Source organism: Vombatus ursinus, unplaced genomic scaffold, assembly GCF_900497805.2.
Source record: "Vombatus ursinus unplaced genomic scaffold, bare-nosed wombat genome assembly UNPS02001419.1, whole genome shotgun sequence".
Lineage (NCBI taxonomy): Eukaryota > Metazoa > Chordata > Mammalia > Diprotodontia > Vombatidae > Vombatus > Vombatus ursinus.
The window spans coordinates 9,146,172-9,218,260 of NW_020941197.1; the positions used below are offsets into that span (position 1 = coordinate 9,146,172).

The 72,089-nt window shown below is 37.7% G+C and overlaps 2 protein-coding genes across 2 annotated transcripts; both read right to left on the reverse strand.

Moving 5' to 3' along the window:
* Positions 1-13,014: 13,014 nt before the first annotated feature.
* ZBTB11 (zinc finger and BTB domain containing 11) lies at positions 13,015-40,233 on the reverse strand. The gene is made up of 11 exons (XM_027868080.1): positions 38,384-40,233; positions 27,533-27,768; positions 26,606-26,837; positions 24,196-25,043; positions 23,788-23,967; positions 22,260-22,496; positions 21,113-21,257; positions 20,269-20,386; positions 19,627-19,785; positions 19,333-19,508; positions 13,015-16,169 (listed from the first exon to the last, which is right to left on the reverse strand). Exons 1-11 carry the CDS (start codon positions 38,691-38,693, stop codon positions 15,652-15,654), a joined length of 3,159 nt encoding a protein of 1,052 aa, XP_027723881.1. The 5' UTR covers positions 38,694-40,233; the 3' UTR covers positions 13,015-15,651.
* Positions 40,234-45,425: 5,192 nt separating this feature from the next.
* Positions 45,426-51,660, reverse strand: RPL24 (ribosomal protein L24). Its single transcript, XM_027867673.1, has 7 exons — positions 51,582-51,660; positions 50,896-51,081; positions 50,695-50,770; positions 49,816-49,926; positions 47,176-47,312; positions 46,552-46,615; positions 45,426-45,558 (listed from the first exon to the last, which is right to left on the reverse strand). Exons 2-7 carry the CDS (start codon positions 50,898-50,900, stop codon positions 45,478-45,480), a joined length of 474 nt encoding a protein of 157 aa, XP_027723474.1. The 5' UTR covers positions 50,901-51,081; positions 51,582-51,660; the 3' UTR covers positions 45,426-45,477.
* Between the last annotated feature and the right edge of the window lie 20,429 nt (positions 51,661-72,089).

The following is a 72,089-nucleotide window of genomic DNA, read 5'->3' on the forward strand; positions in this document are numbered from 1 at the left end:
TGCCTTCATCACAAAAGTTTTATTATGTTTTCTCATTGTCACTTTGCTTGATGAAATTATCTGTTGTTTCTGTGATTTGTTCTTTGATTCACTGATTCTTTAGGATTAAATTATTTAATATTTAATTTTTAATTCTTTGTTCAGAGAACCTTTAGTAAATATTATTTTTATTGCACTTTGGCCAATAAAGGATGTGTTTAACATTTCTCCTTTTCTACATTTGTTTGTAAGATGTTTGTGCCCTAATACATGATCAGTATTTGTAAAGGTTCTAAGAAATGTGTTTATTCTTTTCAATTCTGACCTAGTATTCACCAAAGATCTGTTATAGCTACCTTTTGTAAAATTCTGTTTGGGTCCTAAACTTCTTTATCTTTTTGTTAGATTTGTATAAATGAAAGCAATACATTCAAGTCTCCAACTATTATAGTTTTACTTTACAACTATTGTAGTTTACTATTATAGTTTTATTCTTTTCTGTAAACTGATGAACTTTCCCTTTAAGTATTTAGATGGCATGTCATTGAGTGCCTATATAGTAAAGATTGATATTCGTTGTCTATGGTGCCTTTAAGAATAATGCAATTTCCTTGTTTATTTCTTTTAATCGTGACTATTTTTACTGTTGCCTTGTCTGAGAACATAATTTCTACCCTTGCTTTTTTAAGTTCAAGTGACACATAATAAATTGTTATCTAGCCCCTTATTTACTCATGTATGAATCTTGGTGTTTCAAATGCATTTCTTGTAAAGAACAGATTGTTGGATTCTGCTTTCTAATCTATTCTCCTATCCTCTTCCATTTTATGGGTGTTAATTCACTTTCATGCTTATGATTCTTAATTATATTTCCTCCACCCTCTCCTTATACCTTCTTCTCTCTTCCCTTCTGACCTCTTTTCAAGAAGGAGTAAAATGCTCAGCAATCGGATTCTCATCCACTCTGCCTCTTTTCTTCCCCTCACTCACTTTGTTTATAATGAATCCATCTCTTTTTCTATCCTACTTCCTCTCTTCTACTATTCCTCTTTGTTTTGCTGTTGAGTTTAATGTTTTTCTTTGCCACACTCCTTGAGTGTGTGTTGGTGGGTGTATTCAACCCCATTTTGTTTAGATGAAAGTGAACTACTGCCTCCAAATTTATATAGTCTTTTACTCACACTCTGATTATGTAAACAGTGAGTCCTAACCCCTTCTTCCCTCTTTCTTTCCCAATGTATTACTTTTCCTCTTCCTTTTCTGTCTTCATTTTAGATCATGAAAAAGATCACTTAATATATATATACATTTGTGTCTGTGTTTATATATATATGTACATATATATGTATATATCCCCAGGCCTTCTTCTTGCCTTATTTATGACCTTTGAAGACATGAGGACTCTGAGGGGACATTTATTTCTTCCTTCTTTATTAGAACATACAGAGGCAGCTAGGTGGCACAGTGGTTAGAGTTCTGGCCTTGGAGTCAGGAGGACCTGAGTTCAAATTTGGCCTCAGACACTCAACACTAACTACCTGTGTGACCCTGGGCAAGTCACTTAACCCCAGTTGCCTCACCAATAAAACAAAAGAACAGACTTCTGCAGCGTATGAGTACTTTCCTTTGCACCAATGTATTTACTCTTTCTGAGTTTATCTTGACTCTTGTGTTTACATTTCAAAGATTCTCTTCAGCTCTGTTCTTTTCATCAGGAAATGCTGAGAAGTGCTCTGTTTCACTAAAGGTCCATTTTGCTGTCTGTGAGAGTATACCCAGTTTTGCCAGATAAGTTATTTTTAATTGTGAGCTTGTATCTTTTGCCTTTTGTAATACAGTATTCCAAGTTCTTAGGTCCTTACAGTTGCCTAGTTCAGTGTTGAATATTGTTCCTTGGTACTTGAACTCTTTATGACTACTCAACAATATATTTTTTTAAACCTGGAAGCTTTAGGTTTTGGCAATGACATTCCTGGGGTTTTCATTTTGGGGTTTCAGGCGATTGCTAGTGGATTCTATCTACTTTACTTTTTTCTCCACTTCTAAGATGGCTGAGCAGTTTTTATTTGTGATTTATTAGAATATAGTACTGAGGCATTTTTGTTTTTATTTTTATTTCTTGACCTGTTTATAGGTTAGCTGTTTTTGATATTGAATACCTTACATTTTCTTTTATTTTTCCAGTTGATTCTGTTCTTGCATTTCTTACTGTTTCATGGAATCACTGATTTTTGTTTGATTCATTCTAATTTTCAAGGAGTCTTGTTATTTGGGTAAGATTTTTCACGTGTTATACTAAGTTCATTCTCCTTTCACTTCTTTCTTCTAGAGTTCTCAATTCATATTTTTCTAATTAATTTATAACATTTTTTATCTCTTATTTCATCTCTTCCAGTAATTCTAATAGACCTAGGTAAGTACAAGCCATATCTTTATCTGAGGCTCTGTCTGTAGTTGCTGTGGAGTTACTTTTTTCCTTTAGCCTATGGTGTCCAAGACATCCTTGGATCCATAAAATATGTTTATCATTGGTATCTTGTTTAAATAAACGTTATATACATGTAACATTTATATAAGTGTATATATGTGAATATATGTACGTATGAATACATAAATACAACTGATAAGTGTATTATCAGCTTTACTTCTTGAATTGGGACTTTTTGTCAGAGCCAGGCACTAACATACTTGGATGAAACAATGGTCCTTTGTTTTGCCCTATTGGGTATTACCTGAGATCCTTTCACTAGTTCTTCCTTCTACTGATATCTGCTGTGCACGAAGTGCTGGCAAGTTCCAAGCTCACCTGTGTCCTCTGGGTACAGGGTGCTAAGCTCTCAAGGTTTTAAGGGAACAACTCATGTTAGCTTGCTGCAAACTCTCAGAGTCCCTAAGCTGTGTGGACTGATTACTACCCTCTTGGTAAGAAACTTGATATTTTATTGACTCCCATCTCCCTTCTAGACTCAAAGCTTTTTATGGGTACCTTTCTTAGACCGTCTTGTTAAAGTACTCCCATCTTCTGGTTCTTGTGGCAGAGTTATGTTTTAAGATATAGGACTTCCTGGATGTGAAGGGTACAGCCTTCGGGTTTTCTGGCCTAGAGTGAATGCTTTAGGCCTTTCTGGCTAGACGGAGGTGTGGGGAGGCTGCATGTGACCTCAAGGCCGAAGGTTCCCCATTCCTAGGCTAGAGAGTTCCAGTCGCCATGGTGGCCAGGCATGCTTGACATCCTAGAGTATCCTAGCTGGAGCACGCTGTTTTTTTCTAAGTGCTTTATTTTTTAAATTTTGTTTTCTCAATTACATGTAAACAAAAATTTTTAACATTTGTTTTTTAAAATTTTGAGTTCCAGGTTCTCTCCCTTCTTTCCTCTCCTCTCCCTCCTAGGGAAGGCAAATGATTTGGTATAGATTATACATGTATAATCATGAAAAATATTTTCATATTAGCAATATTGCAAAAGGAAACAGACCAAAAAAGGCCCAAGAATAATAAAGTTTAAAATCTATGCTTCAATCTGCATTCAGATTCTTATCAATTCTTTCTCTGCAGGTAGATAGCATTTTTCATCCCGCTGGGGGCAGGGGCACTCTTAAAGTTATTGGAGTTGAAAGGCCTCCAAGAGTCTCACTTGCTTTGGTTCAGCTTTCTGAGTTCCCTCTTAGTCTTTTTCAAGTTCCTGGCTGTCTCTTCTTGCCAACCTCTATGCTATGTATGTAACTGCAATTTCTTAATTCTTATTTTATCTGTTCTAAAGTTTCTGTTCTGCATTTTTGTAATTACACATGTGGAAATTGGGTTATATGTCTGCTCTTATACTTGGGGGCTTCAACTTGATGTTACATGATAAAATGCCCTTGCTTTCCAGTTCATCAGCTTATAATTTCTATGATCTGCATCTTCATTGCTTGTGAGCCACACTCAGGGATGGCCATACCCTTGATCTCATCATTACCTAAAAGCGTTTACCTCTACATTTTATAACACTACATTTCCTCCACTGCCCATAGCCTATCTTTACATCTCTATGCCTCTTCCCTCCTAAACCTGTTCTCTTTCTAACCAGAACTTCAGTCACTTCACTTCTCCCACACTTTTCCCAAGCTGCCACGCCTGTCCTAGCCTCATTTTCCTCTTGAAAACCTTAACCTTATAGTTCACCATTATGGCTTTACACTGTTCTACATACTGTCCCCACTGTCCTGTCTTTGCTCATTCTTTTCAAACCCCAACCCTAGAATATTCTCAGCCCTGTCCCCTCCCCTTTCTCCTATTCATGTACAGTTGAGCAATCACACAATTTCATTGACTGAGACCATTACAAATTTGTTACCTGCTCTTAACAGCTCACACAACTGCACAAGGATGCTTTCCTTCTTCCCTGATGAATTCTGTATTGCAAAGGGTCAGGATATTGATTAAGCTTGAGTACCAAGGCTGAATTGGTCTTGTAGCATTAGCATGCTGAGGTTCTGATTTGTATGATGAAAGGTCATCAAGCCCTGAGAAACTGAGATCTATTCATTTTGAAATATATAGACAAGTTAAATTGTTTCAGAACAGTGCTAACCTTGAGAATTAAAACACAATTGAAGACCTAAATAAGGGGTTTGTTACTGTCATTCTTTGTGCAGAAAAATGCCCATTGTTTGAAACTGATAAGGCTTCAACTAAGTCTGATTACTGGAGAAGAAAACTTTTGGCATCCATGAAGGAAAAAAGCCCTAACCTGAGAAAAGGAAGCATCTAACCTGAAGAAAGATGTCAGTTAGAAAGGAAAATTCCTTAATTTGATTTCTCTCCAGAGTAGGGGATACCTCAAATGCAACTCTTTAGGCTGCAGCAACAAAAATGAGTAAATCAATTAGAAAAAATTATGCTAAAGATGGCTAAAACACAAACTTGGAAGAGGAAAAAAACTGAAAAATATGTACAATCAAACTTTTTTTAAAAAATAGCTTGCATCCAAAAACAACTAGAATTCTTCAAAGGAATGATGTAAGAGGTTATTTTTTAAGTAAGTGAAAAAAAAAAGTGAGCTATGGGCGAAAGAGTTGGAAAAAGAATAATTTAAAAGAAGAGGCAAAAAAAAAAATCTTAGTACCAGAATGGATTGAGTAGAAATTAATAACTAAGAGACAACTAGATTTCTTTAAATAAAGTGAAAAATAAAAGGAAAATGTAAGATCTTATATAATAAACAACCAACATGGAAAACAGATCAAGAAAACTTAAAAATCATAGGACTACCTGAAATCCATGACAAAAAAAAGAAACTAGATATTAAGAAAACTACCCAAATATATTAGAACAAAAGGGCAATATATTCAATTCAATGAATATACAGAAGGAAACAGAAAGAGGAGAAAAAGATAGGTTAGTGATAAGCAGAATAAACCCAAAGCTTGGAAAGGAAATAATGAAGAGGTTAAAAGTTTCAAAGAAAAAAGGAATTAAAAAAAAATGGTAACCATTTAGAGAAGAAAAAAGTGTAAGAGTAGGATAGAGGGAAATAAACAACTATTATAACTGTAAGTGTAAATAAAATGAACTTACCCATAAAATGGAGGTTAGCAAAATGGATTAGAAAGTAAAATCCAACAATGTTGTTTATAAGAAACACATTTCAAACAAATACTAACACAGTTAAAATAAGGGATTAGATTAAAATTCATTATGTCTCAAAGTCTGGAGTAGAAATTATTACTTTAGACAAGGGAACAGCAAAAAATAAAATAGACTAGGAGAGAAAGGAAAATGATAATTTTTTGAAAGCTAACAAGAATTTATTTCAATACTTTCTGTGTATCATCATAGATTCAAAAATAAAGGAAAAACTAAACGAAATACATGGGAAAATATTCCATAAACCTATAAGAGTGAGGATCATCAGTTTCCCCAATCATCCTAATGAAGATCTTATGGGGAAAAAATCTTAAGGTTCTAAATAGAATTTTAGCAAAATTAGATATGATAGAGCTATGGTCATTATTAAATGGAAATAGAAAGGAACATACATATTTTTCAGCAGTGTTGGCACCTCAAAAAAAAATCAATCATGTCTTAGAATAGAACCATAATTAGAATATAAATTATTTCAAATAGAAATGGGTATTATATTTTTTCAAAAAGGTTTTTCCACATATATTGATTTAATCAAGTGACTTAGCATTTTTTATTATTGGTATGTTTAATTCAGTTTATAGTTTCCCTAAAAGTAAATGAACTCTGCATCCCTGGTACAATTCTAACTTAGTCATAGTGTATAATTTTTGTGATGTATTGTTTTAGCCTTTTTGCTAATGTTTTATTCATATTTTTTAATCAATGTTGATTAGGAATGGTGGTCTATTATGTTCTTTTCATGTTTTGACTCTCCTTGGTTTGTGGATCAAGACCATATCTGTATCATAGAAGGTATTTAGTAGGTTCCCTTCTTTTGCTATTTCTGCTGTTTTATGTAGTAGTGAATGTCTTAGAATAGAATCCATAATTTATGGACCACAATGCAATAAAATTATATGAAATAAAGAACTCCTGCAAAAAATTTAAAATCAAAGACTAAATAATAATCTTAAACATTTGATAGGTTACAGGACAAATAATAGAAATAATAATAATTTTGTAAAAGTTAAAGACAATCATGAGTATACCAAAATTTTGGGGGAAATGCAACTAAAAATCAACAAATTAAATACTTGAATTAAACTGATAAAAATCTTGAAAAATCAAAGATTAACAAAATTGAAAACTGAAAAAAAATCCTACTGAATAAGTAAAAGTAGCAACTGATTTCTTAAAAAGAAAAACAATAAAATAGATAAATCATTAACTAATTTGATTAAAAAGAAGAGGACAAGCAAATTGTCAGTGTAAAAAACGAAAATGAATTCTTAACAAATAGAGAACATAAGAAATGAAGAAGAAACAAAGGATATCATTGGAGTGATTTTGCCTAGTTATATACCAATAAAACTGATACCTTAAGTGAGATAAATATTTACAAAAATGTAAAATACCTAAATTACCAGACCAAGAAATAGGAAATTTAAATAACCTAATTTCATAGAAAGAACATAGCCTAGCCATAAGTGAACTTCAAAAGAAAAATACTCCATTACCAGATGGATTCACAAGTGAATTCTATCAAACATTCAAAAAACAATTTCACTACTACATAAAACAGCAGAAATAGCAAAAGAAGGGAACCTACTAAATACCTTCTATGATACAGATATGGTCTTGATCCACAAACCAAGGAGAGTCAAAACATGAAAAGAACATAATAGACCACCATTCCTAATCAACATTGATTAAAAAATATGAATAAAACATTAGCAAAAAGGCTAAAACAATACATCACAAAAATTATACACTATGACTAAGTTAGAATTGTACCAGGGATGCAGAGTTCATTTACTTTTAGGGAAACTATAAACTGAATTAAACATACCAATAATAAAAAATGCTAAGTCACTTGATTAAATCAATATATGTGGAAAAACCTTTTTGAAAAAATATAATACCCATTTCTATTTGAAATATTAGAATAGATGGGCATTTCCTCAAAATTATAATACATACATAAAACCCCAAACTACCATAATATGAAATGAAGATAAACTAGAATCCTTTCCAATAAAATCAGAAGTGAAACAACAGAAAAAGCAAAAAAAAAAAAAAAAAAACAACCCTGTTATTGCACTCCTTGCAGCATTTGTTGCAAATCACTTCTGTCCTCAATCCAACTACACCACCACTTCTTTCCCTAGAAACTTACCTTTGCAAGCTCTTTGCTCTCTTCTCTCCAGTTCTACAAATCAAATCCCTTCAACATCATCACCTTTTCTCTTTGTTCTAGTTTTGCAAGAGGTTGCTTTTTTCCTTGCTGACATTAATTGCTTTACTTCTATCCTTCACCCAGTCCTCTCCTTTCTCCTCCAGGAGATCATTGACCATTCTATCATTTCATCTCCCCTAATTTTCAATGGTTCCTTATTCAGGGGCTGTTTCCCATGTACCTATAAATGTTTCTAGATCTACTCCATCCTTAAAACAAACAAACAAGAAACTTCATTTGCCCCTACCTTCCCCTCAGGTTTTCATCCTATTTCTCTTCTACTTCTTATAATCACACTTCTAGTGGGGGGAAATAACTGTTCTTTGCCTCCATTACTCACTTCTCAAACCTTTGAAATCTGGCTTCCATCTCTACCACTGAATTAAAATTATATCTCTTCAAAGTTACCACTTATCTCTTGCTAAATTCAATGGCCTTTTACCAATACTCAATGTTCTTGATCTTTCTGAATTGACATTGTTGTCCTTATGGATATTTTTCCTCCCTGGGTTCTCATAAGACTTTTTTCTTGCAGTTCTCATAAGTAACTAACATCCTCAGTCTCCTTGTCATGATCACCATCCATGCCCAGAACGCTTTGTGTTGGTGTACCATTGGACTTTGTCCTGGATTCATGTCTCTCTTTGTACTTTTCCTTGGTAATTTTTAGATTCAATTATAACATCTATGAAGGTGAGTCCCAAATCTACTTATCAGACCTTATATATCTCCTGGGCTCCAGGCTCACGGGCTCCAGCTGCTTGCTAAACATTTCTACTCAGTTGTCCCATAGGCATTCAAAATCTAACATTTCTAAAATGTGAGGGGTGAGTTCTTGTGAAATAATCATTTACAAAGTGCCTACTGTATGCCAGACACTGCCCTTTTACAAATGTTAGCTCATTTGACCGTCACAAATAACCCTGGAAAGTAGGTGCTATTATGATCCTTATTTTACAGTTGAAGAAACTGAGGCAAACAGAGTTTAAGTGACTTATCCAGGGTCATACAGTTATTAAGTGTCTGAGTCTAGAATTGAAATCAGATCTTCCTGACTTCAGGTAGAGTGCTCTATCCTATGCACTGCCAGCTGCCTCTGAGGCAACTTCCCCTACGAAGCCATTACTGGACCACTGGCCCCCACCCCCTTCACATCCCTTCCCTGACTACCTTAGTTCATGGACATCTCTTCCTTTTCTGATTTTCTATAGCCCTTTATAGTCTGAATCACACAATTTAATGTCCCCAAACATATTAGGAGTGTTCTCAGGTAGGGATTATATCTTCTCTTTCTCTAGCTTCCCCCACAGCACCTAGAACAGATCTGGTTATACAAGAGGTGTTCAGTAAACGCTGGATGATTGACAGTCAAGTAGATAAGGAAGAGGTGCCTAGGGAATAGACAGGAAGTTCCAAAGATACTCATCATTCCCGCAAAACCCACTCTTCCTCCTAACTTATCTATTTCTGTTTAGTCACCAACATTCTTCTAATCACCCATGTTTGCAGCCTCAGTCATCCTCAACTATAGGCATGTGTGCATATAGGGTGTGGTAATGTCTCAAAATAAAGTGGCATTCTGTTTTAATTTAATCACAAGAAACACTTTTAGTTTATTATTATGAATTGTGTTATGCAATAAGAACTGCGTTATATGACATAGATGTGGAAATGTGATAGAAAGCCCACATTTGCTTATAGAATGCACTTTTCTTCTGTGGTACTGCATTAAGTTACTTTCTGACTACTATTCTACAAAAGGTGTTCACCTCAAGCACTCCCAGCATAGTATATCTTTAATTTTGAGTATCAACTGAAAGAGCATTTAAAAAGCCCATGTCTTTGTTTTACTCTACATGTACGATGCCCCCTTTTAATTTGGAAATATGGATTGGTTCATTGTTAACACAGGAAAAGAAACAAAATTAATTATAATGAAAGTGAAAATACCAAAAACTCCTTAGTTTAAAATTTACATCAAGACTGCCATTAGTTCCATTGTGCAAAACAAAGCAAATAATGACCAAGTAAAAATAACTTTTGTCTTTTAGTTTTATGTCCAAAATATGACAAAGCCATTAAACTAGTCTGTGATATTAAAATAAAAATAGATTAGGACTCTCAACCTTCATTATCTAGAGTTCTTTCACCACTGAAACTGAACATGTTTTCTAGAACTAGAATAGAGAGTAAACAAAGTGTGTAATTGGTATGAAATGTTTAGGGGTTAGAATATAGCCCATCAAAGTACAAGGTATTTGCTTTTCCTTCCGTTTCTTCTGCTCTGATGATGCAGCAAAGGTCACTATGGTCCAGCATTTTTTAATAAAGGAATCATTCTGAATAGGGCAAACATTAAAAAAAACCCTCACCAGCTCTCAAAATCTCATGTGTTTAGCTCTTTTTCATGATCAAGTTTTAGAATGAAGGGAAACCTTCACTGTTGTTTTGTTGCATGGAGGCAAACATTTTTCATCTAAACCAGAACAGTGCCCTAACTAAAAATGGAATGGAGTAACTGATTGACATTGTTCTGTGTTTGGCCAAAGATGGGAGACCATTCAGAGGTCACGGTGAAAAAAACTTTCCACTTCACTAACAGATGAAGGCTTCCTTTCATGTCAGTCTTGGCAAAGATAGGACAGTGGTTTGTCATTTTCTTCTCCAGCTCATTTTACAGATGAGGAAACTGAGCCAAACAGAGGTAAATGACTTGCCCAGGGTCGCACAGCTAGTAAATACCTAAGGCCAGATTTGAACTCAGGATGATGAGTCTTCCTGACTCCAGACCCAGCACTCTATCCACTGCACCACCTAGCTGCCGTTAAGAGTCTTGTATCCAGGGGCAGTGATCTGCAATTCCCTGCTCTGCATAAGACCGTGAATCTATTATGTACAGCTTGGGTTCTTTTATTCATATATTTATATATTTTATTTAACATGGTAATAATGATCATTCACTACATCTTCTTGTACTCTTTGGTACAACCTTCTCTCGTGTATATTTTTCAAATATTTCTTTACATCACTATCACCACTCCCACCATTACCCATTGCACCCCCCCCCACCAAAATAAAAACCCTCCCTACAAAAAATACATGCAAGTGTAGCTCTACCAACAATGCATCGGTGTGCTTTTTCTTTCAAAGTCCGTCTAACAACTGTCTTTTCCCTTTTTCTATCTTTACCAATCTAATCAGTGTGAAGTAGAACCTCAGAGTTGTTTTGATTTGTATTTCCTCTTATTATTAATGATTTTTTTCATGTGGTTGTTAATAGGTTGACTTTCTTCTTTTGAAAACTGCCAGTTGTTATCTTTTAGCTATTTATCTGTTGGGGATGGCCCTTCTTCTTACACATTTGTCAGTCAATAAGCATGTACTAAGTGGCTATTATGTGCCAGGCACTGTGTTAAGTACTGGGGATATAAAGAAATATAAAAAGACTGGCCCTACCCCAATCTAATAAAGAAGACAAATAAACAAATATGTACAAATAAGCCACATAAGGGATGAATAGTATGTAATTAATAAAGAAATATACTATAATTTGGAAGAATTGAGAAAGATTTCCTGTAGATAAGATTTTAGTTGGGATCTTGAAGAACGTCAGGAGGCAGAGATGAGGAAGAGCATCCTAGGCATGTGGGACTAGAGAAAATGCCTGGAGCTGAGGGATGGAATGTCTTGTTCATGGAACAGCTGGAAAGTCAGTGTCACTTGATTGAAGAGTACATAGTATAGGGGGAGAACAGATACGGGTGAGAAGGGGTAATGGTGCAAGGTGGAAAGGTAAGTGGGGCTAGGTTATGAAGGACTTTGAACAACAGAGGGTTTTGTATTTGAACCTGGATGGGATAGGAAGCCAAGGTAGTTTATTGAGTATGAGAGTGACATGATTGAATCTTTTAAGAAAATCACTTTGGTGGCTGGAGAATGGCCTAGAGTGGGGAGAGACCTGTGGCAGGCAGACCAACCAGCAGGCTACTATAATAGTCCAAGTGCGAGGAGATGAGGGCCTGCAGTAGGGTAGTAGCAGTATCAGACAGAAGGTAGTCATATTCGAGAGAGGCTGCAAAAGTAAAAATAGGCCTCAGCAACAGACTGGCTATCATTTGAGAAACAGTGAAGCTAAAACCTAGGTTGTGAGCCTCGGGGGACTTGGAGGATGTTGGTGCCTTTGACAATAATAGGGAAGTTAGGAAGGGGGGAGGTTTTGGGGAAAGAGAATGAGTTCAGTTTTGGACATGTTGAGTCTAAGATGTCTACAGAGCATCCAATTCAAATGGTTTGAAAGGCAGTTGAAGATGTGAGACTAGAGGTCAGCAGAGGCCAGGACTAGAATCAAGAATCCTCAACAGAAAAATAATCATTAAATCCATGCAGGCTGTTGAGATCTCCAAGTGAATAGTATATAGAGAACCAAAAGAGAGTAGTGTCCTTTGCCTGAGCTTTCACGTCTAAAGTGAGGATATAATATTCACACCACCTAACTCTCAGGGTTAGATGGTACAGAAAATGTATCCTAAACCTTAAGGCATTATTTCATCTTTGTAACCTCAGTATATGGTAGACAGCTAGTGCTCATTGGATTGAATGAGATATTACAATTTTCAAGTGTCCTATAGTGCCATTGTCACAGAAGACTGGTATAGATGAGTTATAGATTAAAAAAATGCCTTGCTGGGTCAGACCTTAGGTTCTTCCTATCAGTGATCTACCACCCATCAAAAATGAAAACTATTAGTCTCAGAACCTTTGGTGCCAGAGATTATCAGTTCTCCTTTCTTCATTTTTTGTTTTACAAGACAGTGGTACACACACGCAATAGAAAATTTTAGGCATATGGCCAAAATTGTAGTCTTTGCTGTATGAGCTGGAATGGGTGGAAATACAGACAGGGTCAATCTCAACAGCAGTTCAAGGTGGCCTAGACACCCTAGTTGTTCCCCATGTCAACTTCAATCCTGTGAACCTATAGAAGTCCTTTCTTACCTTTCTAAGAAAGGGAAGGAAAGCAGAATATGAAAACTACACACTCATTTTTAAAATGCAGAAATGGAATGCCAAATAAGATTTTATTATTTTCATGTTACTGATCCCTCTCTAATAAATTTTTATAATTTTTATAAATCTTTAATTTAATAACCTAAGCTTTTTCTTTCAAGTAGATTTCTTACAAATGGATTCAGGATAAGACTGCTTATTAGTATTTTTTATACAATAACAAATACAACAAACATTTTCATTAAACAATATTATGGGAAATGAGTTTTTACTGATGATTTAACAAAGTAGGATTTATTTAAAGTAGAGGTTTTAAGATTTAAAGATAAAGTAGGGTTCAAAATAGAGGTTCTAAGTTCTACCCAGTTCACTAACAGAAGGAAAAGGCTAGAAGAGTTAATTCTTCTGAAGGATTTTTTTTTGAACTTCCATTTTGTGCAGTATTATTTTACATTTAACTCTAGCTATCTTTATCTGAGAAACATAATTTTCAAATTAGCAAGCCCTCACTGAATATAAGAAAAACATGAAAATATATTTGTTTGGGGGAGAAGTTACTTTCCTTGTTTCTCTAATATGATTATTTCTTAACACATTAATTACTAAATGATCATGGAATAATTAGAGCTGAAACAATTTGTCACATGGTAATATTAAAATATCTTAAATATTCAAATGTTTTTAGCATTTATTTGTATGCTTAATACCAACTTATGTACATTTAAATACATTTCTCAAGCTAAGTTGGAAACTATTTACATTACATTTGACGTGGAAGTAATATTAAATTTAACTTGAAACAGTTAGAATTGTAGCCAGCCTGTATGGCCACATGACCCAAGCTTTCCATAAAGGATCAATAAAGGATTTGTTAAGACACAAAGCTCCTATTTCTTTTTTGCCCTAGTAAAAACTGATCAGCTCAATTACAGACAAAATGTTATCTGGAAAAAGAAAAATATTTGCAATACAGAAAGCACTGTATGCTTAAAAATAGAATGACAAGCCTCTATTCAACTTCAAAGCTTTTAAACAAGATTCAACAGCGGGTTTTATTTACATATTTATGATATACATTAATGGTCTATTTGTCTTACAACTCAGTAAATCCAATACCATAAACAAGAGTATGTGTGAACAAAAATGACAGAGTCCCAAATTTTAGTCAAATTGAAATAAATTTTTATAAGAGTTTAAAAAAAAAAAGCCCCCTTCCCAAACCTCCAAACAAGCAGCCTTTTAAAAGCTGGACTATTTTAAAATCTTCTTCCTAAAATTGAATGTCAGCCATATAGCTATTACAAGATGGGAAAATTTGCAAAAGCAAATATCACGTATGCAAATCTGACGCATGCATGGCTAACATATTTACTCCTTGCCGTTAAAGTCATATAGGCAAACTGGAATAAATATCTTGGTAATGTGTATACATCAAGGCACATCCTCTTCTTGTGCTTTAGGAACAATTAACCTCTTTTAAAAAATCTGTGCATTTTATAATTGTTCCAAACACTTAAAAGTTGAATTATAATAATTACATCTTAAGTAGTAGCTTCTTAGGTGGAGCTACCAAGGACTTCCCCTTGGTGATTTTGGATTTTGGTGGGAGGCTGGTCAACTCGAATACAGATGTGGACATTTTAAAAATATACACACTTGAATAAATGTAATTTTTAGCTTCCATGTAATCTACTTTTTATTGAATTCATTTTCAACAATCAGGTTGGTTACAAAAGGCTAATTTTTTTTAGGTTAGTATACTGTAGTGAGGGCTGCAAAGAATTTTCATTATTACTGAACTTAATTATTACGCAGCATTCTTGCAACATATTGCATGTGTTGGTGGCTACTCTGCTTTTAAATTGATCCAATTTTTCAATTAAATTAAGCAATTAAACATGATACAATGACTGAAAACATCAAACCTAGTTTTGACTTGTCCATGCTATAGCAAAAGAACAAGATTTTCCATTTATTGTACTAAAGTTAACATGGAAGGATTTTCCTCATTAACAGTGTTCAATTTCAACAATAACAAAGCTCTCCAGCCTCCAGGTCAATTTCCTTGCCTTAAAGAGATGATAAAACAAGGCCTATTTTGTTGGAAGTACTATGTAATTTCATGGCATTTAAAAAAAAAAAAACAACCTAGGACTAAATATTCAGTTATAGATTGCCTACATAGTCAAGTGCACACTTGATTTATAACCATGTGGGCTCAATAAGTGCTTTAAAATGAAATAGAGTCCTTGACTTGGAAGGGATTGAATTTAAACAGTAAGTCACAAATTACAGATTTTAAGACATTAAAAGCTATTATTGTACAGAACAATGTACCTACAGACATTAGTAAAATGCTTTAGTATCTGAATTTTCTTTTCAATCTGTAAATAGGGCAAGTCAAATCACAAAATTTTACCTCCATATCCTGACAATAAGACAGAAAGCCTAGTGAGAAATACCCTTTTAAGCTCAAAATATACAAAATAAAGTGAAAACAGGAAACTATACAATTCTAAGTACAGTCTTTATAAAAATTAATCTATTAAAAATTATACCATGATAAACAATTAAATAGAAAGATTTGTTTCAAATTTCTCTATACTATATAACTAAAATTGCAGGGGGCGGGAGAGAAACTTCTTGACAGAACCTTTAGGCTGGACAGACTGTTCAGCAATGCAGATAGTGCGTCATCAAGCAGCAAAAATCCTTGAAACAGGAACTCTGAGCTGTAAGTCAGATGCTGTAAACAAGCTGTGTGCAAGTTTATGGCACAGGAAGAGTCATCACCAAAATTTCCTCTAGCTCTGTTACTGGGCTCACTCTGGTTCTGAAACATGTGCCACTTCAACTTCCACTGTTTCAATAGCTTCTGTTACTTCAGATATTTTCTGTCCTTGCTGCTGTGCCAGTACATAATTAACTACTTGCATAATACTTTGGTCAGAAAGAGTTGACACTGATGCACATTCCTCAGTAGCTGCAACAGCTTCAATAGCTTCAATGGTTTCTCCGGTCACTACTACAGTCTCAATTTCCTGAGGACCACTGCTTTCTTGTTCTTGCATGCCTGATGTTAAGATGCTAAAGGCATGCTCCACTTGAGTTCCCTGGTTATGAAACTGAAGGGTATCTTTCTCCAGCATAATCTTGCAAGGCACATAATCCCTGTGGAATTTGGTCATGTGTTTCCGGAGTGTTCGAGCATCAATATAAGCTTCATTGCACACAGGACAGACATAGGGCCGTTCACCTGTGTGTGTTCTTACATGGCGTTTCAGGGAACGTGCATCAGCCCAAGCAACCCCACACGTTAAGCATTCGAACGGCTTAACTCCTACAGGAAGAAAAAAATAGTATATTAAGTAGTTGCCAGGAAATTATTTTAACTTTTACAGTTAGCCACATATAGGCCTAAGTTTTAAGGTGACAGAAGTCTAACCTGATTTATAGTAGCTGATAAAATGAACATATTAGATCAAGATTATATTCCATGTTTTGGGGAGAAAACATGTTGATTCATGATTTCTCTCTTAGATCTATATCTTACACACTATAATATGTGACTTTAATAAAGTCACATGGGCATAAGGAGATGGATCACATTTTATTATATATAAATATAACGTCCAAAAACAAGTCACTATCTCTTTATATTCTCTTCCTATGGCTTTTTCAGTTGATGGCGCCATCATCCTTCTCCAGGTTTGCAACTCTGGAGTTTTCCTTGATACTAGCTCCTGCTCCTCCCTTACTGCTAGTCCAATCAGTTTCCAAGTCTTATTGATTCTACCTCCACACATTCTATCAAATATATTACATTCTCTCCACTCAGTTACTACTCTTGTCCAGCCCCCTCACTGCCTGCCACTCTCTAGCTAAAAAATCATCAATGGCTCCCTACTATTGTTTTTAGCATAAAACACAAACTCTTCAACCTGGGTCATTTAAAGTTCTACACAATGTGGGTACAACCTACCTTTTCAGATTTATTTCATGTTACTCCCCACCTGCCTTCACACACTGTGTTTCAACCAAACTGGTCTAACTAGTTAGTTGTTCCTTGAACTTGACATTCCACCTCCCATCTCTGTGCCTTGGCATATGCTGTCCCCCACAGCTAGGATTCACTTCCTATTCATCTTCACCTCTTAGAATCCTGGAGTTCTTTAAAGGCTCAATTTAAGTGCCACCTCTTACTCAAATTCAACTTGAAGCTTCCTGATCCCCCAGTCATTAGTTCTCTTTCCTTCCTCAAACTGCTCTGTATTTACTTCTCTGTGTACAAACTGTCTATACCTAGTTGAATATAAACTCCTTGAGGGTAGGGACTATTTTATTTTTGTCTTTTTAAACACCCCCCTGCTACCACATCCACCACAGTGTCTTTCATTCCTGAGGACTTGGTTTACTGCTTATATCAACATTTTAAAAGATATTACATAAACATTATACAGTGATCATGACCTTTTTCTCACTGCAAGAAACTACAACCTTCTCAATGACCAGTTTATTCTACTGACTCTGTGAAGGTTAGTACAAGAGAAAGATGGAAAAGAATTTAGCTATTAAGGAACACCTGATGCAGAGATCCTTGTTTACGGAATTTTTGTTTAGGGAAGTTATGTAGTTCAAAATACATGCTAAATGCTTTTGGTTACTTTTTTAAAATAAAGTTTTGATATTTATTTTTGACAATCATTTTTTTTTAAATTTTGAATTCCAAATTCTTTACCTCCCTTCCAGTCCCTTCCCACTGAGAAAGCAAGCAATACACTACTCTTTATACACATGAAATCATGTAAAACATATTTCCATATTAGCCATGTTGTTTAAAAAAGGTAAGAAAAAGATGCTTCAATCAGTACTCAGAGTTCATCAGTTCTTTTTCTGGAGATGGATACTATTCTTCATCAAGAGTCCTCTGGAATTGTCATGGATCATTCTATTGATCAGAGTAGCTGAGTGTCTTAAAGTTGATCATTATTACAATATTGCTGTTACTGTGTACAATGTTCTTCTCCTGGTTCTGCTCACTTTACTCTGCATCAGTTTGAGTAAGTCCTTCCCAGGTTTTTCTGAAATCACCTCTTTCACCATTTCTTACAGCACAACGGTATTCTATCACAATCATATACCACAAGTTGTTAAGCCATTCCCTAACTGATGAGCATCCCCTCAATTTCCAATTCTTTGCCACCACAAAAAAGAGGTGCTATAAATATTTTTGTACCTAGAAGTCCTTTTCCCTTTTCTTTGATCTCTTTGGGATACAGATCTAGTAGCAGTATCGTTAGGTCAAAGGTTATATACAATTTTATAGCCTTTTGAGTAGCTTCAAATTGTTCTCCAGAATGGCTGGCCAGTTCAGAACTCCAACAACAGTTTATAAGAGTACCTATTTTCCCTCATCCCCTCCAGCATTTATCATTTTTCTTTCATATTTGCTAATTTGATAGGTGTGAGATGGTACCTCAGAGCTGTTTTAATTTGTTTAAATGTTTTTGTTACTTTTTAAGCCAATAATAGAGCTCCTGATAAGTGAGAACAAATTTTAAGAACTCTGAATAAGCAACACAGAAAACTTCACAAATAGGTAAAGTGAGTCTAAAAGCAGCAATTACCTCTCAACTATTTTATATATAGGGACAGGGGAGGAAAGTCAACATAGACTAGGGAAAATTACAAGGTAGATTTTTCCAAAGCCTGCTTGCTTGGGGCTCTGAAATTTCCAGATGTGAAGCCTTTTCCTGGACATGTGTTAAAGACATTCCAGGGTACTGGTCAAATTGCCTAAGTAACTAAGATGAACCTGAAATTATGCAGGGAGCCCATTCTGTAAGTATGAGCAGGTCTGAGTAGTTAATGGGTTTCTACATCTCAAAAGACTTCTCTAGTTACCCTTTCCCGCCATCCATCTAACTGATGAAAATAAAAAAATCATAATCTCAAATGTTCAAACCACACAACAGCATCTGAAATGTCACATTTTGCCAAAAATATCTTCTATAGATACTGTATTCACATATGGAAGAAGCTACAGATATAAGGAGAAAGTGAATTCACTTTAGGATACCACTGCTCTTGATATGATAATATATCTTTTATAGACAAGTTCTCTCCTTACAATTTATTATTACTTGGGGATACCTAGTGCATACTGAATACCTATTTTCGGAAGTCATATTATCATAGCGTACTTTCTTCCTCTGTCAAGTGGGGAATAGTCTTCCATCTTAACAAAGTTCAGCTAAATGTATTTCATTATATATTGAAATGTTTATGCTTTAATCAAATTTATTAGAATAGGATTCTACTTGTAACTAAGATGATTAGATTGTACAAGCATGTTCTAGAGTCACAGCATCAGTCACTTCCAACAAGAAAGGAAAGGGATGGAGCCCAGTGGGTTCACAAACAATAATGGTAGAAAGGTGGAAAATGAGGAGAAAATCAGTTCCAAAAGGGCATTCCTTCTACATCAACACATTTAAGCACACCTTCATGGTTGTTCATGTGTCTTCTATACTCCCGTAGTTGAGTGAATTTTCTTCCACACTGTTCACACACACGTTCCAGATTTTGTTTTGCTCTTCCTTTTTTCCCATGAGTAGCTTTCTTTACATGTCTTCTATATAAGGCTTTTTCATAGAATTCCTTACCACATACATTGCACCTAAAATATGATACATGATTTTACTCAATACTTATACATCAGAAAAACCCTAAGAATCAGACCTGGAAGTACTATGTCATATCTCAGTTTGAATCAGAACTTTCCTAAGCTCACTCACCTATAAGGTTCCGTGACAGAATGAGACTTTACATGGGAATACCAATCTTTCTTCCAACTATAGCACTTTTCACAAAATTGGCACTGGAATGGCTTCACACCAAGATGTTTGTTCATGTGCTGGCGGAGATCTCGAGCTTCAAAGAAACTTTTTTCACATCTGTAATAAAGAAATTTAATCACCAAACTGAATCATATTCTTATTCAAAGCAAGTTTTCATTTTTTATTGATGTCTTTTTGTTTTTATATCACATTTTTTTTTGATATATCCCTCTGCTTTCCCTACCCTTCATGCTATCCTTTGTAACAAAGATTTATAAAGAAATGGAAAAAGCAGTTCATCAAAACCAACCAACACATTAATCACGTCCAACATTACATGCTACATTTTATATTTATAGTCCCCTAACTTGCAATGAAATAATTGATGGAAGTGCATTATCTCAACTATTCTCTGGGTCCAAACTTATGCACTGTTATTATACAGTATAAAACAAATTTTTATATACATAATAAGTTTATGAAAACACCATCGTAAAGTGGCGAACAAAGGAATTCTACAACATTTAAACTTTTGTCAAATAACCAAACAGAACAAACCGTGTTAAAACTAGTTGAATGATTTATATTCTAAACACTTACTGAGTACACTGATAACCTCGAACCTCAGGCTTTGGCTGATGTTTCTTTAGGTGCTTGCTGAGTCCCGAGCCCCTATGAAAAGACTTTCCACAGATTGAGCAAAGGTATTTTGACTCTCCTGTTAAAATAAGAAACCTATCATGTTTGACATGACAATAGTATTTTTTCTAAAAGTCTTATATTTTCTGAACCGAAGAACCTCCCCCTGAAAAGTATCTGAAACCTTAAACTTCACTATACGTAGTTTTAAAAATGTATATCAACTTTAATAACACATTAACAAAAAATGCTCTATTTTCTCCTGAATCCCTTTCCCATTACATGACATAATAAATAAGCAAATATGCTCTTTGCAAACACAATAACAAGTAATATTATTTAAATTTATGTACTGTGATTAATAATTTTAAGTGCTACTGAATTAATAGTAACTTTTTGTCATTATATATTTTCTTAATCAATGACTACTGAATAGTGCGAATCATTATTATGATGGGGCTTATAAAATTTTTTTATGTTAAAACTGGGAAGATTAGGTTAGTCGTTAAATCTATTATTTGCCTATGGCCCGATTTCTTGTAAGCATAACCTAATTTCGTTAAGGTATTGAAGTTATAACCCTATTTCAAGCTGTATTATTTAAGCAAAACACTGTTAGTAGCTCCTTTTACTACTGGAAAAAATATGGGTTATCCCAAAAACAAACCAATCCAATTTTTACTGTCCCAACATAAGATAATTTACTACACTGGAGGAAGCTTTTTAGTATTGATTCCTTTCCCAGAGCAAAAAACATGTACACTCACACACATGCATAGTGTCTCAGTATAATTGGTCTTTGTACCTGTATGAATGCTCATATGTTCTTGAAGACTACGTTTGGTGACAAAAGACTTAACACAGAGTTCACACTGGAACTGTTTCTGTGCTTCATGGAGAGCCAGGTGTAATTTTAAACCATGCTTGTAAATGAAAGCTTTTCCACAGACCTATGAAAAGTTTTTTGTTAAAGCTATTAGTTAAAAAAAAAAAAAAGGAAAGGGAAAGCAAGTAGTGTTTCTGAAGAACAAGAGATTATTCACAAGCCACTAAGAAGACTTCACTATTTTAAAGCCAGATTTTAAGGACTGACTGTTCTGTCTGCAGAGCTATATATAGCTTCTTTACCCATCACATTGCTTATGAAAGAACAACAGAGGTACCCTTATATTACTTAGTAAATACCATGATAATAGCTCAAACTGTCTCTGTGAAACAGATACTTTAAGTATTGGCACCATTTTATACATGTTAGGGGTCAGAAATGGACACCAGGTCTGTTAATCCAATAGACTCAATAGAGTGATTTCATTAACTAGAAATCAGTTATGTTGCTAGATGTCCATGTCAGTCTAGACTCCCAGGAGAAAGGGTAACTTAAAAGGACACCAGAAATATACAAGGTCCAGGACTCTGGTTGAACCACAGATGCCCCAAGGAATACTCTTTGGATCCCAGACAATCCAAATAGTTAGAGAACCCGTAAGGATGACAGAATGGGAACCCACATGTGTAGATGGCAGAGAAAACCAATCTATTTTAGGAGGCTCTGATAAGTCCAGACAAAAATCTATAGCTTTAAAAATTTTCATAAATTTTGTTTAAATATAACCACCTCTTTCCTATCCACACCCAATTAAACCCACTTACAAAGTACATTTCCTGAAAAGTTCATTATTGGTTGTTAATAGAAAGGATGTGTCCTTTAATTTTGATATGATGGTACCTATATTGATGGCTGTATTTGATCAGTTTTGTTGCACTTCCATGAGAATACTCATGGCCTGACCAAATCACACAACAGCAAAACTCTTTGTAATATTTTATATGTGAGAATGATTCACAGTTATTCTGCCATTAGAATAGAGTAAACCTATTCTGCCACTATAGTTAGTTTAGATCCTTTTCTTTTAAGATACATTATATCTGTTTACACATGCATACACACTTACCTGGCATGCATGTGGCTTCACACCTGTGTGCTTCAACATGTGTATTCTGAGAGAATATAGTTTGGGCAATGTCCTTCCACATATAGAACATATAAACTCTCGCTTGGTTCGACCCTTTTCGGTTGATGCTCCTGAATCTTCTTCAGCAGTAGAGGAAGTAGGTACATCACTTTTTCGGGTATGTCGAATGAGGTGTGCTCGTAAAGAAGCACTATACTGAAATTCTTTTTTGCACAGCTACAAAGCAAAAAATTAAATTCAGTAATTTATAAATACATTTAATTTTAATTCAAATAATTGGAAATTCTATCAAATTCTCCATCATGGAACATTTATTGAGCCTCTGCTTGCCATAGAGCTCTGGAAGACACCTAGATATAAGACGAATACTTGGTTCTGCTCACTGAGTTACAACCTGGAAGAGAAGATAGTTCACCTACATAAAAAGAAACAATTCTAAAGTAAGAATGATCTCTGAGCACTAAATCAATTATAACTATTTTTCATAAAGAATAACCTTCATTTAAAAAAAAAAAGCCTGCAACACTCTATTACCTAGATCAAAAAAGTACTTAATACAAAGATTAAGAACTATTTTTTCCCCAAAATTTCTAAGTTAAATTTATTATATGCTTAAAAGAAACAGCAAACTATGAAATAAGAGATTCTCTGTTTCATGTACAATGTTCATTTTTTATTCTACTTTGAAATGCTCAATTTATTTGGTGTTAAGTTCAGAATAAAAAAAAAATCAACAATGAAATTGCCAACAAATTTTTCTATTTGACTTGGAGATATTTTTTTTTTCTTGGTACTGTGTTCTTCTCCCCTCTTCCTTAGCTTTTATCACTCAGATGCTTTCTACCATTCTCCCCTCCTTTACCCGTGTTTCACATGAAGAGGTAGCCTTACTTCTTACCAAGACCAACCTGCACAGGTGATCCCACTCCATCTCATTCTCTGACAGATTGCCCTCTCTTTCTTCCCCACTTTATTATTTATTTTCAATCTCTCCATGTCTACTGGCTCCTTTCCTACTGCCTACAAACAAGCCCACATCTCTCCCATCTTCAAAAAACCTTCCCTTGATCTTTTCATCTTCGCTAACTATCATCCTATACCTCTTCTACTTTCTGGGGCTAAAATCCTTGAAAAGGTCTTCTACAATCAGTGCCTCCACTTTCTTCTCACTCTCCTCTTAACCCCTTAAATCTAGCTGATTCAGCAAAACTGCTCTCTCCAAAGTCACTAATGATTTTTTAGTTGCCAAATACTTTTCTCAGTCCACATTTTCCTTGACCTTTCTGTAGCCTTTGACACTAAAGAACTATCTTTTTGATAAACAAAACCAAAATAAATCCACAAGAAAAAAATCATACTTTTTAAAAAATGCACAAAATAGTTACTGGAGAAAAATTAACCTAAAATAGGATACCAGCATATCAGAATAACAAAAACTATCAATCCATTAGATTCAGGCCATCGTATATTTAGAACTGTCTTCCAAATTTTTGTAGCAGAAACTTACTGGGCACTTGTAATCTTTAGTTCTTTCATGTTTCAATGTGTGCATGATAAGGGCATAGCGTCTCTGAAAATCCATTCCACATTCACTACATCTGTGTGCTGTTTCTTCTTCTGTGTTCTCATTAGCCTCTCTTTTGGGCTGCTTCATTTTTTTCCCCCTTTGAACTAATTTCAGAGCAACCTAATTAAAGGGCACAAAACACATTTTAATGAAGGAGTGTTAATTTTGATATCCTAGTTTCTTTACCATTTTGCTAATATTTTTTGGAACTCTTAGAATGACAATTAGGATCTCATTTTCCCCCAAAAAAGTCAGTTACATCTTTTCTATAGTCATACCTTTTATTAACAAATTAATTTCAACATTAGGTCAAAATGAGAAGCGTGCACACACAGTTGATCATCATACCTGCTGAACTGCTGACTTAGGATTGGCTTTCCTATTCTGAAGCTTTTTCTCTATTCCTTTGTGTAGTCGTATATATCCACCTTCACTAACAGAGCGCTGACGGAGTCTGCTTTTGTAAGTGTCATCGGGGCTGAGGGCTGCCTTCTCGTGTTGTCCAACAGGGCTTCCTTGGACTTGTGTTGGTTGGCCATGGTTTTGCTTGTGATCTTCTGCAACATCCTCGGCATAGGTATCTTCAAATGATTTGCTATCATCATCATTTTCCATTTCTTTGTCCACTGCAGTGCTGGTGTTCCCTTCCTCTACCACAGGAGTGGGAAGGGCCTTGGAAACTCTGTCATCTTTTCTGGTATCTGAGGTTTCTATTTCAAGAATTATCATGTTGCTGTTTGTCACTGCTTCAGACTTGATTCCAGAATGTGAATGGGTTATATTTTCTGTCTGTACTAAAACAGACTGAGACTCTGAACAAACTTGGGATTCAACCTGCTGGGTACTCTCACCTTCCTGCCCATCACCTGGAAATTCTCCATTTATAGGGGACACAAATGTACTGGTTTCAAGTTCTGGGGGTACAACTTCTTCAATGTTGCCCACAGTTTCTGCTGCACCTCCATTCTGCTCTGGTAGATTTTGAGTAGATTCAACTGTTTGTACTTCACCTTTTTTGTATACGGTAATCTGTTTTTCCTCCATTAGTTTATGTACACTTTCACAGATTTCCAAGACTTCAGACATGAAAAGGTGGCGGGCCAAGATGGCAACATCCGCCATGCTACAAAAGTCAAAACTTAACACCGAAGTATAAGCAAACTCCAGCAAGGGAAGGAAACTTGACTTACAAAAGCCTGTACAGAACAAAGGGGGAAAGTGGTAGATTGTAAAAGGAAAAATTACAAAAAACTGAAGATCTATGCATATTGAGCTGGTGTAAATATCAATATAACAGTCTCCCATCACCATCACTAAAAAATAAAAGTCAAACATAACCATTTATTCTATCCCCATACAATCCTGTCTCTGCTCTGATCATGAACATTCGGGAATAGAACAGAAAATAAATACCCATTTTCTTCTGTTATATTCTCTTAAAACAATTTATTGATATCTTTTGTTTTTAAATCACCTTCATCTCCAAATATATTCCTCCCTATCTCCTACAAAGAGAGCCATTTCCTGTAACAAAGAATTAAAAAAAATAAAAAACATCAGCAAATCTGAGGATATTGCTTTACTCTCTTCTAATTACTCCTGTGAGGATAAATTATGTGAATAAGAATTGTTCTTAATTCAGAAGTGTTAATTCCATTAACTATCTACTTTCATCATGAAAGGGTGCACTTGGATTGTTAAATGTGTGTGCTTCAGTAGTTCACTAAGGTACTGCTTAATAATATTTCACGGGTGTTTGTAGCAAACATTTTCCCTGCACATAGATCTTTCACTTGCTTTAAATTTTCTAAGAAAGGCAGAAAAGGGAAATACCCTTATATGTTTCTCGTTCTGCCTGAAGATGTATAAAAGGCAGGAAAATGATCCCAAGTGTTGTACACACTACATTCTGAAAGTGAATTCTGTTTAGTCTACCTACTGTAAGATTTCCCCCCTCTATTCAGTCACAAAAGTCAGGGGAAAAAGAATGCTACAGTACCAAATATTAAAACAGTAAAAATATGCACCAACATTTGTGCTCTCCTGTGTCTTTCCTAGCAATTACTGGGATGGCAAATTTCATCAGAAATAAATGTACAATTATACATATAGAATGTTATAAAATGCCACAAGTCCTTTCGTGGTCAATTAAAAAGTATTACAATTGTATACATAGCTCATATTACCCTATCTAAAGTGCGACATTTTTCCAATATTCACCTGGAAAGTTAAAGACACTAAATATCAGTCAAAGCACGGCAAATTTTCAAATGATCCATTTAAAGCAATGGACACAGAACCAGGGTTATATCTGACTGAAAATTTACTGAATTAGATTGTTAATGCATATTTTCTAAATTAAGCTTTCAAAAACCAGATACACAAATATTTCTCCAGTGTGATATGCTAGCTACAACATAACTGAGGACACACACAAACATATCAAGGACAGTTATACTTTACTCCATGGTGTCTAAAAGCCCCATGACAAACATCAGGAATTTGTCTGCTATCATCACCATGGGTATTTATACATTGAGTGGTGGGAATAAAAAAATGAATTAAAAAAAAAAAAAAAAACCTTTTTCTAAGCCCATCCTGTGCATCATACTTGAAATGAGAAAAGGTTCAAGCCAACGCAGCTCAGTCTGCTCCCTAACCCCTCTTAACTACAGCAGACCATCTAACTTGGACTCCATATACGTCTCCCAGAAGCTTATATACAAAGAAAAAATAAAGATTACTTAATTTATTTTACCTGACAGATCCACCACAGCTTCATGACTGGAAACAGCACCCTTTTCTATAAAAAGGTCTCGGAAGTACTCGCTGTTAGCTGACAAAACAGACTTATGAGCTCTGTACTCTTCTCCTTCAATTAACAAAGTAACATCACAGAACTGATTGTTAAGTCTCTGCTGATTCAGCTGTTTTAAGACCGCTCGACAATGTTTTGGCGAAGACTGTTTCACAACACCTTTAGTGTCAACCTATCAAAAAGAAATTCAAGACCAAAAGCTGTATTATACTGTCTATACTTGAAAATGTAAAATATCTCTCTTCATTCTTGAATGAACTGTCATCAATTAATATAAGTTAGTGTTCTACTTCAAAATCTTTTAAAATGTTTTTCAGTTTTTATTTTTCTTGCTCCCACCTCTTCTTGCCAGCACCAGTCCCCCACTCTCCACCCCTATCCCCTAGAAATGAAAAAAAGAAAAAGAACAAAACTCTCATAACAATCAAGAAGCGTCAAATGACACATCTTGGCTGTGGCCAAAACTGTGTCTCATTCTTTGCCTCATTCTATGTCTCATTAGTTTATCACAACACTCACCAACACCTTTCAACAGATATAAGCTGTCCCCACACCACTATACACAAAAGCCACAAAAGGCTGTTAATTTACTACCTAAATTCTGAAGGGAAGAACCAATGGGGATATTTAGGAAGGTTGAAAAAACATCACCAGAATACCTTTAACTTACCAACCTAATATGCAACTACTTGGTAATAGTAAATAGACAAATGTACTTTGGGTCCCTAAAGCTAGTTTCTCATTTAATATTAATGTCATTAGCCAAAGTTTCTTAGTGGTTTTAGAAAAATAAAATTCACCAAGACCAAATACTCTATTATATTACTATAGTTACAAATTTTAAAGCAGTGGTTAAATGCCACTTACAAATACAAGTTCATGTTTGGATATTGGCTTCTTTTTCACAGTCTTGGACACTGCACTTGGAACAGATGCAGGATTGCTTTGGTCATCATCTGTTTCATTACTCTCTTCAGTAGATTCTAGTTCTAATCCCAATTCTTCCAACATTTCAGAAGTATCTGATATTGGGCGGGCTCGATCCAGCTTCTCCTGGCATTTGCTACACTCTTTAATGTAGTCTTTTACTTGCTTTAAAATACCTAAAGGGAAATAAGAATGAACATGTTATATGCATATCTGCTCCCAATTTAAAATTACGAGTGAGAAAAAACAACTTGGGCTCCCACTATCCAAGTCAAATCAACAAGGATTCGTTAAGCACCCGTTATCTGTCAAGCAGTGTACTAAGAGCTAGGATACAGAGAAAGACAAAAGACAGTCCCTGCTCTCAAGAAGCTCAAGCTATTGGGGGAGATTATATGAAAACAACTAAGTACATATAAAACACACACTGAAAAACTGGAGATAATCAACAGAGAGAAGACACTAACCTTAAGGAGAATTGGGAAGGGCTGGATTCTAGCTGGAACTTGGCATAAGCCAGTGATACCAAGAGGTGGAGATGAGGGAGAGAATCCATAGACAACTGCCAGAGAAAAGGCTTGGAACTGGGAGATGGCCCAGCAAGAAGGCCAGTGTTCCTGGATCACAGGGTACGACAGAGGAAGTGAAATGTCTCAGAAGACTAGAGAGGTAAGGGATGGGGAGGCAGGAAGACCTTTGAATATAAAACACAGGATTTTATATTTGATACTGGAGGTGATAGAGAGCCATTGGAGTTTATTAAGGTGTGTGTGTGTGAGTGGAGGGGGGGGTGACATCACCAGATCCATACTTTAGGTAGATCCCTTTGAGAACTGAGTGGAAGATAGTGGGAGAAAACTGAGGCAGGGAGACCAACCAGAAGGCTTTTGCAATAGTCTAGGTGTAAAGTGATGAAAGCCTACGCCAAGGTGGTGGCAGTGTAAGAAGACAGAAGGGGACATATGTGAGAGATGTTATGAAGGTAAAATCACTAAGCTTTGGCAACAGACTGGATATGGGGAAGGTAGGAAATGACAGTAAGTCACCCCTGACAGTAAGAGGAAAGTTTGGAAGGGGAAAGAATTTGGAGGAAAAGATAAAGTTTAGTTTAGAAAGTGAGTTCAGTTTATCATGGCCATTAAGTTGATTACACATCATTATGCATAAATCAATTGTCTACAGGTCAGGATGCATTTTCCACAGAAAGTACTAACCTATTTATCAAACTGTTTCAATGGGAAAATACATTCCCAAATTTTAAGTGAGGATATCAAGAACACATATCCTCTCTTTCCCTAGGAAGAAGGATTGCTTTCCCCCTGCCCAATCTTGACAGGAGGCCCAAAGGGTCCCCAGCAATATTTCTCATAGTAGCTATGGGTTCCATTCCATGTTTGGTCTAGTATTGTGAGTCTGAAACAAGTCAGGGGCCCTGGTATTATGTATATCGAGTAAGAGCTCTAGAGGATGGGGAAACAGTGGCTCCACTGGGGATACAAGTCCACAGCCCACTGCCTCAGGGGCTCCAGCTGGGCCAGTAGATCTAAAAACAATCTCAATAAAAGCATCTGGAAAGGTAGATTTTTTTTTAAACATATGGACCATTTCTATGCTGGGGCACTGTAAGTCAGGAACTGCCTATGTAGTCAATATTGGGAGCATTTTAAATATGAAAAAGTAGTTTAAAAAGTAGTAAAAGCAAATTACCCTTCAAAAAAAGAACAAAAACATTAAATGATCATTTTCTCAAATACAAATCCCCTACCACAACAGTGTGTTAGCTTTTCAACTACTACATAGGAAGCATGTAGTTAGTTAGACCAAGCAGTTACCAGCTTGAACATCATCAATTAGTTGGCTTTCTTACTAGATTACCCATGCAACAGCTATGAAAGTTTAGTTTAGTTTAGTGACTGGGTCTTCCCATCTTATCCAGTCTGGAAGTGCAGTGGTCACTCATGGCTTGATCACACTATTGATAGGCACTGAAGCTTTGACACACACCGTTTCTGACCTACGATGGTTTGTCCCTCTTTAGGCAACCTGATACCCAAACACAGGAACCCATAGGCTGGGGTCAGACATAGTGTGGGCACCTGATTGTCTTAGCCTGCTACATTCCAGAATTCCCTATTTCCAGTGATTCCCCCGAGAGATAGGGATCATAGGCATGCAGCATAGCTGTGGAAATGCAGAGGCATACCTGTCAGGTGTCTTTGCTGATGAGTAAGGAGAAAGAGGAATGCTTCAAATCTAACTCATATCAGGCACCATAAGTATCAGTGGATGGATTTCTTTTCTGTTGGTTATTGTTTCAACAATTCTAGCTACCTCCATTTGCTGGAGATTTTTAAGAAGTTTTGAGATCAGTCAATCAACAAGCATTTATTAAGTTCTAAGTGTCAGGCACTATGTCAAATTCTAGGAATAAAAAGGCGAAAGTGAAACAGTCCCTGTCTTCAGGAAATTAGATTCCCAAGGCATTATGGCATGTGTAAACTAATTTAAATGGCTTAAGTAATAAAGCAAAAACAAAACTCTATCTGTTAAAATGAAAGTGACTGAAAAGACTCTTCATCTCAGGTGACAAAGTTATTCTTTTCTTATCAATCCAACCTGGATTTTTAAATTAATTTCTACAAGCAATTTTTGTTCATTTAGCTAAGAATCTTGTATTTTATATTACTAAGAAAATTGAGGACCATTCATATGACCTACATTTTCTCCTCTTCTCTTCATCTCAAAACTAGAGATCATACCAAGATCTTTGCCAAGGCCAAATCTTTCTCATTGGCCTCTCATCCCAATCCCTCCCTACTTCTGCAGATTGCTCCCTCAATTGTCCCCGCCCCCCATTATCAATCTCTCCTTGTCTACTGGTTATATCCCCTACAGCCTTCAAACATACCTGAATTTTCCCCAACCTTAAAAAAACCTTCACTAGATCCTACCATCCCCCTCAAGGTAGGAGGATTTTTCTCTTCCATTTCTTAGCCAAACCGTAGTAAAAACTATCTATACTAGTTCCCTTCATTTCTCCTTTCACTTATTCTTCAAACCTTTGCAATCTGGTTTCCCCCACCTCAATGAACTAAAATTGTTCTCTTCAAAGTTACCAATGATGTCTTAAATGTGAAATCTGAAGTTCTTTTCTTAGTCCTCATCCTTCTCAACCTATCTGCTGCCCACCCCGCCCTGTCCTCTTGAATATCTTCTCTTCTCTGTATTTTTGAGATACTACTAATTCCATGTTCTCCTACATCTCTTGACCACTCATGTCTCCACTAGTGGCTCATCACACATATCATGTCCCCTAACTGTGGGAGTTCCCCAAGGCTCTGTACTGTACCCATCTCTTTTCTATTATACTCTCTTGGTTAACCTCATCAAATTAAACTCTCGTGAGTTTAATTACCCAACTCTATATATCCATACAATCTTTTTCCCTGAACGTGAGTCTGGCATCACCAACTGCCTTCGGATATCTTGAACTGGATGTTCCGGAGATATCTCAAACTCAACATGCCCAAAATGGTACTCATTATCTTCCCCCCAGCCAAACTTCCCTATTTCTTTCAAAGTACCAGTGGTCCTATGACTACTGGGGCAACTGGTGGTGCAGTGAAGTGCCCTGCCTAAAACAGGAAGACCTGAGTTCAAATCTGGTCTCAGTCACTCACTAGCAGTAAGCTACTAGCAGTAACTAAGGCAAAGCACTTAACCTCTGTTTGCCTCAGTTTCCTCATCTATAAAATGAAGATAATAATAGCACCTATTTCCTGGGTTGTTGTGGGGGTCAAATAAGATAAGATAACTGTAAACTATTTAGCACAGTGCCTGACACATAGTAAGTGCCATATGTTAGCTCTTATTGGTGACGTTGTTTTTGATTTTTTTTTTTTTGGCTAGGCAGTGGGGGTTAAGTGACTTGCCCAGGGTCACACAGCTAGTAATGTGTCTGAGGCCAGATTTGAACTCAGGTCCTCCTGAATCCAGGGCCGGTGCTCTATCCACTGCGCCACCTAGCTGCCCCCTCTTTTTTTTTAAATACTAAAAAGTGCAAAACACTGCCTTAAAGGCACTCTTCCAACCCTAAGTGTTGGCTATCCATACATTAAAGTCATTCAAGATTCCCTGAAGTATGCAACAACAGAAATCCCCATGATCAATGACCCTCTGATCATAAATAAGAATATCACAAGAGGGTAATGGCCAGGTGCATGGTGGGTGTGAAATGGATGCAACATATAAGGAGGAACTTTGAAGAACAGGAGTAAAAGATGTAATCAGGAAAATATGATAGAAAAAGAAGATAGTTTGCTCATATGAAAAGAGATGAAAGGTGGAGAGCCCAAGCTTCCCAACGGTGCCCTAAGAATGTCAGGAGAAAACAAAGAAGGAGCCCAGTACCTTGGATGAACTCCTGTGATGAACTCAAGAGGCAACAAGGATGAGTTGGGCACACATGAATAAATCACAATCTACATTGTTAGAGGGATTTCCCAAAACAATGAAAACAGGGATCCATCTGAGTATCTGAGTTGTGTTAGGTTATAAACACGTACAATCTTTGGACAAGGCTTAGAGTAGATGTAATTGACCATATCCTCATTAAAAATTGTCTTAAGGGGGGCAGCTAAGTGGCACAGTGGATACAGCACTGCCCTGGATTCAGGAGGACCTGAGTTCAAATTTGGCCTCAGACACATAACACTTACTAGCTGTGTGATTCTGAGCAAGTCACTTAACCCCCATTGCCCAACAAAAAAAAAAAAAAAGAAAAGAGAAGAAAAGTTGCCTTATGGACAAACAAAACCATAGTTTCAGAGTTGGACAGGATCTTAGAGATCATCTATGCCACCTCTCTTACAGTGGTGTCAACTTAGAGAATTTCTCTGGTTTCTTTCGAAAAATCTACAACATGAAACAAAATACACTGACAACCACATATATGTATAGAATAGTTAGAAACAAAACATGAAAATAATCCATGAAAAGACAGTATTGTATTTAAAAATCAAGCAAATATCAAGGGTTAACTGCACTTTAGTAGTGAAGGAAATAGGTTAATTATATAATCAGTGAGAAGAACTGTCAAGGGAATTTCAAATTCAAAAATCAGTTGGGTATGAAGAAGTCAATTTTTTCTCCCATTAATCTGGGAGGTTTTGTATATAATGGACACTAAATAAGTGCCAACTGAGTACAAATAACACTAAACAATCAGACCAAGGATTAAGATAATAAAATACAGGAAAAGAAATACGATGAAGAAACCTAGAATAAAAAACAGTGTTTGAGGAGAGGTGAGAAGGAAGGAAAGAAGGGAGGGAGGGAAAAGGAAGGAAATCAGCATTTATTAAGTGTTTACTATTTGCCAGGCATGGTGCTAAGTACTTTACAAATATTATGTCATTTAATTCCCACAATGACCCCGGGAGGTAGGTGCTATTATTATCCTCATTTTACAGTAGAGGAAACTGAAGCAAATAGAGATTAAGTGACTTGCCCAGGTTATACTGCTAGAAAGTGTCTTAAGGCTTGATTTGAATTCAGGTCTTCCTGACTCCACGATGGATACTGTATCCACTGCCTTGAAGAAGACATGATCATCCCCAAAATTACCCCTAACTTCAACTACAAGAACTTGATAAAATAATACAAGAATTGTTAATACAATCATTGGTAACGATTTTTTCCTTCAGATTCACACACCATTCTACCCCCCTCCCCATACAACTCGCTCATGTAACACTATGCATTATTGTGATCCCAGCTTAAGTCTTCTCTTTGTAACAGACAATAAGCTCAATGAGGGCAAAGACTGGGTTTTGACAAAACTTTGTAAATGTTTATTGAATGAATATTCCATCTTTATGCATAGTGTACAGAGTGCCAGGCTTGGAGTCTGGAAAACATCTTCCTGAGTTCAAATCTGGCCTCAGTTACTTACTTACTGGCTGTGTGACCCTTGACAAGTCATTTAATCCTGTTTGCCTCAGTTTTCTCATCTGTAAAATGAGCTGCAGAAGGAAATGGCAAACCACTTCAGTATATCTGCCAAGAAAACTTCAAATGGAGTCATGAAGAATCAGACACAACTGAAAAACTACTCAACAGCACTCTCTTAGTGCAGAATCCACTCCTCAAGTGAAGGCTAGGTGTTACAGAAGGGATTCATGCTTCCAGGAAGGATTGTGCAAATGGGGTCACAAAAAGTCAGACGGGACTTAAAAAACATGACTCACAACAAAGGACACTAAACATTCAAGTTATTCTGTAAGTTAATTGGTCAACAAATACCTATAGCACATTCCCAGTGCCTGGTTCTAAGTTCTGGGGACACAAAATAACATAGAAGACCGTTCATCAAGGGGCTCATAATTTAATGGGGGACACAATATGCAAACAATTATGTGCAATCAATATATACACAGGATCAATTGGAGATAATCAACAGAAGGAAAATCCTAGAATTCAAGGAGATCAGGAAAGGCTTCTTGTAGAAAGTAAGATTTTAGCTGGGATCTGAAGGAAAGAGAAGCCAGGAGGTGGAGATGAGAGAGAAAATTCCAGGCTTGGGCAACAGCAGGAGAAAATGCTTGGAACTGGGAGATGATCCAGCTAAAGGAGGAAATATGATGTCTAAGAAGATTAGATAAGTAGGGGGTGGAGAGGCAGGTTATGAAGGACTTTGAAAAATTTTGTATTTGATCCTAAAGGTGACAGGGAGCCACTGGAGTTTATTGAATGTGACAGGGACACAGTGTGTGTGACATGGACAGACCTCAACTTTTGGAAGATCACTTTAACAGCTGAGAGAAGAATGACCTGGAGTGGGGAGAGGAAAATGAAGGGGCTACATAAGAAGATCTCATGGTAGGTGGCACTGAGAAGATGCACAAGAGGCAATGAGAAAGTTTACAGAGCCCACAGGCAGAGGGTAGAGGTCTTCAATTAACCTTGATACCATTACTAAATATTGTGATATTTCAAAGGAACAAAAGACCTCCACCAGCCTTGAATGCAACAGCCCTAATGGACTCAAGTGTGTTTATTCTGGATCACTGGGGAATGTTCTATAAATGCTGTTCTCCCCCTCTTTTAATGCTTCCTGGTAAGACTATCTTTAAAGGCCCTGTAATCATTTTAATAACTTTATATAAACACTTTTTGGCTACAAAGAGAGAAAGCTGTATCTAGCAATATCTGGAAACATTAAACAAATTTAATTTATATCCAGGGTCAAATTTTATTCTTTGCACATAAGCCTCAGAAAAGAAGAAATTTAGTTTTAAGTTTAAAACTATTCCCTTGATCTTAATCTAATGACCATCGAGCAAGATGATTGCATGTTAGGAACAGCCCAGCAGTGAAGTTTGCTGCATTTGGAGTCCGGAAATTTGAGGTGGAATCTCCTTACTGCCTTGGGGAGACCTTGGATAAGTCATTCATTCAATCCTTCAGCCCTAACTTTCCACGTATGTAAAATTCAGGATTGGTCAAGGTGACCTCTAAGCAAAGACTACTGGATTTGGAGCCAGAAGCCCTCGGACCAAATTCCAGCTCTGCTACTTTTCACCTGTGTAATCTCAGAAAAGGTATTTAATGTTCCTGAGCTTCAGTTAACTGAACTGGGCTATTAACTTTTGAGGTCCCTCCTGGCTCTAAGTGCATGGTCCTAAGATACAAATAAATTCTCTTTTTACATACACACACACACACACACACACACACACACACACACACACACACCCCATTCTCTTGATACATAAAAGAATTCTCCTTAAAAACAGATTTAATAAAATTATGTTATCATTAGTAAGTAAATTACTAAGCATTGTTTAATTTGGTTGTTAGGGAGTTGTATGAGCTTTAAATCAAATTTAGAAACTACTTATTTATTCAGAATTTCTTCACAGAAATCATTACTATCTGGGCCAGATCTAAATAAGATCTTTTTATTGTCCTAGCACTCAGAATTCCTTCACTTTTAAATTCTCTTATTTTTAAATTTTTCATTCATATTACTCAGACATTTCTCTAAAGTATTTCATATATATTTCTATACATTTCTTTTAGATGTATTTTTTAAAATTATTTTTTGAAATTTTATATATTTATTTTTAGTTTTCAACATTCAGTTTTATAAAATTTTGAGTTCTAAATTTTGCCTCCTCCCTTCCCAAGATGGCATGCAATCTGATATAGGCTATATAAGTACAATCATATTAAGCGTATTTCCACATTACTCATGTTGTGAAAGAAGAATCAGAACAAAAGGGGAAAACCACAAGAAAAGAAAAAAGAGAGAAAATAGTATGCTTTGATCCACATTCAGACTCCATAGTTCTTTCTCTGAATGTGGATAGCATTTTCCATGAGTCTTTTGGAATTATCTTAGATCACTGAATTGCTGAGAAGAGCTAAGTCTATCTATCAAAGCTGGTCATTGCACAATGTTGCTGTTACTGTATACAATACACATATATTTCTAAAGCAACTGCCCATATGCAAACATGGCAAGTCTGAAAACTTGAGCAAATCAGAGCTACTAGAATTTATGCTAATTTATAAACAGGATGATAAAATACAAACTTTAGTCACTCCAGTGAAGTTTATGATATTGAAACCTAAATTTAAATTTTAAAAAATTCCACATCATAATTTGTAAATATCTACCCACAGGACTTAAGAGCAGGTACTTTTTTTTAGATTGTCTTGTTATTGCACCTATAAAGTGTGTAATAAATGCTTGTCAAATCAAGTTGTTTCACTTTCACTCTAAAAACAAAATGACATTTACATGTAACATTAATATCTTGCATCTGCTATAAACAAATTAGCTCTGGTTTTATAACTTTGGTGTGTACTCAAACACTTGTCACTGCAACTTTCTCCAGCAAGCTCCTGGAGGGCAACTGCTTTGTTTTTGTCTTTGTATACATTGTGCCAGCCCACGTAAATTAGTAACTCCTTGTTGAACATCCTATTCCGCTACACGAAATGGCCTCTCAGTTTAAAAATGTTTTAAATAAGTCCTAAAAATGCAATTGAAATTAAGATTCTGTATTTAGAACCCTATTTTCAACTTGATCTTCGTTTACATTTATGTAAAAATTTGGCATGAATTTTAAACCATTAGTAATAATAGCTATAATTTATATAGCGCTCATTCTGTGCCAGCTGTGCTACACACCTTTTCTTTTAAACAAATACATATGTATGTATGTATATATCACCTCATTTGAACCTCACAACAACACTTCCAGGTAGATAACATTTATTACTCCCACTTTGCAGTTGAGGAAATTGAAGCAAACAAAGGATAAGTGACTTGTCCAAGGGTCACATTGCTAGTGTCTGTGTCTGAATTTGAACTTGGGTCTTCCTGACTCCAGACCTCGTAGTCTATATATATAATGCACACCTATGAAAAATTTAGGTCACAATTCTTCCCCACTATCCCTAGTTTCGTTTCTTTGGAAAATCCAATATGCAATATTAATCTTCTTGAAAAGACAGAATGAGAAAAAACTCAAAAGAAAAATTATAATTGCAATCTGTAGTTTTGTTAGCCATATCATTAAAAACATAACAAAATAGCACCTAGCAGTCAGGGCTGGACTTATTCAGGAGCCAAGGAAAAAATGAGCTTTGGTTTGAAGGCCTCACTTGTCTCTTTGATTTCAAATCTAAGTTGTTAATTACACAAGCATTAAAGCAGTATGCTAATACTTACTGAACAATTACATTTGTAAGCCTTGTGGAGAAAGACCAGTTCTGAAGCAAAGAAGTAGCCAGCTCTACCTCATTCTCTTACTTTTTATATAAAAAATATAAAAACCCAAACCGAAAACAACTGAAAAAAATCTTTCTGTACTGAAGCAATTTTTTTGCTATACAAAATTTCCGTAAAAAGGATAATTGTTTTAAAAACAGGTTTGTAGGATCAACAAGATATTCTTAAGGTTTGTAATAAACTCTTTTAAAAGAAAAGGCAGCTGGGTGGCACAATGGATAGAGGAGCTTTGGATTTGAAGTCAGGAAGACCTCAGCTCCAATACAAACTCTGACACTAACTCTATGACCTTGTGCACTTAAGTGCTCTGTGCCTCAGTTTCCTCTATTGTAAAATGGGGATAAAAACTGCACCTACATTCTGGGGTTGTTGTAAAGATCAAATGAGATAATATTTGTAAAGCGCTTAGCCCAGTGCATGGCACATAGTAAGTACTATATAACAATGTTTATTAGCTATTATTATTATTGTTGTCGTTGTTCTGGGGCAGAATTTGAACTTAGGTCACCACGACTCCAAGACCATCGCACTGGCCACTTCCTGGTTTTGTCTGCCACAGCCATCCAGAGGGTAAGATCCCAACCTGTGACCCCAGAGCTCCCGTGGAGAGGGAGGGGGAAGTGCGGGACCGCGGGACCCGGCCTGGTTTGCGCCTGCTCCATCGGCTCCACCTCGGCCTTGACACCTCCTTCCCTCCCTCCCTACCTCCCTCAGATCCTGGAGGGGGCGGGGCGGGGCAGAGTCACGGCCGTCGCTGGCCCCGCCCTCCTCCGCCCTGGCCCGGCCTCCCGGGGAAGCCCCTTGGCCCCACCCCGGACCAGAGCCCGCCCTCCTCCTTCCTTCCTGTGGGATGTGCCCGCTCGCTTCGAGTCCCCCACCCGCCGGCCGGCTCTGTCAGGCCGCTGCGGCCTCGGGGACCCCAGGACGCCGGCGGGGTGCGGGCACGGAGGAGGGACCTTCCCCCTTCGCCCTCCTCCCCCCGTCCTCACCTCGCCACCAGTAGTTCTTGGACAGGTCGTGCCACGTCTGGTGCCGGGTGTGGTGGGTGCCGTCGGGCCCCAGGTGCGCCGCCTCGATGAGCCCCCGACGCCTCTCGGGCTGCAGCACCACCTCCAGCTCGGCGAAGCGCTGGCGATGGCGCTGCCGCCGCTGGTAGTAGAGGGTCCCGCCGCGCACCACGTAGCAGGCGGCCGCCTTGCGGATCTTGCGCTTGGCGTTGCCCTCGGTGCCTGGCGCGTACGGCTCCCGCTCGTTCGTCAGGTAACGCAGGATGGCCCGGTAGCTCTCCTCGCTCGACATCCTGGACGACTCGGTCACTTGGCCGCTCTGCCTCGGGCCCTGGCCTGTGACAACTGGAGGGCACACCGGCCCTGGGGAAGGCTGCTCTTCCTGTCCGTCTACCCCTCCGACGGCGCCCGCGGGACTAGGTGGAGGGGGCGGGGGGCGGTGACCGGAGGGTTTGTAACCAGGGGGAACTGCACTTTCCCAGCGCGCGGGATCCGCTTGTGGCCGACAAAATGGCTGCTGCACCACCGGAAGTGACGTAGGCTAAGAGGACGGCGTGTTGCGTACTCCACCTGAAGCGGCACGAATAGACTTCAAGGCGCATGGCCGTCATGTTGGAAGTGGGCAGGCCAGGACCGGAAGTGCTTTTGATTGGCCATCTTAAGTCCTGGCACTTTCCCTTTTGATTTTCCTCTCTTTAGTTGTGAGTAAGGGCTGTTGTGGCCGGAGTGACCAGAAACACTTCGTTTTTAAGGATCCGCGAGGTAAACAAAGAGATAAGTAGATATGCTTTTTTGTTCACCTATCACAGAATGAAGGAGTCTTACCCTCCCTCCTCCCACGTCACCCCCACTTTCCAGAGGGGGAAGGGTCCACGGGAATCTTATCAGACTTTTTCTATGTACTGATTGGTTTTGCTGATTATTTTGTCTTCACCCTCTTTTTATTTAAGTATTTGTTAAAACAAAAAAAAATTGCTTAAAAAAATCAGATGTAAGGAGTTTCCATTCTAACGAGGGAAGCCTACCCGCTGCCCAATTTGTGCCCAGGGAAAGGCATTTTAAAAGGGATGGCTCCCAGAGGGGGGAAACAAAAGATTAATAAAAATCGATTTTTTTTTAAAGAAGAGTCAAGATCCTGGATTCAAAATCCCTTTGCTGTCAGTCATATCATATAATATAGACTTATTAGTCTGTCCTTTAATCAACTACTAGCTTTTGAGTAGGGGTTCTTAACCTAAATTCATACTGGATATCTAGATATATCTATCTATAATTGGCTTCCTTTTTAATCCTATGTGTTTTATGCATTTAAAAACATTCCGAGGAGTTCACCAGACTGCTCGGGACAACCTTGACAAAGATTAAGTACCCCAGCACAAAGTACTAGAACACATCCATCCACCCAGTATTTAGCAGTTATCTTTATTCCTAAAATCCCTCCTCCACCTACTTGATAGTTGTTTGGGGTTCTGACCTGTAATTTCATTGGTGGGGAGAACCATCAATAAAGGGAAGCCCATGAATTGTTCTCACACCTACCCAAGGGAAGGAAGGTTCTGTAATTTATGTCTTAGAAAGTTGACTAGCCTTTGAGAGGTTAGGTGATTTTCACAAGGTCACCGACTCTGTGTCCGTGGTGAGTCTTGAACCAATTAACTAACCAGATCTTCCTAAGGCTAGTTCATTCATTATCCACTACTCTGAGCTGCTCACTTACCAAGAATTTCTGATCCTGAAAACATTGCACGTGCATAAAATGGGGTAATATTTCTGAAGTGTTTAGCAGTTTGTGGTACATAGGCATGATATAAATATTATCCTTAAAAAACCACTTGAATTCCAGTTCACATTATTACTAGTCTTTGATCAGCTTTTACCTAATCTTAGAAAAACAAAATCCTATCTTTCTTTCTTTTGTCCTAGGATAGTAGGATAGGTAATTTAACTCCTCCCTCTCCATTAAAATTTAATCTCATTTCTCTTTACTCCCTCTTACTTTTGAATGATACTTAGAAACTTTTTAGGTACTGAAAGCTGAGATGTCATTAAAAAAGCCAACAATACCAGTTAAGTGGCCCAGTGGATACAGCCCTGGGCTTGCAATCAGGAAGGAAGACCTGAGTTCAGCTTTGACCTCCGATCCCTGGGCAAGGCTTTTAAACAGTTTTGCCTCAGTTTCCTCCTCTGTAAAATGAGCTGGAGAAGGAAATGGCAAACCACTCCAGTATCTTTGTCAAGAAAACCCCAGATGAAGTCACAGTTGGACATGACTGTAACAACAATCAGCTGTAAAAAGGAGTTTACATTCTAATGGGGCAAGACTACTCACCAGCTAATTTGTGGCCAGGGAGGGGGACTTTGGTACTTAAAGTTATATTGAGGGTGAGATGAGTGGTGGGGACATAGGGAGTAAATTGACATACTAGTTAGGAAAAATTAAGTTAATTTGATCATGGTTCCCAAAATTGGAAAGGGGGAGGGACAGGAAAGAAAGTAAAGGCTGTGTGAGTCTAGAGGAGGTGGGCACATAGAAGGGACTCAAGTGAAGGAAGGTGGCTGGGACATTCCAGAAATAATGCTCTGTGAGAGAGCTACCAATTAGAAGAGCAGGGACCCCAGGTAGTTCCTCTAAGCAGGGGTGGGAAACCTGGAGCCTCAAGGCCACATGTGACCCTCTAGGTCCTTGGTGTGGCCTTTTGATTGAGTCCAAGTTTTACAGAACAAATTCTTTTATTAAGGGGATTTGTTCTGTGTAGTTTGGAGTCAGCCAAAGGGCTGAACTTGAGGACCTAGAGGGCCACATGTGGCCTCGAGGCTCCTGCCTAGAACATGGTCTGTGGCGCTGAGGAAAGTGGCTGCTGTTGCCCACGTGGTATTGGACAATAATACTTCCAATTGGAAAGCACTTTAGGAAGAGTCGTTATGGAATTTTGGAAGGAGTCTTGGGAAAATGGGTAAAAAGCCCACCTGAGGCGTTTTGTAGTTGTTACCTGGGTTGTCATTTAACCCTTTTTGTGCTTCAGTTTTCTCATCTAAAATGGGAGTGGGTGGGTTAGACTTGATGAGTCTCTAAGGGCCCTTTTGGCTCTAAATTTATGATCCTTACCATTGACTTTTCATTTCAATCTCTGCTTTCCTTTACAAAACCCTACCTCTTCTTCCACACCTGACTTTGTAGTCCCATGACCCCTCAATTTTCTCCCAAGCCACCTCCCCTGCTCTAGCCACTCTCTTTTCCTGATCTTGACCCCTTGGTAAACAAATTCAACACTACACAGTCTCCTCTCTTGAATCCCTAATTAGGCCTCTTACTTCATCAGCTGAGCCTCATGCCCACCATTCTCTACCTTTGCTCCTAAATATGTGCTGCTGAATTGAGGCAGAGTAGTCATTCTGACCAGGTCCACTGCAGATTTGTTACTCAACCTCGATTGGGCCCTCACTCTTTCTAGGTCATTCTACTACACCTTCCTCATCAATTCACTATCCCACTCTGTACATCGACTGTTCCAGATCTTTTCATCCCACCTCAAACCTCCCATGACTCCATCTCCATATTCAGCTGAGATCCTTGTCTCAATATTTTATAGAAAAAAACTGAAGCCATTTGCCTGTGAATTCCATCTTCTTTCATCTCCTGTCAGTCAAATGCCTTCTGCCACTGACCTCTTCTTTTAACCCTGTCTCACATGAAGTGGCCTTACTCCTTGCTAAGGCCATTCTATCCCGTCTCCTCCAACAGACTCCCCTTCATCATCCCCACTGTAATATTTTTAAACTCTATTAGCTTATTCCCTACAACCATACCCATGTCTCTACTATCCTAGAAAAACTCACTTGATTCTATTTCTCTTCACTTTGTAGCTCAATTCCTCGAAAAGGCCATCTACAGTACATGCCTCCACTTTTTGTTCTCACTCTCTTAACAACTATCACAGTTCAATTTCCAGCTTCATCATTCCATGTAAACTTCTCTCCAAGTTTACCAGAGATCTTAGTTGCCAAATCCAATGGCCTTTTCTCAGCCCTCCTTCTCCTTGACCTCTCTGCAGCCTTCGACATTGATCACCCTTTGAAACGCTCTTCTCAAGGTTTTTGGAAATTACACTGTCCTGGTTTTTCTCCCACCTAACTGCTCCTTTGCTGGATCTTCCTCCAGATCTCACCCTCTAACTGTAGGTGTCTCTCAGGGTTATGTACTGGATGATCCCATCAGCTCCCATGGATTTAATCACTATCTGTAGGCTGATAATCTTCAGATCTGCCTTTCCTGCCCCAACATCTCTGCTGACTTCCAATCTCACATCTCCAACTGCCTTTCAGATATGAATTGTATATCCAGTAGACGTAACTACATGGGTCTAAAACCGAACTCATTATCTCCCTCTCCCCCTCAACTTCCCTGTTACTGTAGTGGGCAACACCATCTTCCCAGTCCTTCAGGCTCACAACCTATGAGTCATCTTGGATTCCTCACTGTCACACCCCCCCATATCCAACTTTGCCAAAGCCTGTTTCACCTTTGTAATACTGGTGTTGCCACACTGCCACCACTCTAGTGCAGGCCCTCGTCACCTCACCTAATCTGTTGGCAATATCCTATGGGTGGGTCTGTCTGCCTCAAATCTCTCCTTTCTCATCCATCCTCTATTCAATGTTTTCCTAAAGCAAATGTCTGATGATGCCCTCACCCCCACCCCAATAAATTCCAGTGGCTCCCTATCATTTCCAGCTCCCTCCCATCTTTCCAGTTGTCTTTCACTCCCCCATATGCATACTTTCATTCAGTGACTTAAACACTGTCTCAACATTTTCTCTGGCCATCCCTCAGGTGTGGAACACTCTCTCCTCTCAACTTTGCCTACTGACTTAATTTAAATTCCATCTAAAATCTCAACTTTTACAGGAAATCTTTCCCAATACCTCTTAATTCCTGTATGTAGTTTGCTTTGTACATATCTTTCCTATTAGGTTATGAGCTCCTTGAGGGAAAATTTGCAGAAATCCACTATAGTCAGGAAAATTAGTTTCTCGTTGGACTGAAAATCAGGCCACAGTCAGTATGATCCTAGGTATTTTACACTAGTCCAAATTTCAAGACAAGCCAAATCAGTCTCTTCTGGCTGGTTTTAATATGGCCCACTCCATTTTCCTTATCCATGCTTATGCATAAAGCCTATGGTGCATTCTCACCTGCCTTAAAACAATCAAATTTCCTTAAAGCAAAAAGTTTTCTTTTCCATCAGGCCTTTTCCTACACTCCCAGCTGCTAGCACCACACATTTTTGTATATACAACCCCTAGATTAGAGGAGCAAGACTGTTTATTTCCTTTGTATCCCCAGGGCCTCTGGGAAAATGAATAGTTTTAAAAATGCCGATTGATTGACATACTGGTGTGGTCAAATAGCCAGAATTGAATCCTAGAAATTAGTTTTAGAATCCTAATGTAAAACAACTAACTCATTAAGGAAGCTCACCAAGTAGGGGAGAATATACCCAAGTGCACAGTTTCCAAAAGCAAAATGAGTCACAAAGACTTGCAAGTCACAGTAATTACTTCTGGGAGGAAGAGCTTTGAAACCACACTATGGGATTAACTGCTCAGCTGAAACAAATCTGAGCAAATGTGTGATGTTTCTTTGACAAAATCACCAACAAGAAATACTTTATCCCACTATGTCAGACGTAAAATACCATTAAAAAACCTAAAATTAAAAATTGTTACTTATGAATCTAGAACTTGATTACATTTAATAATAGATTGGAGGAATGGCCAAATAAATTATGGCCTGTGAATGTAATGCAGTATTACTGTGACAGACAGTGCAGACAGTGAATACAGGACTGATGCAAAGTAAATATAGTCAAGAAAACAATATAGTTACTACAATTAAATGAAAAGAATAACATCTACAAAACAACTGAAACTGAGCAAATAAAGAACAAACTTGACCCCAAAAAACAGATACTAAAAGACACCTTCCCTTCCTCTCCAGAGGTGAGGAATCCATGGTTGTTGAATCATAACACTGCGTATATCACATTTTTTTTTCAATGTACTGGACTTCTTTGTTATTCCTCTTTTAAAAAATTGTAATGGCTCTCTGCCAGAAGGAAAAGGATACAGGGTGAAATGTAGGCAATGTAAAAAGATAATAAATTCATTTGAAAAATAGCTCTCTTTGTGGTAGCAAAGAACTGGAAACTGCAGGGATGCCTATTAACTGGAGAATGGCTGAATAAGTTGTGGTATATGTATCTGATGGAATACTACTGTGGTATAAGAAATGAGCTCAATGACCTTAGAAAAACATGCACAATAAAGAGCAAAATGAACAGAACCAAGAAAACACGGTATACAGTAACAACAATACTGTTCTAAGAACGACTTTGAATAAGTTATTAACTATTATAAATACCTAAATTAACTGTAAGAGAAGACGCTATCTGCATCCAGAGGAAGAACTGATAAATAGAAAAATGCACAAAATAATTTTACACATATACCTATTTGTGCTTAATGGTAACCATGCCTAGGGCTGGGGGAGGGGAGGGAAGGAAGGAAAAAAGAAATTTTAACTGATAGTTTTGTTGTACATTTGAAAGGAACAGCAATTTGTGCATATTAAGAGTTGTAGTTTTGTGTAAAATCATCTTTATGTTACAGAAATGCTTGTTCCATAAATTAAAAATAAAAAGAATGATTTTTAACATTGGCATATGTGTCATTGCCAAAACTAAGTGAACTAAGAATCTAGCAATCTGCATAAAGTCAGAGCCAAATGATCTAATTTTATGGTGTTTTTTTAATGTCATATGAAAATACTGGAAATTCAACTTGATAAAAGAGTAAGCAATGATCCTCCTCAAAAACTTTCACTATTTAAGGGCAATTCCACCATTTCCCCAGCTTAGAACAGCTTGATTTTTAGCAAAAATAAAACAAGTATGCTTCTTACGCAATCATTAACATGAAGCCAAATCTAATAAGTTCATAGTGTAAGGTAAAATTCACAAACCACTTTAAGTCAACACAGTTGCTTTAAATTTTATTTAATCCAATTTAGTAGACTATTAACGTTTTCCACCAACTCTGGGCGCAGAAACTTTCACAGGCTTCACAATTTTTTGTTTAGGTGCAGCCTTTGTAGGAGCCTATAAAAAGACATGAATTAATGTGACACGATTCCAATTTTCCTTTACATTGTTCAATAATTTATCATCTCAAATAAAGCACAAAAATAAAACTGCCAGCAACCCCCTCCTTTCCTTTCCTCCTCTTCAAACCCGTCCAGTCCCTTACGTAGATCTGGTCCCAAATCTAGTATTGGTGTATACCTGGCTTAAGATTCTTCTTCTTTTTTTTTAATTTTTAGACATTTGGGGTTAAGTGACTTGCCCAGGGTCACACAGCTAGTAAGTGACAAGTGTTTGGTCTGAGGCTGGATCTGAACTCAGGTCCTCCTGACTCCAGGGCCGGTGCTCTAGCCACTGTGCCACCTAGCTGCCCCTAAAATTCTTTACAGTGCTTCCTAGGGAGACCTAAGGCTAGCTTTGGGGTACAATGATAAGGATAGGTGACTGGACCTGTTATTTCACTGGTAACAGTAGTAGTAATGATGATGATAGCTTAACATTTACATAATGTTTACTATGTGCAGGCACCATGCTAAACTACAATTATTTCCTCATTCCACTGTCTCACAACAACCATGAGAGAAAAGGTGCCATTATTTTCCTCTTTTTTTTTTTTTTTACTGAGGAAGAAACCGAGGCACAAAGGTTAAGTGCCTTGCCCAAGGTCACACAGCTAATAAGTATCCCAGACTGGATGTGAACTTGGGGGTTGTTAACTCCAGACCCAGAGCTCTATCCAACGCAGGTCAGCATCTTCTCTGCAACTTAAACTAAGAAACAAAAGAAGCTGCTTATTTGTGACTGACCTAGCTGGAGATGGTCTTGTTTATACACTTCTAGTGCTCGAATGATGACATAATGAGACCAGTTCCAGTTACCTGAAACCACCTCCATCTTCAATAGTCCCAACTATAGTCACCCAGCTTCTGCTTGAACTACTTTCCCCCATATTGCAGGGATTTAACATTTAAAGTAAATATACTTCAGGAACCAGAGTATGACAATGATTACCTTAGCAGCAGATGCAGCTGTCTTCTTAGTTGCTTGCTTAGCTTTTTTTGCTTCTTTGGCAGCCCTGGGAAGTAAAAATTATCTTAAGCAGAAATACAAAATTGATTGCCATTGGAAAAGTGGAACCAGGGGTTAGTAGCAAAACAGAAAACAATTCCCAACCACTCTCCCATCTAAAGAACATTTATGAGTCTGAGAACATTCTTACGTTCCCAGAGCAAAGTGGGGTGGAGTGGGCATTAGCAGTGTGGCGTACACAACTCAAAGAGTTGTCACTAAAACTCCAATGCAGCATTGGTCATACCCTAAAGCTATACAACCACCAATTTTGCAATTTCATTCAGCTTCAATGTAGGGCCATTTATCACTAACCTTGAAATTAGCAGAGCAGGAAAACATTAAAAAAGACTTTATTTACCATCCCATAACCAATTTGTGATTAACAGGAAAAGAATGTTTTTGACCTGTATCCTATTAAAGACAGCAAATGTTCATAGGCCACACAATGGCCATAATGGCTATATACACCTTTTTGGTATTAGCTTTTGACATTACATACATGTAAACAGACTAATGACGATGAGTATGACTGTTAACACTGCAAACTAATAAATGATTCCTCACCTGATGGCTTGTTCTCGTTGGGCCTTTCGAACTTCAGGCTTCTGGTTCCTCTTGGCCATTATATCAGCAAGAGAAGCCCCAGTGATGGCCCTCTGGAATTTAACAGCCCTTCGAGTTCTTTTCTTTTGAATCTCTTCCTGAAGAAAATTAACAGCATTTCATTAACTGGGGGGTCTGAAGAAGAGTTAACCACAGGAAAAAATTAGAGCACTGACTTAGAAACAATCTAATCCAACCCCCCTCATTTTATAGATAAGGTACAGGGAGGTAGAACAGCTTGCCCAAGGCAGGAATTGATCCCAGGTTGTGACCAAATTCAGTGCTCTTCCTACTAATATATTTGAAACAAATGCTTGTAAAACACACCCATTTTATTATTTTAAGGTTAAGGAGCCAAAATAGTGCATGTATTCAGTGAAAGAATTCCACTTCAAATATCCAGTTGCAAATGCCCCTCCATTTGCCTACTCTGGCCATTTTTACTGCTTTTTAAAAAAGTTAGACAATCCAAGTGCCCAGTCTTCATTTTACCTAGCACTTCTCTTTCACTTGGACAAGCAACAGGAAATACCGATCCACTAAAACCTAACACCAAAAAAACTAAAGCAAAAAAGACAGAAGACCCCTAATGATGCTCCTACACATTCTACATCCCTACTTTCTGGCATCGCCAATCCTTCCATTTGGCAAAATTTAAAGCCTGAGACACTTCTTTACCCCCTTAACTGGCTATATAAATCAACTGCAAAGACTTGCCAATTCTACCTCCAGATCATTTTGCCAATGTATTCCATCATCTCCACTTTCAAGCCTACACCTCTAGTTCAAGCCCCACCAATATTTCTTAATTGGTCTTTGGGCCTATACAGTCCCACTATACACTAAAATATAAGATAGTTATACTTTACTGCCAAAGCGCTACTCCTAAAAGCACCTGACCATGCAATTGTCTTGCTAGAAAAAGTACAATGTGGCTTCCTTTCCACCACTCCACCAAAGTATCCTACGTTCCAGTCAAACTGGCCTACTTACTATTCTTTACACATAATGACCCTGTGTCTAGCATGACTGTCTTCCTGACCTAAGCCTATCAGAAGCCCTAGCTTGTTTCAAACCTCAGCTTCTTCCACCTCCTAAATAAGGTCATTCAGCAGACTCACCTCAAGTGCTAGGCATTCTCCTGCCTCAAATCCTTGTATTTACTTATATTTGTACATGTTTTCCCAATGCTAGAAATAAATTCCTTTGGGGCAGAGATTTTCACCTTTGTCTACCACTAGGACCTTGTACAGTGTATGACTCCTAACAAATGCTTACTGATAATCATCTGCATAAAAATATAACTGATGACCAGACCATTTGATATTAGATAATAAGGGGAATGGAGGAAAGAGGACATATGCAACTGGCGGAAGAAGCCTCAAAAGAAATAAGCATTAAGTGCCTACTATGTACCCAACACTGTGTTAATCACTTTACAAATATTTTCTCATTTGATTTTCACAACAACTCTGAGGAGCTATTTATCCTCATTTTATAGTTGAGGAAACTGAGGTTCACTTATGACTTGCAGCATCACAAAACTATTTAGGATGTGATGCTGGAATTGAACTCAGGTTTTCCTGACTCTGGGTCCAGGCTCTCTCCACTGTGCTTCTTAGGTTTGCAAACACATTAGAGAGAAGTATATCAAAAACACTCCATGGAATCAGAAGGCCTGGATCATGTCTAGCTTTTTTCCCGAGGCTGCCAACTGTGACCCTGAATAAGTCATAGCATCTCTGGGCCTCAGCTGTTTCATCAGCAGAACAAGGAGGTGATCTAATAGAGTTGGATCCATCACTAAGACTTCACATAGCTATACAGAAAGTTGCATGTAAATGTAAACTGTCATTATTAGGCTATTAAGGTTTGTTTTCTTCCCAATGGAACATCTTTTAAAAGCTTGATTCTTAATTCTGTTCCACCCTGGCATCTCATTTCCTAATTTTAGAGCCTCAAACTTTCAAAGTACATACTACTTTATTTTTATACCTCAAAAAGGTGTCATTTAACCATCTACTATGAGATTCTCTCTTGCTATGATTTTCAATAGCACCATTTGGAGTATTACAGAATTAAATCAACGAATAAGTAACCTCCAATTATATCAATATCAAATGTAAACATGTCAGAAATATCACTAAAAGAGGAAGACCAATCCAGTTATCACCTGAAAAATTCCTGTAAACTAAACTTTGCTAAAATCGTTATTCTATTACAAAGGAAAATAAAATGACACAAATTAGGATTCTCCTTTAAGTTTTCTTTAAAAAAAAAAAACTCCAGCAATTTATCCACCTCTTCTATTTCCATCATAATACCAGCTTACATTTCCAATGTGTTTTGACAACCCTCAAATTAGAACCCAGGGTTATTTTCCTAGCTGCCATGAAAGGCAGGTTGTAGTCCATAAGGATGACCCTGAAATCAAAGTCCTCTTTATGATACATATTGTCTGTAACCCTAAGTTACTTAAGCTTTCAGAATCTCAGGCAAGTTAGATACAACACTCATCATTTGCTTTGGGGGGACAAAGCTCCCCATCATAGGTTAAGGATGAAAAAAAGCCCACCAAAATACCAAATATATTTTACTAACCGACTGTCCCTTCTTGTGTTTTCTCCTATACAGGACAGTCCAATTGATTTGCCGGGGGTTCCTCTTTGAAAGGAATGCAGATTCGCATTTTGCATTCAAAAATTGGAAAACCTATGGTGAGAAAATTTTAAACAAGTTATCAGAAATCTCAAAGGATCAGGTACTACACAGTGAAAAGAACTGTTATCCTATTAGGCAAATAACCAATGGGAGAGGCAACCCCAATTCATAGGAAGCCAGAAGGCCTTTATGATAAAACTATCAAAACCTCAGCTAAAGGATAAGTTTATGAACGTTGACCCAGACCTCTATGTACAAACAAGTTCACAGTAATTTTTTTGTACTGGAAAAGAACTGGAAACTAAGGGGAATACCAATCAATCGACTGGGAGAATGGATTGTGGCCTGTGGAATGAAAGGGATTGGGAGGGGAGGGGTTTCAAGGAAAAGTTGTATGAAGTAATGCAGAGTGAAAGTCACTAAAACCAGAACTTATACAGTAACACCGTAAAAGCAAAAATCTTTACAAGGAGTAAGATTTCCGATCAATGTAATTACCAGCCATCAGAGCACCATACTACCAGCGCCACTGGGGTGACGGATTCAAAATGATGAATGAATCATTTTGGGGGGTGACGATGCGGAAATCTGTATTGCGTGATAATTCTAATGTAGAGGAGTTTTACTTTGTTTCCATATTGGGGTCGGGGTGAAAATGAATGCTTGTTAATCGAAAAATAAAATGGGAATAAAAAGTGAGCCCGGAGTGCGGTCGTTAGAGGCAGAAGAGAAATGGGGGCAGCCTCCCCCCCCGGCTGGCGTCGGGAGCTCGCCGGCCGTCACGTCCCGGAGCCCGGGAGCGGCGCGAGCGCGTCTCACCTTCCCGTCCGTGCGGGCGTAGCGCCTCCCGTGACCCGGGTAGATCTTGTACCCGCTGAAGCTGCACAGTTCGACCCTGAAACGAAAACCACGGAGGTCAGACACGGAGGCCGTCCCCAGCGAGGAAGTGCCATACCGGCGAACGCGGCGGCCTCCGGGCCGAGGATGGCCGCGGATTGGGAAGCAAGCATCTTTACTTACTTCATGGCTGAAAACGGCAGGAAGATGGCGAAGAGGAAGAGAAAGAGGGGATTATGGGAAGGATTCTTATATATGCGGGCGGCCTCCTCCGCCCTCTTCCGTCGCGCGCTAACGTAGGACTCCCGGGGACGACGCCATTTCCGGTGGCTGGCCAAACATTTGGCCCGCGGGGCCGCGGGACTTGTTCTTGAGGGAAGGGAAGATACAGAAGAGAACCTTATTAGTGCGGTCTTTAGTATGTAACCTAGTACCTTTTTTATTGCATTATATCCCACAATTTAGCTCACGTTTATATTTTAGGGCTTGATATAAAACCGCCCTATAAACTAAGCAGGACAGTTCTTGTCCCGGATTTACAGATAAAGAAACAGAGGCTCCGGGAAGGAAAACGACTTGTACATAGTTACTAAATGGCAGCCATTATTCAGAACTGCAAACTGAAGAAGAGTTCTTCCCCGGTGACAAACCGATGAGAACCCAGCACCTTGCCACTGTGCCCGAGTGGACAAGTCAAGCTGAGCCCTTAGTCACGGTGTGACCGTGAGCTTGACAAAGTTCCGCATCCGCCCCACAAGAGCTCCATCGTCGCCCGTTCGGCACGTTCACGCCGGGGCTGCCCACGACCACTTATCCCTGCCCTCCCCTCTGCGCCGGCGTCCGTCTTCTCTGTCACTCGGCCCCGGCACCTCGGGATCCAAAAGCCAGTGGGGCGGGCTCTAGCCTGAGGTGACTCCTGGGTGGCTGGCGGGGAAGTGGGGGCAGGTGATGGGCCGGATCAGCTACTCCGTCCTCCTCCCCTCTGGTCGCGGAGGAAGGGCTTTCCCGGGCACTGCCTCGGCACATGCGCAGAGCACGGAGCTGCGGAGCCGGCTCGGAGGAGGCGGGAGCCCAGTGGGCCCCGCCCATTCCCCCTCCCCTCCCCTCCCCTCCCTCTCCCCTGCCCCGTCGGCTCGCGACCCGCGCCCTGGGGGAAAAGTGGAGCCGAGCGGGGAAGAGCCCCGGGCAGGGTCAGCCCCCGGGGCCATCGTCTGCACCCTCACTTAGTACCTCTGAACGCTTTGGGCGAGTCACTTTCTCTGAGCCTCGGGTTTTTAAAACTTTTGTTACATTTTGCCTTTTTTAAACAAGCATTTATTGTCTCTCCCATTCTCCCCTTCACAGGAAAGAGAATAGGAAAACTCAACAAATTCCCACACTGGCCACATCCAAAAATGTGTTCTTCATTCTGTGTATGTAAACAGGATATGGGCTATATCTGCCTCAGCTTCTTCATCTGAAAAATGGGAAGGTTGGACACTGATGCCTAGGGACCCGTTTACCCCCAAATCTCCCTTCTGTTGGCTCCTTTCCTGATGTCCACAAACAGAGAGATTTCCCCCATTCTTCCTTTCACAGTCTAAACCTTCCCCTTTCATTCTTTACTTTCTGTCCCACCTTCTGACCCTCAGCTGCTTGCAGTCTGGCTTCTGATCCACAGGTAGGCTGAGACTACCCCCTCCCAGGTTACCAAAAACCTCCAAATTAATAGATCCAGTGGCCTTTTTTCACCTTTTATCCTTGAGGTATCAGATGGTGCAGAGGACTAGGCTGCTGCTAAGCTGGGAGTCAGGAAGAGCTGAATTCAAATATGGCCTCAGACGATTACTGCGTGACCCCGGACTAGTCACTTAACTGTTGTCTGCCTCAATTTCCTCAACTGCAAAATGAGAATAATAATAGCACCTACCTCCTAGGTCTGTTGTAAGAATCAAATGGGATAATATTTATAAAATGCCTGGCATATAATAGGTGCTTGATAAATGCCTTTTCCCTTTTCCTCTTTTGTCCTGTCTACAGTATTTAACACTGCTTTCCAGTCCCCTTCCTTGTCCTTGATAACTTTCAGCCACATTTGGTATGTTGACTTCCCCTGGCTATTGGGTTTTAATGAAATTGCTCTCTCCAATCTACCTGATCCTTCTCATTTTCCTTTGCAGAGTCACTATGTTCTTAACTTTAAAAAAAAAAATTCCCCCCAGTAACATGTAAAAACATTTTTAACATGTTATTTAAGTCTTGAGTTCTGAATTCTATCCCTCTCTTTTTTTTCCCTCTCCCCTCCCTGAGACAGTAAGCGATCTGATACAGGTTATACATGTGCAATGGTGTAAAACATTTCCATATTAGTCATTTTGTGCAAGAAGACTTGAAAGGAAAGAAAGACATGAAAATAGTATGCTTCATTTTCTATGCAGACAACATCTGTATCTGCATTCAGACAACATCATCTCTTTCTCTGGAGACAGATAGTATTTTTCAGCGTGAGGCCTTTGGGATTGTCTTGAATCATTGTATTGCCAAGAGTTAAGTCAATCACAGTTTATCATCACACAGTGTTCCTGTTACTGTGTACAATGTTCTCCTGGTTTTGCTCACTTCACTTTGCATCAGTTCATGTAAGTCTTTCCAGGTTTTTCTGAAATCCGCCTACTTGTCATTTTTATAGCACAATAATATTCCATTACAATCATGCAACAACTTGTTCAGCCATTCCCCAGTTGATAGGCATCCCCTCAATTTCTACTTCTTTGCCACCACAAAAAGAGTCACTATAAATGTTTTTGTGCGTGTATGTCCTTCACCCTTTTTTATCATCTTTTTCAGATATAGACCATTGCTGGATGAAAGGATAGGCACAATTTATCTTACCTCTTTTTTCACTTATTCATTCCTTGTTAATCTCATCAGTTCCCAGGAGTTCAACTTCCATTTCTATAAATGCTTGTTGATTGATTAATATAAATAAATACCATACCTGTATATCCAGTTCTCATTTCTTTCCCGAACTCTAGTCCTACATATATCCCTGTGCCTGCTGCCCATCTCTACCTGCATGTCTTTCTGGGCCAGCCCTGACTCAAGCCAGTCTGGTGGTTCCTGTTCAGAATTGAAATTCCAATCAGAATGAAATGAAACACTCATAAACCATCTAACATTTAACAACTACCTCAACAAAAGATTACATAGTAGCGTGTAAAGGAATTCAGCAAGGATACACTATTGGTTCAGGTGGGTACAGTTTCTTGGCCTCCATATTTGCCAGTGGCAAGCCTGGTCAGCAGCTTTAGTGTGACTGAGGAAATCCTGACTCCTGTGCTGGTCTTTTATGTTAGTTGGCCAAGAAGCTACATCTGATAGAATTCTAGCACCCTGGATCAATTAAGTCTTCAGAATTGTCTTTTAGGGGAAAAACTAGCCCAGCCTATGTGGAGTAGATACTGCTCTCACCGCAATATCACAGATACTTCAAAGTTACCATATCTCCATATCTAAAATACAACTTGTCTTTTCCCCTAAAACCACACTTCTTCCTAAATTCCATATTTCTGTCAAGGCAATTTCTATTCTTCTAGTCATCCAGGTCCACAAAACAAATGTAAACCACTTTGCAAACCTTAAACTACTATTTTATTGTCAGCAATTATTAAAGCTACTACCCTAGTTAAGGTTACCTTTAACCTGGATAATAGCCCCCTAATTGGTCTTCTTGCCTTCAGTATCTTCTCTTTCCTATCCATCCTACACACAGATGCCAAATTAATAATGCTAGAGTATGAGTCTGACTTTTTTTTTTTAAAGACAGTATTTCCTTGTCTCATCCAGGCTGGATGTAACTCATGGGCTGATTCCATTGCTGACCTGAGTCAGTTCCCTCCTCCTTAAGAGATCCAGTGACATTCCCCTACCCTCCATTCCCTTGGGCTGACCATGTTGATGCCGAACTTATTTCAGACACCTGATTGTCATAGACTACTGCAACTCAGAATATCTTCAGTCACTCTCATGGCTGAGGTTGGGGTATACCACCACATACAACTCAGGGATAACTATTTTACTTTACAGGTTGGAGCTAGGAGCCAGATCTTATAAAATTAAATACGGATTTATTCTAAAATGAAGTCCTATACTTAGTTTCAACTGCATAAATACACAGTAGGGAAAGTATGACTAGATAGATACCTGAAAGTTTTTCTCTTACTACAGACTTGGTATGAATTGTGATAGATGATTAATTGGACTTCTATTTTATTCCAATCAATATTAGTCATTTTGATATGATTCCATAGGAACTGTGATTATAAATTCTGTATATTAGGCCCCAGAGCTGTGAACTGCAGACTGTAAGTTCCTTTGCTTAATCATAGGAAGCTAACTAATTTTTCTCCCCCTGTTTTTCTTTGTTATGGTGACCAAGCCCAGCAAGGCAGAATGGAAAGTCCTCCAGCTATTTTTGTTGCCCCTTTGTCCCTCAGCATCCCTCTATTGCCCAAGATGGGGAGATATCCATGAGCACTTGACCAACAAGTAGCCCTGTTTGCTGGTCTGTGGCCTGCCTGTCTTCTGGCTCATTGGACCATGTAGATGTTTTGATATCTGTTTATCAAGGGGTAGCTAGGTGGTGCAATGAATAGAGTACCGGCCCTGAAGTCAGGAGGACCTGAGTTCAAATCCAGCCTCAGACCAAACACTTGACACTTAGCTGTGTGACCCTGGGCAAGTCACTTAACCCCAATTGCCTAAAAAAAACAAAAACAAAAACCCAAAACTAAAGATATCTGTTTATCAGCCCGGCCCATGAGGCTGCTCACTGGCTCAGTAGTACCTCCTGAAAGGTCAAGATTAGTCTGTTAAGATATGTTCACTGGCTTGTTTATCAACCAATGGAATTCTCTACTTTGTGTAGACCCTCCTGGAGGGTCAAGGCCAAGAGCCATCAACCAATAAGACTCTGTATTTTACTGTGCCTCTTATATATCATCTGGGTATCAAGCACTGTAAAACTAAGGCCCTGTAGAAAGGGGACACCTCAGATCACTGGGAAAATGTAAGGTCTGCTTCATTGGAGAAACCCTTTAATAAAGTGCTATTGACTTGGAGTTCTGCCTCAGTTTCTTTTATTGAAGATTGGATAATTTTGGACCCCACAGAGTCCAAGGTGTGATATGATAAACAAAGCTAAATTTTAGTATTTAGAATGAGTTAAAAGTCCTAATGTACCCTGCCATGGTTGAACAATATCTAGAGTATTATGTCCAGCCCTAAATGATACATTTTAGGATGGACTTTCATAAGTTAAAATATATCCAAAAAAATCCAGCCAATATTAATCAATTGACATAGCTCCTACTATGTGCCAGGCATTGTGCTAGGTGCTGGGGATATAAATGCAATGAGTGAAAAAATCCCTACTCTCAAAGACCCAGAATTGAACACATACTCCAAATGTGATCTGATTGAGGTAGAATACAGGGCAACCATCCCCTCCTTAGTCCTGAAGTCTATGCCTCTTATGATCCATCCTTTAGCCCAAAGTATACAAAAAACCTCACACTTTTTAGATGAATTACACTCTAGCTACATATCTCCCAGACCTTATACTTGTGAAATTGCTTCATTAAACCCAAGTGTAAGACTTCACATTTATCCCTGTTGAATTTCATCCTACAAGATGCAGCCCAATGTTCAAACATCTCAAGGTCTTTTAGAATCCTAACTCTATCATCTAGCTTGTTAGCTAATCCTCTCATTTTGTGCCAGTTATAAATTTGATGAGCATCCCATCTATGCTTTTATCCATATCATTGATAATAATGTTAAACACCAGAGAGCCAAGCACAGATCCCTGGGAGTACACTACATACCTCCTTCCAAGTTGGCATAGAGTATAAATTAATGACAACTCTGAGTTTGGCCATTCAACAAGCTAATCAATAAATAAATAAACATTAAGTGCCTACTATGTGCCAGGCACTGTGCTAAGCTCTGGGGATACAAAAAGAGACAAAAGACAGTCCCTGCCCTCAAGGAGTTTACAATCTGTATTTACCAGCCTATACTATTACATAGCCTATATCTTTTTCTCCTCTAGAAAAATAGACTTTTTCAATTTCCCCCCCCTAAATCTTAGGCCTAGATTTTTGACAATGGCAAGAATGGGATTCCAGATTTCTACTGGTGGCAGCAAAAATGACAGATCTTGTCCACTAGGAAAAAGAAGAAAATTTATTTTACTCTTTCCTACCAAAAATGGACAATGAGTTCTGTAACACTCAGGTTAGTTATGTACCTATTATCTTTGTCTTTTATTCTCTACCCCACCCTGTAATTATGTCATGGCAGGACTGAAGAAGAAGCAATGGCACAGGGTGGTCACACACAGGGTGGTCTATATGTGTATGTAGACATGTATGCATGCACACTTAAGAATCATATAGCCAGATGAAACACTAGGACTTTGGGGCCTTGGGAAAAAAGATTACAGTTGTTTGATCACATGAATTTTTATTGTCAATCGGATAGGAGAAAAATCTAGTTCATGACACTTTTTTCTGTTGATATTAATTTATGTTTTTGTTATTGTGTACTTTATAAATATAATCACACAAGTATTTCTATATACAACAAACAGAAACAATGATTTTCTGTTATGTAGAGCTTACATTTTTAAAAAGACTATAATAGATTCAATAGGTTGGTTTTAAAGTTATCCTGTGTGTCTCATTCTCTAATCCATAGAACTTCATATAATGTTCTAGAAAGGCATGAATTTTTTCAATGTTTTTGTTCATTTTGAACTTAAAACACAAAAAGACAAAAAAATTTCCACCAACAAAGCATAATATAAAAAGAGGAGTCAATGTAAAATCACAAATTTCCATTTCACACTGTAAAAAACTGTAGTAAATACTACACATTGTTTTCAAAGATAACCTGCTTTTTTTATGCTTCCTTCTCAATTTTCTTCTCTGCTAAGCACTTTATTTTTTTCTTCTTCCCCCACACCCAGCCCTAGAGGCTATCATTGGATACAAATATGTATATATGTAAATGTGTGTGTGTGGTGTGTGTCTGTGTGTCTGTGTGTGTGTGTGTGTGTGTGTGTGTGTGTGTGTGTGTGTATAAAACCATGCCATACATACTTCTATTGATCAGTACTTTCTCTGGAGGTGGACAGCATCTTCCTTCATAGGTCCTTTATAGTTGGTTTGAGCATTTATATTACTCAAAATGACTTAGTCATTCAAAGTTGTTCTTAGGGCAATATTGCTGTTCCTGTGTAAAACATTCTCTTGGTTCTGCTCATTTCACTCTTTATTATTGCATGCAAGTCTTTCCATGTTGTTCTAAAATCAACCTGCTCCTCATTTCTTACAGCACAGTAGTATTCCATCACAATCACACCTGTTTAGCCATTCCCCAATTGATGGGCATCCCCTAAATGTCTAGTTTTTTGCCACTACAAAGAGAGCTGTTATAAATATTTTAGAACGTTTAAGTTCTTTTCCTTTTTCCCTAATCACCTTGGGGAAGAGACCTAAGAATAGTATTGCTGGATCAAAGGGTATCCATAGCTTCATAACTCTTTGGGCGTAATTCCAGATTGCTCTCTAAAATGATTGGATCAGGAGCATTTTTTCATATGATTATAGATGGCTTTAATTTATTCATCTGAGAACTTCCTGTTCATATCCTTTGACCATTTATCAATTGGGGAATGACTTGTATTCTTATAAATTTGACTTAATTCTCGAAATGAGGCCCTTATCAGAGATACTGGTTGTAAAAATTCTTTTCCAATTTTCTACTTTCCTTCTAATCTTGGTTGCATTGGCTTTGTTTGTGCAAAAACTTTTCAATTTAATGTAATCAAAGTTATCCATTTTGCATTTTGTAATGTTCTCTATTTCATGTTTGGTCATGAATTCTTCTGTTCTCCATAAATCTGATAGGTAAACTATTCCTTGCTCTCCCCTTTTGTTTACAGTATCAGCCTTCATATCTAAATCATGAACCCATTTTGACTTTATTTTGGTATATGGTGTAAGATTTTGGTCTATGCCTAGTTTCTGCCATGCTCTTTTCCAGTTTTCCCAGCAGTTTTTGTCAAAGAGTGAATTCTTATCCCAGAAGATGGGGTCTTTGGTGTACTGGCCGCACGCCGACCTTCTGCCGGCCGCACGCCGGTACCCTCTCCTCCTATAAGGAGCACGCTACCAGAGTCATACTCACTTCCGAGTCTTTGGTCCTCAACCGGATAAACACACAGAGATGAGCCATTGGGAGGCGCCAACACCAGAGCTTTATTCAGAGGCCATCACAGCAAGCCATCATAGCAAGCCCAAGCAGCAAGGCCAGAGCAACAGGGCAGGAGCCAGGAGAGAGCGCGCGTGATCTGACCACGCTCGTTCCTAAATACCTACCTAGCCCTCCTCCCCAGCCCGCTTACTAGCCAATGATTGTAGGGTCAGATACCGGAAGGGGCTGTCTGAGTTTAGCACACCAAGGGGGAGGAAGTGACATAGGAGGCTAGGACCGGATACGGGGAGGAGGCATCTGGGATTAGTGCACAGACAGAGTACGTGACCTAGGAAGTCAGACTCAGAATACTGGGAGGAGGGGACTGGGGTCAGTGCTGCACAAAGGGACCCAGGAAGTCAGGAAGGTCACAAGAGGCATCTGGGGATGACGTTGCATGTAGGGAGGGGACTAAGCAAAGGGAACTCAGTCCTCTGCCGTCCCACTCCCACGTGGCACCGCCCCTTGCCTCAGGAGCTCAAGCTCCGGCTACTTCCTTGCACCCAGCTTATCTCACATAGCATAGCCCACTGCCTCAGGGCTTCTCCGTATCCAGCCCATCCCAGTTCACCTCGACTCTGCCTACCACAGCCCCTGCCTCGACTTCCAAAATACCCAGATCTTACCCTACTCTTGCCACAGCGCCCAACCTGGTAGCTGCCAACATCAGACAGTCCCTCACACTTTGGGTTTATCAGATAGTAGATTACTATAGTCATTGACTACTGTGTCTTGCATACTTAACCTATTCCACTAATCTACCACTCTATTTCTTAGCTAGTACCAAGCAGTTTTGAGGATTGCTGCTTTATAATACTATTTAAGATCTGGGATGGCTAGGCCACCTTCCCCTGCATTTCTTTCCATTAGTTCCCTTGATATTCTGGACCTTTTGTTATTCCAAATGAATCTTACTATTAATTTTTCTAGCTCTATAAAATAATTTTTGGTAGTTTGATTGGTATGGCACTGAATAAGTAAATTAGCTTAGGTAGAATTGTCATTTTTATTATATTAGCTAGGCCTACCCATGAGCAACTGATGTTTTTCCAATTATTTAGACCTGACTTTATTTGTGTGAAAAGTGTTTTGTAATTGTGTTCATATAGTTCCTGGGTTTGTTTTGGTAGGTAGACTCCTAAATATTTTATGTCTACAGTAACTAAATGGAATTTCTCTTTCTGTCTCTTGCTGTTGGGCTTTGCTGGTAATACAGAAATGCCAATGATTTATATGGGTTTATTTTATAGCCTACAACTTTGCTAACATTGTTTATTATTTCAAATAGTTTTTTACTTGATTCTCTAGGATTCTCTAAGCATATCATCATATCATCTGCAAAGAGTGATAGCTTTGTTTCTTCTTTGCCTGTTCTAATACCTTCAATTTCTTTTTCTTCTCTTATTGCTAAAGTTAACATTTCCAGTATGATATTGAACAGCAGTGGTGATAATGGATCACTATTGATTAGAGAAATGCAAATCAAAACAACTCTGAGGTACCATATCACACCTATCCAATTGGTCAACATGACAAAACAGTAAAATGATAAATGTTGGAGAAGATGTGGGAAAATTGGAACCCTAATGCATTGTTGGTGGAGTTGTGAAATGATCCAACCATTTTGGAGAGCAATTTGGAACTATGCCCAAAGGGCTATAAAAATGTGCATACCCTTTGACCCAGCAATAGCATTTCTAGGGCTATATCCCAGAGAGATCATAAAAATAGAAAAAGGACCAACATGTACAAAAATATTCATAGCAACTCTTTCTGTGGTGGCAAAGAATTTTGAATTGAGAGGATGCCCATCAATTGGGGAATGGCCAAACAAGTTGTGGTATATGAATGTAATGGAATACTATTGTGCTATATGAAATGATGAACTGGCTGACTTCAGAAAAACCTGGAAAGACTTGTATGGTCTGATGCTGAGTAAAGTAAGCAGAACCAGGAGAACATTATACACAGTAACAGCCATGTTGTGCAATGACTAATATTGATAGACTTAACCCTTCTCAGCAATACAAGGATCTAAGATATCTCCAAAGGCCTCATGATGGAAAATGCTATCCACAAAGAAGAAAGAACTATGGAGTTTGAATTCAGATCAAAGTATACTATTCGCTATTTTTTTTTCTTCTGTTGTGTTTTGTTTCCTCTTTCTGGTGGTTCCTCCTATTGATTCTAATTCTTACTTACAAATCACTAATGTGAAAATGTTTAATAGGAATGTATATGTATAGCCTTATATCAGATTGCATGTTGTCTTGGGGAGGGAGGGGGAGAAAAATTTAAAACTCAAAAGCTTGTGGAAGTGATTGTTGACAAATCAAAATAAATTAATAAAAAAAATTTAAAAATAAAATAAAATGATTGGATCAGTTCATAGTTCCACCAACAGTAAATTAGTTTCCCAATTTTTCCACATCCCCTGTAACATTTGTCATTTCCCCTTTCTAACATTTTAGCCAATCTGATAGATGTAAGATATCTCAAAGTTGTTTTGATTTGCATTTCTCTAATCAATAATTAGAATATTTTTTCATATGACTACATATAATTCTGATTTCTTCATCAAAAAACTACCTGTTTATATCCTTTGACAATTTATCAATTGGGGAATGACTCATATTCTTATAAATTTGACAAAGTTCTTTATATATTTGAAAAATGAAATCTTTACCTGAGAAATTATCTATAAAAATTTCCCCCCAATTTTCTACTTTCCTTCTAACTTTGCCTACATTGGTTTTATTTTTCAACAACTTTTTAATTTAATGTAATTGAAATTATCCATTTTACACCTCATGATGTTCTTTATCTTTTTCTTATTCATAAATTGTTCTTCTATCCATAAGTTTCATCGTAAAATGTTCCATCTTCTTCTAATTTTCTTGTGATATCTTCCTTTATATCTAGGTTATGTATCCATTTTGACCTTATCTTGGCAAATAATATAAGATATTAGTCAGTGCCCAATTTCTGCCAGATTGCTTTCCAGCTTTCCCAACAATTTTTACCAAATAATGAATTCTTATCCCCAAAGCTTAAATCTTTACATTTGTCAAACACATAGTTACTATAATCATTTGCTACTGTGCATTGTAAGTCTACTCTGTTCCACTGATCTACCTTTCTATTTCTTAGCCAGTACTAAATAGTTTTGATAATGCCTTATAGTATACTTTAAGATCTGCTACTGCTAAACCTCCTTCCTCACATTTTTTCCATTAGTTCCTTTGATATTCCTGACCTGTTATTCTTCCAAATGAATTTTGTTATTATTCTTTTCTAACTCAATAAAATAAATTTTGGTAATTTAATTGAGATGGCATTGAATAAATAGATTAGCTTAGGTAAAATTGTCATTTTTATTATATTGGCTCTGCCCACCCATAATCAATTAATGTTTCTCCAATTATTTAAATCTGGCTCTAATTGTATAAAACAAGTTTTATAATTCTGTTCATGTAGTTCCTGGGTTTGTTTTGGCAGGTATACTCCCTGATATTTTATACTGTCTACAGTTATTTTAAATGGGGTATCTCTTACTATCTCATCTTGTAGGGTTTTGTTGGCAATATATAGACATGCTGATGATTTATGCAGGTTTATTTTATATCCTACTACTTTGTTAAAATTATTGTTTCAACTAACTTTTTAGTTGAATCTCTAGGATTTTCCAAGTATATCATCACATCATCTGTAAAAAGAGAGTTTTATTACCTTATCGCCCACTTTAATTCCTTGAATTTCTTTTTCTTCTCTTATTGCTATTGCTAGCATTTCTAATACAATATTGAATAATATTGATAGTAATGGGCATCCTTTTTTCACTTGTGATCTTATTGAGAAGGCTTCTCGCTTATCCTCATTACAAATAATGTTTACTGATGGTTTTAGGCAGATGCTTCTTATTGTTTTAAGAAAAAATCCATTTATATCTCTGCTTTCAAGTGTTTTTAATAAGAAGGAGTGTTGTATTTTATCAAAAGCTTTTTCTGCATCATTGATATGATCATATGATTTTTTTAAACTTTTATCATTGATATAATCAATTATGTTAATAATTTTCATTATGTTAAGCCATCCCTGCATTCCTGGTATAAATCCTATTTGGTCACAGTGTATAATCTTTGTTATATATTGTTGTAGTCTCCCGGGTAGCACTTTATTTAGGATCTTTGACTCAATATTCATTAGTGAAATTGGTTTATAATTTTCTTTCTCTGTTTTGGCTCTCCCTGGTTTAGGTATAAGTACCATATTTGTTTCATAAAAAGAGTTGGGTAGGACTCCTTCTTTGTCCATTATTTTAAATAATTTATAAATTATTATATCAGTATATGTTGGATCAGTTGATCTTTAAATGTCTAGTAGAATTCTTTTGTAAATTCATCTGGTTCTGATGCTTTTTTCTTAGGGGAATGAAATAGGATTGGTGTTACAAAAATATGAAGTGGGAAAAGGGAAAAAAGGGAGAAAAAAGGAAAAAAGGAAAATTTTATATATAATGTGGGCTAAAAGCTATTAGGTTGACTTTGTTGATCCAGCATTTAGACTAGCATTTTTTGGACCAAATACAAGTAACACTCTTTGGAAACAACATTATCAATATTTATGATACTCTGTCAATCTCGGTTACTGGAAAATAACTCACTATAGTCATGTGTGTGTTTGTGTGTGTGTGTGTGTGTGTGTGTGTGTGTGTGTGTGTGTGTGTGAGAGAGAGAGAGAGAGAGAGAAAGAGAGAATCAGGGTTAAGTAACTTGCCCAGGGTCATATAGCTAGCATGTATCTGAGGCCAGATTTGGACTCCAGGGCTATGGCCACTGCACCACCTAGCTGCTCGCTCTATAGTCTTAAGGCATCCATGTAGTTGTTGGAAATATCCTCACTAATGCAACACCTGACAGCCACATTATGAGAAAATTAAATGGAAATTAGCTGGTGGCTACATTATTTGTATTTGACACTTTTTCTATAAATACTATAAAAAATATTGTTTCTTTAAAAAATGCTTATGACTAGGTAAAATATATTTGTTTCAGCATTTATACATTTATAACTTTACCAAGTACCTTGTGAATTCAAAAAGTGGAAGATGTCTATTATACATATTTATATTTAAAATTTAACCATTTACAGAGTATAAAGTATGATAATATATAATCAAATTATGATCCCATATTACATGTTTATGGAGAGAGAATTATTGCTACTTCTCCTTATATTTGAAAATTTCAATTGTAGTTAAATCCTTCCAAAAAAAACATATTAGGTGGACAGGATGATGTTTATTCATTGTGATGCATCTGATAACATTTCTAAAAGATTTTAGAGGAACTCAAATTTATGTGAATATTATTAAATTGCACAATTTTTGTTAATGGTTGCTGAGTGTTAGATTCACATTAGAATCTATTCTTACAAGGATCTATTACTAAAGAAGAACTTTTTATTAAATGTTTTATCTTCATCAAATCTAACAATAATTTTGACATTGTTGAGTAGTTCTGCCTTTTCTCCATTGTCTATTGTTATAATCCCACCCATTCTTAGTAGGGATCCTATTTCTTTGAGCTTCCTTTTCTCTCCAGTATTAACTTTTTGTTTTTTGGGGGTTTTTTTGCTTTTTGGTGAGGCAATTGAGTTTGAGTGATTTGCCCAAGGTCACACAGCTAGTGTCAAGTGCCTGAGGCCAAATTTTAACTCAGGTCCTCCTGACTCCAAAGCAGGAGCTCTATCAACTTCGCCATCTAGCTGCCCCCTTCCCAGTATTAACGTTTTAAAAACAACCCTTTTGTCCTTAACTGTCTTTATCAGCCTTGGCTCAGTTTGAGCTTAAACACTTTTACCCCTATGCTTACTGAACTGTGCCACATTTTAAAATTTATCATCTGTTACCTTCACTTGTTTCCATCTTCTGCATATCTTCTTAAAATTTAAATTAGTTGGTGAATTCCTGTATATCTCTATTGACCTCTTTAGATAAATCCCCTTTTTTTTCTCCTCAGTGAAATTGTTTTTCTTTTTGTCTTAAGAATTTCAATCTTGAGAATTTCCCAATCTCTCCTGGGCTTAATTCCCTTACAGAATTGTTGTCCACAAGATCTGTCCTTTCCTTTCTTTGGACTCTCTGAAATCTACTTCCCCAAAATCTAGGGTGCACATAAGACCAGCTTTCCTATTCTCTGTCACAAAGTCACTTCTCATACTTGCTTCAGTCTACAAAGGCACAAAAGAAAAAAAGGTCAAGGGTGAGTTCTCATGATCTCAGTTTTTTCTCTACATCTGACTTCCTTCTTGACTAACTTTGCAGTGTGATTGCTAGCAAAATCTGGTCATACTTAATTGAATTCTCAGTGCCATTTTCATTTTTATTTTTATTTTTTGCAAATGTCAGTGAAAAGGCGAAGAAAAGGGTACTGGGATAGACAATATACTACTCAGGCTGACCATTCAGGGTCTGAAAGGGCAAAATGTTACAAACAGCAAGTGTGACCATTCAGAATCTGAAAGGAACACCACCTTTATGTCTCTGTTGTCTGTCCCTTACATACTATAAAGTAGACCAAGAGACTCAGTTGAGTCCCCTCCTACAAATTGTATATGTATGTGTGAACATATATGTGTATCCATAGGTACATATACATAATATATATTATGTTGTATATCTACATACTCCATGGGTGTCGTCTCTTCAGCCTGGCCTAGGTATCATCCAGGCATCCCTGCAGGAGCTGTTGCTTCAGGAGGTCTGCTCACCCAACCCAGATTTCATCTGGTTAGCCCAGAAGAAGCAACCACCATGGGAAGCTCTTTCCTTTCAACATTCCTGACATGGCTCCTTTCCTTATCCTTCTCCTAGATTGATGCTAACCTTCCCACTCTCCATCCCAATGACTATGGCAGGGAATATAGAGATCCTGCACTACTCTGATCTTTGAGCCTTCTTCCCCCTTCCCAATAGTGATGGGCTGCCTTTCTGCATACCTACCCCACTTCCCTCCACCTCAATTTGCTGGGTGGACATGGCTACTTACACTCCTTGAATGAGCAGGGAATTGGATGAGCAATTCTTCTGGTAAGGTAAAGGATACCTTGGCCATACTATTTCCCCTGCCACTAACCTTCTGGCCCATTAGGTATTGCCATCTGACCTGCTGGTGACCTCCAAGGACCTCTGAATCTTGCCATCCACCCTGAAGCTTCACCCTTAGGCCAGTCATGTTCTTCCATCTACCTTGTAACTGAACCCACCCAAATGTGTTATGAACCCCAAGGAGAATGTGGACTTCTTAAGAGCAAGGACTGTCTTGCTTTTCTGTTTGTATTCCCAGTGCCTGACACATAGAAAGCACATGACAACTACTTTCTAGTTTATTTGTGTATATGTATGGGTATGCATATATGTGTGTGTGTGTGTGTGTGTATTTTATATACATACATGACTTGTATATACACATGTCATATTTTTGTGAAAAATAAATCAGGAAAAAATTAAAGCGAATAAGTCTGATTTCAGACAACTATCACTTTCACATTCTTTCCATTCTTGATGGTTGACAATGGTGAAATTGCAGGGAAAATAGGGTCATTGTTTAACTGTGATGAGACAGATTTGGAATAGAATAACCATTCAAAATGATATTCAATTTAAATCAGAGCTACTAACTCTAATTTGGGAGCAAAAGTCATTACATCAAAATATTTCCTAATTAACAAACTTGTCTTTGTATAAAAATAAAGTATAAAAATTTGTTGCCCTATCTACCTCCAGAAGCCTTTCATTTTCCAGCAGGTAACTAATTAAAACAGATCAACTATGACTGTTTTTCACCTGAATAAGGGTTTCTTTAAATTTATGCTGAATTTTAATGAAGCGGTTGATGAAGTGCTATGCCTCCCATAAATAACTAGAAGATTGGAATTTTGGTGCATATCAAAAGGTTGTCTTCTCTACTGGTTCTGGAGTGATTTGCAAGACCCAGGATAGTATCCAGAAATATTATGGGAAATGAAAGAAATGTACTCACTCCAACTCAGTTGGCTGACGAAGTGCAGGTAGTTGCAGTTGAGGCATAAGCAAAGGAGTTTAAAAGGCAGATTTAACATAAGTCTAAGACTTTTTATGTTTTACTGGGTGTAGTTATAGGTCTGAAATTGCCCCTGTGGTTATGAATGAATGAAAAAGCATTTATTAAGCACTTATTATATGTCAACCACTGTGCTAAGGGCTAGGAATATAAAAATAAATATGACAGTCCTTGCTCTCAAGGAGATCACACTATAATTGGAAGAGATAAGAATAAATATATACACATATTATATATGTATAAAGGTTAGAGGTTCCTTCTAATTCTAAATCTATGAATATTCGAAATCTCAGACCCTCACTGAGTAGGAAAGAAGCCTCACAACAACTGTAATTCTGGGGAGAAGCCCATGGCCAATAAGAGCAGCCCAAAGGAGAATCAGAAGATGGCAGGACAGGGGAGGAAATGGCCCCAGTAAAGGTCACTAGCAGCTTGCAACACAGCAATGAAAGTAGCAAGTGGCAGCCTCAGAGGCAGAGAGGGGTTGTCCCAGAAGAAAAATGAAGTGCCCTGCCCTTTCCCATGTGTGCTGTATGAATTTGTAGGAGAATGTAATCCTATTTATATAGAGAATTTTCTTTGTTATTTATCTTAGGGGGTGTGCTGGAGCCCTTCGGATGCTGAAGAGATTGTTAAATAGAGAATTTACATCTTGGAAATCTGCAAATGCTATATAAATCAGGGCTTGATTTATTGTTCTATTGATTGTTTAAACTTAAGAAAGTGATGGAGAGCTGTGTGACCCGGGCAAGTCACTTAACCCCAATTGCCTCACCAAAAAAAAAAAAAAAAGTTAAAAAAAAAGTGATGGAGAAAATGTTAATAATGCAGATAAAACTTAAAAGTGTGTCTTCCATACATTTCCCTGGCTTGAGAGCTGGTTGTTTAATATTTCACCAGTGTATCATTACTATACTGTTTATTTAAATGCCTTTACTTTGAACTAATGTATTCTCTTTTGTGTCTGGCAAACATCAGTAAGGGCTTGTCAGCCATGGTTCTGAACAGAGCAGACCCAAAGTGTGCCTTGAACCTGGAGTAACTTATTAAGCCCATATTTGAGGGAAGCCTCAAACATGGGCTCAAACCATTAAATCCTTTTTTTTTTTTTAAGGCAGATGATAATGTTAGGAAAACTTCTACAGAAAAAACAAAGACTCCCGAGGTAGATTAGGCAGGCTCATTTATTATAAGTTCTTGCAAGAAGTGGGTGTTCTGCTAGAGGCAGACACACCTTACAGAAGTGAAAGCAAGCAGTTATATTCCTGTCCCAAAACGCAAGGTCCTTCCCTCATTTCTCCATTGGCTGAATACCTTGAGGTATACAACTTCCCAGAATGCCTACTTCATATTACTCCTTAACATGTTCACCCCTCCCACTACATACAACATTGTGCCTAGAATTGTGTTAATCCTCCCCCCCCAAGAAAAGTTAATATTCAGAGGCTCGTGAAACATGAGCACCTTAGCCAAGGTATAACTTTTGTATTACTTTATTCACTTCTAACCCCACTACTAATGTCAGCAGGTTTTGTCTGTCTCTGGGTAGCATTGTTAAAAATAATTCTTGAGCAAGAGCACTCCTTCTGCCCCTGTGACAACTTCTGAATTCTATTGTTAGTACCACTTCCTCTACATCTGTGAAAACATAATTTCTTATACCTTACAATAAGACTTCAGGTATATCAAAATAACTTCCCATCTGGGAAAGGACTCCTTGTATATAAGATCAAATTAAAATTTGGTTTGCAAGCAATTCTTGAATGAACAAGCTTTTTATAAATTAAAATGTAAAAGGAATTTTCTCCTCATTTCATTTTCATGCTTTGCTTAAAAAGACAGGAAAAAAGAGGAATATGGGTGAATGTGAGAAGGATAAAATTACTCTCAGGTATTTTATAGCTGATTTGATCAGTGCATAAGAGAAGGCATTCATTTGTAAAAGCTATGTAAAGAAATATTAGAAATGTTACATTAACACCTGTAGTCTTTTCAAGGGCTCCCACAAAAGGAGATTATTTCTAAATAAGATTATAAAACCTGGAGAAATTCCTACATTTTGATTTGTTGAGAAATGCTAAATTGGCAGTGTTGTGCTAGTATTAATTAAGCAAGGAGTTAAGCCTTCACCTTCACTTAACAAGCCTTCAACATTTCAACAAGCATATAAGTGCCTTTTTACATAGAAGGTGCTATGCTAGGCACTGACAATACAAAGACAACGATGAAACAGCTAGTGCTTTCAGGGATCTCACATCCTATTTCAACATGACCCACTGGTTTTGTTATAAAGCCTACTCTAGAAATAATTTGTTCTTTTATTATTTAAAAAAATCAAAGAGAATAAAACTAGTAATTTCATGCCAACTTTGTAAACTTATTGGATGTTTAAGGAAAACTTGTTATTTGCAGAATCAGAATGTTAGATCTGGAAGTGATCATTTTGACAGCTATAAATGAAGACTCAGAGAGAAGAAGTGATCTGTGGGTCAATCAGTAATTCCTCCAGGATCCATATCTCCTCACTCCTGATTCACTCATCCTTATCACACCGTACTACATTTTGGGATGTTTATATGCTTTCTGAATGCTTGAAAATATATTTCTCGGGGTAGCTAGGTGGCGCAGTGGATGGGGCACTGGTCCTGGATTCAGGAGGACCTGAGTTCAAATTCGGCCTCAGACACATAATACTTACTAACTGTGTGACCCTGGGCAAGTCACTTAACCCCATTGCCCAATCAAAAAAAATATATATTTCTCTACAGAACATATTATGCCAAATAAATAGCTGAAAAATTGTCACAGTGGGGAAATAGCCTGTTAAATGACCAAATATCTAAAGTATTACTTTAGAACTAGAAAAAATGAAGCAAAATTCATCTGGAGGAAAGAAAGATCAAGAATCTTAAGAGAAATGGTGAAAAAAAGTGGGAAAAGACCTAGCAATACCAACTCTCAAACTATACTAATCATCAGAATAATTTGATATGGGTTAAAAAATAGACAGTTCTATTGGTGGAACAGATTGGGCATATAACATACAGACGGAAACAAACATAGTAGCCTAGGGTTTGATAACCTACAGATCCCAATTACTGGGGTAAGGACTCACTATTCTATAAAAACTGACAAGAAAACTGAACAGCAGGACGACAGAAATTAGGTTTAGACCAACACATCACACTATATACCAAGATAAGCTCCAACCAAATGGATGTATGACACCTGTAAAAAGTCACATTAGAGAATCAAGTAAGAGATGTCCTGTTAGATCTGTGGATCAGAGAAGAGTTCAAACAAGGAATAGAGAGGATCATAGAAGACAAAATAGATAATTTTGATTAGATAAAATTAAAAAAAAAGTTTTTGCACAAATAAAATCAACTTACCTAAGTTTAGAAGAGAAACCCTTAACTGGGGAAAGAAAAATCTTCACAGGAATTTTCTCTGATGAAAATCCATTTTCCCAGAATAAGAGCCATTCCCCAATTGATAAATGGCCAAGGAATGTGAATAGGAAGATTTTGAAGCTATCAAGCTATTTCAAGCTATTAAGAACCACTTGGAAAAAAAAATGTTCCAAATCATTAATAGCTAGAGAAATGTAAATAAAGCAACTCTGAGTTTTCACCTCATAACCATCAGAATTGCAAAGTAAAATGACAAATGTTGGAGGAGCTGAGGGAAAACATGCACATTAATACACTTGGGGGAGCTATGAATGGGTCTAGCCATTACAAATGCAATTTGGAACTATGCTCTCAAAAGTCACTGAACTATACATACTTTTTGACTACTAGGCTTATAACCCAAAGAGGTCAAAGAAAGAGGAAAAGGACCTAAATATTACAAAAATATTTATAGCAACTCTTTTTGTAATGACAAAGAATTAGAAATTAAGTGGGTGTCCATTAGTTGGGGTACAGGAGTAATGGAACAAATCATGGTATATAAATGTAATGGAATATGATTATGCCGTAAAAAATGATGAAAGGAATGGTTTCTGAGAAACCTGGGAAGATTTGTATAAATTGATACAGAGTGAAGTGAATAAAACCACAGCAATTTATATAATAACAATAACACTGTAAAGATAAATGACAAAAAAGTTTAAGAACTCTAATCCATGCAACGACTAATCAGAAATCAGAAGATAGACTGTACTACCCATCTCCTGACAAACAGGTGATGGACTCAAGATCAGAATGGGATATTCATTTTTGGACATTGTAAATTCACAAATTTGTTTTGCATGACTATGCATATTTGTTACAAGCCCACACCCACCCATCCAGCAGGTGGAGTTAGGAAGGTAAGAAAATAACATGCTTGTTAATTGAAAAAAGTTAAATAAAGTGAGTTACATAACAATGAGAGCTAACCTATAGCACTTACTATGTGCCGGACACAATGCTAAATGCTTTATAATTATTACCTCATTTGACCCTCACAACAACCCTGAAAGGTAGGTGCTATTATTATCTCTATTTTACATGTGAGAAAACTGAAACAAACAGAGGTTAGGTAATTTGTCCAGGGTCACACAGCTAGAAAGTGTCTGAGGTCAAATTGGAACTCATATCTTCCTGAGTTCAGGCCCAGTGCTCTATTCAATATGTTGCCTAGCTACCCCCATTAAAAAAAGAAAAATGTTTTGTTACATAAAAAAAGGAAAATGTTATGTTGAAATACTGGTAGCAAATCATTTTTGTTATTTGTTCATATGAGTCTACAAACCCTGATGATCGTATTTATTTCAGCCTCCTTTCCCACTGGTAATTTGGCTAAATTGCAAAAGTCTTATTAAAAGGAGACTTATTGAAAGGAGCATACAGAATAAAAGTATGCTTTAATTATGTTTTCCTTTTATCAACTGAGTTGTCAAGTAGCTATGCTTAGAATAGCAAAAGATGTGGATTAGTTTCTTGCTTCATGATTGAATATATTATAGATGTTTTACATGGATTGTTTAGT

Coding starts and splice junctions, on each gene's coding strand:
- RPL24 (XM_027867673.1), bottom strand. Junction 47,313..49,815: donor AACACAAGAAGGGACAGTCG/GTTAGTAAAATA, acceptor AATTTTCTTCAG/GAAGAGATTCAAAAGAAAAG. Junction 45,559..46,551: donor CAGCTGCATCTGCTGCTAAG/GTAATCATTGTC, acceptor GTCTTTTTATAG/GCTCCTACAAAGGCTGCACC.
- ZBTB11 (XM_027868080.1), bottom strand. CDS start 38,693: ATGTCGAGCGAGGAGAGCTACCGGGCCATCCTGCGTTACCTGACGAAC. Junction 22,497..23,787: donor CTAAAGATTACAAGTGCCCA/GTAAGTTTCTGC, acceptor TTTGCTTTGTAG/CTGTGCAAAAAAGAATTTCA. Junction 16,170..19,332: donor ACACATGAACAACCATGAAG/GTGTGCTTAAAT, acceptor TTCTTCCTGTAG/GAGTTAAGCCGTTCGAATGC.